The sequence below is a fragment of the Centruroides sculpturatus genome, unplaced genomic scaffold, assembly GCF_000671375.1.
Source record: "Centruroides sculpturatus isolate CEXI.00-Female unplaced genomic scaffold, Cexi_2.0 scaffold122, whole genome shotgun sequence".
Taxonomy (NCBI): Eukaryota; Metazoa; Arthropoda; class Arachnida; order Scorpiones; family Buthidae; genus Centruroides; species Centruroides sculpturatus.
This window is the reverse complement of record NW_019384345.1, coordinates 465,260-537,348: the sequence shown is the minus strand read 5'-3', so window position 1 is coordinate 537,348 and position 72,089 is coordinate 465,260. Positions and strand designations below refer to the sequence as shown.

At 27.9% G+C, this 72,089-nt stretch overlaps 1 protein-coding gene across 1 annotated transcript; it reads right to left on the bottom strand.

Annotated features, from left to right (window-relative positions):
- Window positions 1-24,499: 24,499 nt before the first annotated feature.
- LOC111635427 (nuclear receptor subfamily 2 group E member 1-like) lies at window positions 24,500-61,052 on the bottom strand. The gene is made up of 7 exons (XM_023380390.1): window positions 61,035-61,052; window positions 58,834-58,902; window positions 55,722-55,802; window positions 47,786-47,947; window positions 27,693-28,339; window positions 25,454-25,709; window positions 24,500-25,375 (listed from the first exon to the last, which is right to left on the bottom strand). The coding sequence occupies exons 2-7, from the start codon at window positions 58,841-58,843 to the stop codon at window positions 25,125-25,127; spliced, it is 1,407 nt and encodes a 468-aa protein (XP_023236158.1). The 5' UTR covers window positions 58,844-58,902; window positions 61,035-61,052; the 3' UTR covers window positions 24,500-25,124.
- Window positions 61,053-72,089: the final 11,037 nt, after the last annotated feature.

Here is a 72,089-nt window from a genome sequence, read left to right as displayed (position 1 = left end):
TAGGCAACCAAATGGAAGTCTCTATCCTACCTGTAAACGAACTTTCATCAGAACTGCCACTATAACATTTGCATTACAATGAAACGTAAATTGATTTATTGTCTTTAAGATGTTTAAAAGATTTTTAAAAAATGGAGGGATAATTGTCTTCTTATAATGACTTGAAAATATAGAAAAAATTGGTCTAGTTATTCGTTTCATATATTAATAGCATTTAACTTTATAAATAGTTTTCTACTTCAAATATTAACATGAGATTTGTCTTAAAATGTATATTCCATTTAAGATTTATAAAAATCATTTTGCTCTTCAAATTTCCTCTTATTATTTGATATGTATTCATTTAATCGTGTCTGAAAATCCTTAAGTTATTTATCAATATAAATACAGAATCTCTTTTAAAAACTTGATCTTTTCATTCCATTTATATTTATTGACATGTTTGCAAAGTTTTCAATTAATAATTTTTTATTTTACTTACATTTTTATACCCTTAAGCATGGGAATAGTTTAATCAAAAGTATTTCGTCAAGTAAATAAATATTTGATTTTATTTCTTTCTCATTTAAAAAATCTGAGTTAAATAAATAAAATTGAAATATCTCAATTCAAAATAAGAAGTAAACGATATTGAGAAAATAAAATCGGATTTCTCGAATTTTCTGAATTAAATAAGAAAGATACAAACGGATAAATGTGTTCGGCGCCAGAAAAGGTTAAAATCGAATTTGTCACGAATGTCTCTCCTGACAGATCTGTGACGCTGTTTTCTTTTCGCTAAAAAAATCGTTATAACTTTCTGATACAGTGAATATCGTTTATTTAAATTGTTTTTACTGTCTTATGGTTTCATCTTTGTTATTATTTATCTTACAGATTACCTAGAATAAAATTTCCAGTGAGAGTATCGAATAAAATCTATACCAAATAACCCACTTATATATCATTAGAAAGAACTCGTTAAAGCATCACTTTCTGACAAATTTCCTTCGATTTTACTTAAAATCTTCTCATTTCTCAAAATTTCTCTTGTAATCGATAAGTTTCAAAAAGCTTCTGTTCTTTTTTGCTGCAACATCAGACTTTCGTCAACTGTGACAACGTAAAGCTGTTTGAGAAAGAAAATAAGTTTAATATAAAATATTTATTAAATTATATTTTTATATAATCAAGACTTGACTAACAAGATAACAATACTTTGCGAACGTAGAATATATTTTCATATATTTATTTATCTATATTAAAATTTCTAACATATTTTTAAAATTAATAAAACATCCAGGACGAATATGCAATTAAAAATTCACTTGGAGAGAAGGAACACTCTTTTATAAATATAAAAGAGTGTCTTCTTAATTTATTCGTTTCCCACAACTCAAAAACATAGAAAAGTTACATAGATTGGCTTTTTATTTTGAGACACTTCACCTCAATATGTAAAAATCCTATCAAAATCGTTTCTTTGTGGCACGGTGTGAAAGTATATCATTAATAACATATTTTTTAAAGTCTTTCTTCTATTCTACTGAATTTTTAATTGTATATTCGACCGAACAGTTTATCAATGATATATTTTGATATTTTGCCACTGCCAGATGGACGATTTTAACAGGTTTTTACATATTGAGACGGAAGAGATCCTCAAAATAAAAGGTCAACAATGCCATTTAACTTGTTTTGTTCTTTAAGTGTGTGATAAGGAATTTTGAAGATGTTTTTATGTATTTTTTTTTCAGTGTTTCTTCCATCGGTGGTGAGTTTTTAATATTTTTAAAAGTTCAAAAATACGCTTATATTGCCATACGTATTGAATATATAGTTGGCAAATATTTTTGAAGAAATAAATTTATGACTGGAGGCTCTGTTCGTGACAGAATTTATACGCTTACCTGAACATGCATTCTGAGATTGAAAAAATGTAGTGACCAGCATAAAATGTTTTTTACCTTTTAAATCTTTTTTTATATTATAAAATAATAAAAAAATTAATTAATTCAAAAATTTATGAAAGAATTGAAGCGTAATAATTTTCTTCAATATTTTTCTGAGATATAACTTTACTGATAGTTGAATTAAAATGCTTTAGAGACTAAAAATATTATATAAAGGTATAAAAGCAATGAATGTTAGTTTGTTTAGCAAGTTTAATAAGTAGCAACAATGAAACTTAGTAAAACTAGAATATATTTGTCTGAATAACATGATTGATGCAATACGATATTCTTTGGTGGAAATTACATTGATCTCTTTAAGGAAGTAAATTAGTCGTGTTTAATGAAGCGAACGGCTCTCATTTTCTGGTAAATGGCGATAGTTAGAAGTTCTATAAAAACTGATTATATTTTTAGTTTCGTTAATTACTCGAGAGCATCGCACGCATGCTAATTTGAAACTATATTCCACTACGAGACTGTTTAGTATCGAAAGTCTCGAGAAGAAGCCAAATTTTAATCATGTTTTGTTAACCAAATGAAGGAATTCAATGATCAGAATAACAATTTCCTGCTGCTCGAAATACTAGCCATAGAAAGGAAAATACTTCCTGACAGTTGATTCCAAGCATAGGCCATGGAGTGGTAAGAAGATAGCTATTCGATCAAATCAATGCGAAATAAATTCACTTTCATAAAATTCAATTTTTAATTTATCATTCTGAATTGAATTAAGTCGTTTTTTTACAATATTTTAGCCGATAAGATATGAATAAACTATATTAATTCAACGTTTTGAATTTATTCAGAGATTGTATTTCATTTAGAAAATTTCATAACAAATTTCATTTTAATGGTCACGATTATATAATATATTCATTTATTCATATAACACGATTCCTATATTCTACAAGTGTCAATATTATTAGAATTTCCGATTAGTATGAAATAGGACGTATTTCATACATGAACGATTAGAAATTTTCACAATGAACAGTGCTTTAAAATTCAAACTAAAATGTTTTGTTAGCTTAGTTCAGAACGAAATGGTTTCTAGATAAATATAGTGCATTTCGATGATCTAATTCAACAGATCTAATCTTTCCTATTCTTTATATGCATCGAAACAGCTCGGAAATCAAATCCCTCGAATCTCATTACAACTGTTGAAAAGGTCATTTAATGCAATATGGCCTGGTATAAACAATAAATTTCCGGTACGTTCTGCAAGTAGGCAATTATTATGGTAAATAGCCGCAGCACATCACTGCTGCCATGTTGATTAAATTATCATTAGCAGGCTTCGTATAATTTACTTCCATATATATATATAATATTAAAATTCTTCATTAAGCCTCCCATAAAACTTGTTATAAATATATCTTTTAAAATATGTTAGTATATATTTATTAAATATTATTAAGTTTTGAAGATTATATCATTGAATTCAATGTAAAGTGGCTGGTTCTTGCTTTCATCTTAATGAAAAAAAGTCTGAGAATGAACAACACAGAAATTTAATTTATATTTGATTGATTAAATCCGATTGAAAAAGAGTGATAGCTTATCCTTTTATCTAGTTTTAAGCTGTAAACTATAGTCTTGACTGTAACTGATCGGGATCATTGTCTACTTCAACAGAGGGTTAATCCATGATTATAAAATAATAGAAAAGTATAATAAAATATCGTAACTAATTTAGAACATCAGTTGCCAGTTTGGATAGTCGACTGGGTTTTTCTTCTTTTTTTAATATCTGGAATTGTTGTAATATAAATAGATTACTACAAATTATAAAATGCGTTTTGTATATATTATTAAGGTAATCTTACGTAATTCTTGCTAATAATTTGTCTAATAGAAAGACCCTATAACAGTAAATAAAATGAGGAATAAGTTTCATTATCCAAGTTTCATAGTAATGGGGCATCGGAAAAAATAAAATATACAAAAATTTTAATTCAAACGGAATCTATATTGATGCATGACTTTAATCTATGTATCTGATACTCTGAACAATTTTTAAGATTTTTCGCATAGTTGTGCATAAAATTACTTTTATAGATAAATCAAACAAGGTTTATACATTTATTAAATAAAGATAAATAAATCAAGCAGTAACTATTAGAAAGTCACACGAGTAATCAAGTGCTTTTCATAAGTTTTCTTTTTATATTTATCTTAAATTTTTAATTGTATAGGGGCATATATTCCTTCTCTGTTCTTCGTGAATTTATCCACAATATAATTACACAATTTAAGTAATTAATTTCTCATTATCGGGTATATTAGAAACGATTAGTCAAACTTAGGTTCAAATTAGAATAATAGATTTATATGATATTGAATATTGGTCCAAAATATTTTAGAATAAAGTAGTAGTTTGGCAACTTATTTTGAACATAATTAAATAAATAGAAATATTATATATATTTATCCAGTATCTCATAAAATGCTTTTTATTAATTTAATGTTTAGTTTTTATTCATCTTTTAAGATAAAAAAAAATATATATATATAGTAGGCTTATATTAAGTTTTCCGTCTTATTATTAAATCTTTAATTCAAATAGTGGTTGTCATCATTATTAAAATTAGCATATCAACAGCTCATAACGTTATTTTCTGATGTTTAAACACGCGTGTCTATCACAGAATACAAATATCGGATTATATTGATGAATTTATAGAGAACTTATTTATGCTTCTTAATTCAGTTAAGTTTTCAAAAGAAAGAAGAGAATTTTCTTAATAACTCTTTAATTTTATTAATGTAATATTTTCAAATATCTACAGCAACCACATTCTCACAAAATAATGTTTTTAGTTCTTAATACAAGAACTGAAAAACAAAGAACTCGTTATCCTCTCCAGACTTGTTATTTCGTACTCGTTCATGTGAGACGTGAGAAGCTTTAAATTCTAATAAATTACGAAAAAAATAAAAATATATTTGAATTATACGTGATGAGAAAAGTCTTTTTATAAAACTAAGGTTTAAAAAGTTGTAACCATAATTTTATAAGATCAATATAAAACTTCTGTAAAGAGGAGCATAACCTTTTAAAATCGAAAATCTACTTTAAGTTAAATTGAACATTGATCTTTTACTTTGAAATTTCCTATAATTATTTTTACATTTTAATATATATATATATATTTTTCTTTTGCAACAATCATTATTTCAATAAAGCTTTAATTATATTTTTAAAATATTTCACAAAAGAGATTTTAAAAAATTGTTTTAAAATTTTTTTAGTACGGGGAAGATACTTTTAATAAAGGTGTTTTAATGAATGCCGGAGTTAAAGAAGCTCTTAGAGAATTCGACTTCCACTGTTTTGTCTTCCATGACGTTGATCTCATTCCTGAAGATGACAGAAACTTTTACAGTTGTCCAGAACATCCGCGTCACATGTCTGTCGCCGTTGATAAGTTTAATTACACGTAAGTTTACGTAAAGAATAAATTTGTATAATGAATAAAACTAATTCGTTAACAAGAAGATTTAGGACAATTAAAATTTTCAATGAAACCTTCTATGGATTTTAAGATTTATTACTAGAAATGCTACAGTTTTTCAAATAAACAAACTTATTTATAAAATGACAAATCACATAAACTTGAATTGATCAAATGAATTCTTGCATTAACGATACGCTCGTTTTGTATTAAATTACGAAATTTCTCGTCGATAATGTTGCGAACATTAAATTGACAAGTATTAAACTAAGTAAATAACTTTAAACTAAATTCCATTCCACGCCACGCTCCTAAATACAGAAGATAATAAGAATTTTACAACTCTCAAAAGAGAACAATTCTTTGTCTTTTCAAAAAGATAAAATATTGCCATCTTTTGAAAGTGTTGAAAGAGACCCTTCTGATTAAATAACATGAATTACCAGCAGTTCCGATAATTATCTCGGGACATTTCTTCTTTTACATCGATTTAGAACTACTTCAAGAGATATTCAAATGTAAAATAAATAGATGCCTCTATAAAAATATTTGCTAATTTGTTTCTGGTGTAATTATAAATTAGTTAAAATAATGAATGTGAATAATTACTTGTAAGCATTTCTTGAAGTTATAAATTATTAAAGTTTTCTTTTCATTTTAAAAAATTATTTATATCTTTCAATGCGTTTAGTTATCACGCCTATATACATCATGCATATGTATCACACATAATACATAAAACTATCATGATTTGTTATATTGAATAAGAAGAATATTCCATGCATATTATATAGGTCTTTAGAAATTTAAGATTTTTCGCATAGTTGTGCATAAAATTACTTTTATAGATAAATCAAACAAGGTTTATACATTTATTAAATAAAGATAAATAAATCAAGCATACTTTATATAGCCTACTATTTGGTAGACTATATAATAACAATATTCAATTATTAAACATTTATTATCTTTGTTAATAATTACAATAATTGGACCTTGGTTATGTTAATTAAGACAAATTTTTTAGTTGTTTAAAATGTGCTGAACAAAGTAACGAGTTAATATTTTAAATGGTTTAATGGAGTAAAGCTAAAAAAGGCCCCCTAGTGTCCATAGAGCGAAAAGCCAAGAATTAAAAAAAGGCTATCACTTACCGGAAAAAAAATTCTTAAAATATACTTTTTCATCGAAATATATTTATATTTAATCATTTATACCTATCGAATGTATTTGATATTTTAAAAGCTTCACTTCTTTATTTCTTATCAAAATTTATACAGTAACTTATGTATTCTTTGCAACAAATAGATACTCTCAAAGTATTATAGATATTGATGGCACAAAATTGAAAGTGGGCGAAATGATTTATGAAAGTAGTTCCAAATTTTCTGAAATTACTCTTTAAGTAAGGATTATTCAAATTTATGGAAATATTCAAAAATGTTCTTATTCATGTTTTTGTAAAGATTAAAGGAACTCAAAATTCGAATAGAAAGTTCTGCATATCTATTGTGCTTACAAAAATAATAAATATATATATATAATCAAACAATATTATAAAAATTAAAACACTAAAATGTTTAAAATTTTTGGAAACAGTTGAAAATCCAGCTGATGATGAATTTATCAAAGACCGCCACGACCAACATTTAATGTTTCGGAAAAATTGTTCAATGACCATGATATAATAAGCAGTTTTTCTGAAGAAGTCTTTCGTTAGAAAAGAGGTAATCATCTGTTCGAGTGAGTTACTTGGGTTCTACATCATATTTACGCCGCACTATCAATTTATTAGCAACTTTTAGATATTTCTGTTTACTTTATGTGAATTTTTTAAAATAAGCTATCGATTATTTTTCAAAACAAATTTAATATAAATGACAAGTTTCTTTATAAAATCTTCGTGACGTGTTAATATTGGTTTTAAATCTTCGTTTAATGTCGTTTCACTCATACATCGAGCACAAATTAATTCGGTTTTGTGTTTCTATGATCTGCTTAGTCGCCATAATTACTTGTCTTGATTTTCTATTATTTAATAAATACAGAGATTTATTTTTCTAATTCTGGAATTTCATTACAAAGTACATAAGCCGAAATTAACTGATTGCTTAAAATGTTTAGTGTAAGAGTCTAGACATTTTAGTTCATGATAATGAATTCGTCTCGTCTAAATCCATTTCAATTCGTTACAATAAACAACGAATTTTTAAACTGTTCAAAGTCTATTTACAATTTTAGTAAAAAAAAGTGCTAGAAAATTATTACGTTCAGAATTTAAATTAAAAATACTTAAATTATATAATAATGGACTATCTATGCTGTTTAGAAGACTAATTTGCAATTTCTTTGTACTACTTGCACTCCTTTGTAAGTACTATAATTGAAAATAAAACCAGGATAATGAATGAAATTAAAAGTGTTTCGTCTTTGAAATTAGCAGTGATCAGAAAATTTAATGGATTAATTGGAAATATGGAAAACTTCTAATTGTTTATTTAGATCAAACTAGGCGCTATATGCTATTAAGTCTTGTAAATATCCAGTTCAAAGCTAAAACATTAATTGAAGATATTGAAGGAGGAAAAAATACGTACGAACAAGAATTTCAGGCAAGTCCAGATTGACTTAATAGGTTTAATTCAGATTGAATTTGAATAATAATATTTGAAGTTCGAGGAGAATCTGCAAGTGCAGGTGAGGAGGTTGCCAATGAATTCCGTTCCGTAAATAAGTTCTGAAGGATATAATCTTGTAGAAGAGAATATTTTTGAGAACTTATATAACTAAAACAAATCCTATATTTAAAACTATTAAAGAGAGAATAACTTTACTGCTGGTGTCGAACCTTCTGCTTCTGAGAATTACAGATTGAAAGCAATGCTTTTACATTATAGCGAAAATTGTTATTGATATAGCAAAGCAACTGAAATTGAACCAGAGGATATTAGAAATGATAATTTCTCATAACCCACACTTAACTAATACAAATCTTTGTTAAATGACAGAACATTGAAAACATGAATCTAACATTAAATTAAAGATTATTCTTTTCTAAAAACTATAACAAATAACTTACTGAGGCTTTTAAAAATGCTATGGCTATTTTTAATGATGATGATCCTGATGTTGCACGAAGTTCTAAAGTCAATACTAGAATTTTAGATGATGATCATGTTATAGAGAAATATATCAAGAGGAAACGAATACAACGTTTCTGGACAATTGTTTCAATAACTTTTACTTTCCCAGCTGTTATATACATAACAAAGGGAAAGTATGGCGATCGGTCAAAAAATGACCCCTAAGATCTTTATATTTTTCGACTCGGGAATCTTGAAACATAGAGAAATGCAAAAATCTGGAGAGTTTTCTTTATGTATGGATGTTATGTAGTGTGTGGGGGGCAGATTTTGTTCACCTCTTTGAAGTTTAATAAGTCCTGTGCTTTTTGTCGAAAATTTTCTGAAATTTTGCAGGTAAGTTTGTTTATTAGGGTGATTAATGCTGTAAAATTTTGGTTGTTAATAAAGGTCCCGGAGTGGGGAGATAAAAAAGGTTGTGTGTCATATCGCGAATAGGGTCGAACTTAATAACGATTTTACTGGTTATTAGCATTTACAATTTTTTTACAAAACCCCTCTCTACCCTCAAAATTAAGCTTTTTGCCATTTTATAATAGTTAAAAATATAAAGTTTTTTTTAAAAATAAAGTATGATTACAGATGACCTCACCAAATGTTGCCGGGAAAGTTAAGCAACTCGTTGCTGGATTTTTTTTTTAAATCGCTTTAAAAGTATTACTTTGTACGTAACTGAAATTTCTTGAAACAATTTGTTAAAACTAAATCTGGAGAGCATTTTAATAAACATTTTTTTGTTACTTCAATTATAAAAAAATTAGGGTAAGTGCATAAATTATAATGTTAATTCAGTACAAATATATAAACTAATTAATGTATATAATTTCACAATATTTCTTGGCTGATAAATGCAAATGGTCAGTTCAGTATTATTCAATGGATATTAATGATTCGCTATACGGTGCATTTTTCTGGAGCGAAACATAACGTAAATCGAAACCTCCTGCATATCATTAACTTTTAAATATTCGAAATGACTCTAAATAAATTTCTTTCTGTTTTAAAATGTTTAACTAATATTATATGTAACAAATTACAAGTAAAACAATACAATATAATTTGTAATGAGAAAAATTATAAGGAAAAACAAGACGAAAATTCTATTTTAATACGTGTCGCCATCTAGCGACATAAATAATACTGTTTTTCTTTATATAAGACTTATATTGTTACAAATACTTATACAGTATATAATAATTATTATTTTAATAGAAAAAATAGCTTCATGGATAAAATATTTTAAAATTGTATATTATTTTTCTTAATAATTAAAGCAATATAAAAGTAATACGCCTTACGTCTTAAAAATAATATAATTTCCCCTCATATGATGGGAGTTTAATACCTATTATGATAAATAGGCATTTCATTTGATTGAAAAATAGTATAATTAAATTAAAATTAGCAGATTTATTAGATTTTGTAGCCGAACCAGAAATTGAAATGGAATTTTACACAATTTTGGTTAAATTAAACTTAGATAAAACATATTAATGAGCAAAAATCAACAAATGTATTACAGTCGACCCCCTATAACGTGCGTTCCTATAACGGAAATTCCTGTAACGTAGCAAAAAATTGTAGCAATATTCGTATAAAGGAACTCCTAAAACGTCGTCGCCGACTGGTGTCTCGACAAGATTGATAGAATCTGGACCAATAGTGGATGAGCAGCCGAACTACTTTCCGCCGCCCGCGCCACGCTACGGAGAGTTTAGGCGGCTAAATTGAGTTTGCTATTGTCTGTACAGTATTATATATAAATTAGGTACTGTATATATAATTATATATTAACTTAATTTATTGTAACTTTATTATAATTATATATGTGCTTTCTGCCGTCTAGCGCTATGCTATGGAGAGTTTAGGCTAGTAAGTTGAGTTTATTATCGTCTGTACAGTATGTAAATTAGGTACCGTAAGTCTAATACAGCACTAATTTTACACATTTCTTGTGAAAGAAACATTTCTTATTCAACGGCCATAAAAATTATTTATATTAATGATGTCTCTAAAGGTCAAGTTATTTTTCTGCGAAAAATTCGTTATCAGATATCGCGGCCGCCGTTTCGTGCGCTGTTCCGCGACGAAAACAAACTTGAGCAACGGCGTAGTCGAATGGTGAACACACGGTAAGTAATCCTACAATTTTTTGTTTATAGCATAGTTTATACGGATTATTCCCAATAAATTATACGTGTTTTGGAAATGTTGAGTGGAATTAGTCTAGAATCGGTTAATTTTATAGAAGAAAACCTTTCAAACAGCCTTAGTCCGTAAACTTCACACGTGTCGGGCTGCGATTGGCTCATGTATTTAATGATTCCTACAACGTAAAATTCGATTAACGTGGAACGTATCTAAGCGTTATAGGGGTCTACTGTACATCAAATTTAATTTCCAAAATTTACATACAGTATACTTATTCATATTGCTATTTATATATAAATATTTAGTCAAACATTATGTTGCAATTTTGTTTGTAATCAACGTGGACTACTGGTGACGTTTAATTAAAATGAGCTACAATTTGTATAGGCTTATACTTGTTTGCACTGACATTTGTAAAATTTGAACACACACTCATCTTTTCACCAGCGATTTCTTATCCATACCTATCCCATGTATAGTAGTATTACCCACAAACCTCATTTGTAGGACTGTAGATCTGGGGCTTCTTTTACGTACAGTAGAGTCTCGATTATCCGACCCCCGATTAACCGACAACTCGGTTAACCGACCGTCCTAGTTGGCAAATTCAAATGTCCGCTAGTGACGTGGCACTACAATATTTGGCTATGTCTTGGCTACTTTAATATTATTTTTACGTGTTTTAGCTGCAACACTGGATCGACCATGAAATGGAGCCAGCATTTAAACGAGGCTTAATTCTTTAATTTTTAACGATACAATAGCGACGATTATTATTTTTAAAAATTTTCGTTAGGCTTAACATTGATGAAAATTCAACGCGAAGTAGGTTAATAGCGATATACTAATATACTAATTACATGTGATATAATAATGTATACTACACTCATAATGGATTTTTTCATACTTTTCGGTTATCCGACTTTTCAATTATCCGACCAACCCCAGTCCCCAATTGGGTCGGATAATCGAGGCTCTACTGTAATGGATTTTTTCATACTTTTCGGTTATCCGACTTTTCAATTATCCGACCAACCCCAGTCCCCAATTGAGTCGGATAATCGAGGTTCTACTGTACATAAGACATCATACGAAACTAAACTGAAGTATTGACTGACGCACTGACTTCTGAACCAGATAGCCGGGTTCCAATTCTCTGGACTAACCAACAAAATACTAATTGCTGTTCTGGGGCCCACTTGGCCTTCATTGTAATGAATACAGTACGCCTATATTTCTTTATACGCGGCCCATTTTTACGCGATTTTGAAACGTATCCAACGCGCAAAATAAGGGATAGATGTACTGTACCTTCTCGACAGTGAAGACAACTGGAACTGCGTCAAACTGAACAGCGACTGCCGGCAAGATTTCCAATTTCGATACCCGATACCGATACCGGTACCGATACTTTTGTGGTATCGAGACATCCCTAATTACCAGTATGAATTTATGTAACAATGAATTTATGTCTACGCGCGTGTTACCTGATAAAGATTCTTTAATACGGATGGATAAGCAAACCACTGACGTAGTTCGTTTTATTTGAAACAGACTTGGTTTGTTTATTTAGCTGTATTAAAGCTGCTTTATTAACTTGCAAGATATATTGGCAGTACAGAAAAACTGACATTATTTTTCAAGAAAATGTTTTTCACAATTATAGGAAAAGTTTAATTGTTTTTTTTATTAATAATTGTTTTATTAGATGGCTATTAGCCGAAGCAACAAACGTTTAGTTCATGTCTCTGAGAAATCCAACATGGATCTTTAAAGTGCATAAGAGTTATACTCCCATGAGATTTTGTCATTTGCATATTTAAGCATGGAAACAGAGTAATAACAACTATAACAGCAATAAAAATGCTATAATCTGAAAATTAATATATATAGTTACAGGTTTAAAAATTAATAAAAGCTCAACAGCTGAAAATTTTGTGATTTGAATTTGTCACTAGTCTCACTTAAACACCTATCTGGCGGCAAAAGAAATCTTAGGCCTTATTTTAGTAAGCCCATCATGGGACCGCCTCTTTGTGGACCAGATCCACAAAGAGGCGGTCGGGTAGTAAGGAATGGGTCCGACATATCCGGACATACCACCTATCAAAAAATTTTCTGGGGTTTTTCGACTCGTCGGATTAGATCCCGCGTTAAAAATCTAGAGCTTTAACTGTTTGGCCATCCTGCTGTTATTAGGTTAGGTTATGTTAGATTGTGAACTGCAGCGAACACAAATATACCGGATATTATTTCGCCTGACAAGCACCAATTCCGCTGCTACCTGAAACATCACAACATGCAGAGAATGCCGTAGAGGGATTTGAGTAGTGCAACACGACGTTAAATTTATAGCATGACAAATTACAACTATTCCGTCACATTTATTTTATGAATTTTTTCGGAATGAAATGTAACTTATAACCGTCACAATATGCACCACTAGGCAGAGAGTGTTCCACAATGCATACAACACCAATTGCGTTTTAGCCTAAACGTCTGGTAAGAAATTCGGGATGAGCAGATTCTTGGTCTCGTATTTATTGACAGCGTCCGAATAATGACCGACCGTATCTGAACATCCTAAACGTTGCATGAATGGCTCGATGACTTGCCATTGTCACAACTACGCAGGTTTGTCTTACATTGTCTTATCGTAGTCGTTGAGCTTGAGTTACACAGATTATTGCGCCTCGTGGTGGTGAGAGATAGAGGTAGTAATATTTTTCTCAGTATTTATAGGTCTGCTTGTAAACGATGAAAAAGGTGATCATACTTTGTATACAAATCTCGATGGGTGTAAATTTTAGACAATCGCTTATCTTGAAGATTTTGTGACGAATGACATTGTTGTTGTTTTGAATGTTTTTTCGGACCGGTTCAAACTGATAACAGTTATCCAACCGATGTATCGTAGTATCTTGCTCTGTCGGGCAGAAAGTACAGCGATCAGAATTTTTTAGGTTACGTTTATGGAGAAAGGAATTAGTGATGAGGAAATTGGTTCTGACGGGGATGTGTCGGCCGATGATGAGCCAGTGGTCAGCGGCAGGGCAAGACTTAAATTTGATGTGGGCAAGGTACATTTCGCGAGGGCTTCTGGTGGCGCAAGAAGACGGATTTTATAAAATAAAAAGCAGTCGAAACTGTCAAATTTTTATTCCTAAAAATGCAAACTATATTCTTTAACTAAGATTAAAGAAAAATTAAAAAGAAAAAACGTTAAAGAAACAGAAATGTCCTGCTTTTAGCCTTACTGAACTCCTTAATAATTGTATCGTAATTTAGCTTAGATGCTATCAATATGCTTAAATAGATAAAACTGCGAAAGCTGAAAGTCTTTCCTGACCCATTGTATTTTTTAAATAATTTTTTTATTAGTTTTAATTTTGAAAAGCTTTTTTCAGGGTAGGCAGTACTTACCGATATTGTTTACAAAATTCGAACGNTCCTTAATAATTGTATCGTAATTTATCTTAGATGCTATATATGCTTCAATAGATAAAACTGCGAAAGCTGAAAGTCTTTCCTGATCCATTGTATTTCTTAAATAATTTTTTATTAGTTTTAATTTTGAAAAGCTCCTTTCAGCGTAGACAGTACTTGCCAATATTGATAACAAAATTCGAACGGCAATGTAAATATTTGGGTAAATTTCTTTCAAGTTATTTTCTTTTATGTATTGGAGCAGCTGTTTCACACCTTTAATGAAGTTGGGTAAATTTGGGATCATTGTAATTCTTCATATAATTCGTAAGGTTGGAAGTCACTGCTCTCACCCACTCGCAGGACTGAGTGTAAATCTTGACGGTTTTTTTTAATATTTGCTCTTTTGGAATATTTTTTAACTCGCTTAGATCATAGAGAAAACCAAAATTTTCAAAATGTTGATTTAAAGACAAATCTCGAATCCATATTGCTTATTATAGACTCAATCGTGGTGTTAAAAATATCTGTTTCATACCTGCTTTTGGGAGACTGTATAGATTAATCGCTGACTTCATCATCGAACATCCTTTTCTTTTTGGCTATCTTTTCATTTTTAAAGTCTTTTGGCAGTTCATAACTGCTATTCTCAATAAATTGACGAGCGTCAGACAAGCATTTTTCAAATCCAGTTTGTCGATATTCTTTGATTTAGTCACAAAATGTACGCAAATGTTCAAGAGCAATGCTTAAATGGACTTGTACAGATTGCTATAATTTGTTTATGATATTAACACGCGATAATATCTCATACCACACATGTAATGATATGATAAATTCTAAACTGAGCATTTCGTTTAAAACCGAATCACAATCACTGAGTGTGCCTGGTTGTTCCGTTTGATTTTTTAAGCTTTCGATGCATTCAACAATATCATCTAAATGCAATAATACGGCCTTCACTGCCTCGATTCTACTTTCCCACCTTGTGTCTGATTAAGGCTTCATAGAAAGCTTTAATTTGCCTTTGATTACTTCCCAATGTTTGCTGGAACTTGAAAATAGCAAATAAATTTTCTGAATAAAATCAAAAAATGTTTTTGCTGCCACAGAAGAATTAGTTGCGTCTACCGACAGCAGATTCCAGTTATGACAACCGCAAAGTGTAAAAAATGCCCTAGGATTAATATTTTATATTCGAGTTTGTGGGTTCCCAGACGAGGTTCAAACTCGAGTAAACCGTGAAATTCTTGCGCGACACGAGATGTAAACAACGAGACTCGGAACTGTTCGAGTATGTCTCAAACTATCTGTCAAGGTCTTAGCGGAAGACAAACTCTAACGCGAGCGCTCATAAATAAGTAAATCATTGACTCGCGTGTCTATAAAACGTTGGCCGAGATAAACCTTTCGAACAAAAAAAAAGGAAAATTTTTGATAGATGAAAGATGAAAATGATCCTTAAATTCTTAGACGTCAAAAAATGGTAAACAGCGGCCTGAGTTATGAGTGTAGGTGTTATTGTTTTATAAACAGTCACCGAGCAGAGTCGACAAAGAGATATCAGATGGACACCTCGAATCGGACTTTTCCCGCGACCCGAAAAGGTTTCGTCTTGCACCTGGAGACAAAAGAGAGACCAATCGGAAAGCGAAGAATGGGACGGGGGACCAATCCGAAATGCGAACAGTGGAGGAAAAACTATAAAAATCGGAACTTTAAGGTCGAAGGAGAGTCTCTTCTGGATTAAGCCTACAGTTGTGCTTTATCTATTGTGTTGTGCTACTGCCGATCACCTAGGACGCCGCAGCTTAACACCGAACATCTGCATCGTCCAGCGATCCTTCTCGTCCGCCCGGGCTACGACCGATCACCCGAACTCTTGCCGTTTCATAGGAACACCGAGTTTTGGAATTGTCCAATATCAGAACAAAGAACTGTATACAGCCTTTGATGCACTTGTGAAAAAACATGGTGTTATCTCTACTACCACCTCCAACCAGTAACCCTTCTCTGTACTTACTACCTGTAATATTTTGTATCACCTGCAGCCATTAGCTGCCCATGTCCTGTATATATGTATTGTTCATACTTTTGTTTATATTTTTTCCCCTGTCATTACATAATATATATTGTACTATTCACTATTTTATTATATTCCAGTGTGTAAACACGCTAATTAATTTTGTTTATTTACCTTTTCTACAGTTATTTATAATTTAGTTTTAATTATACTCTTATTTGTTTTTATTGTATTTTTCACTAGCTTTAATGATTTCTGCTTTGTACTATTTTATTACATTTCATTCAACTGCTGTATCGCATTGCATAAATTCTTACAACTTGTAATTCACCTGTAATCTTGTTTTGTAGCCCGGCTATGCCTCGCGGTACCGGGCATGTACTTCTATGGTGCCTTAATAAAAAAAATTGATTGATTGATTGATTGATTGATCCAGTGGCGTAGCGTGAGTGTGGGGTTTAAATTCTGCTGCTCTCAGCATCATATATGATCACATATTCACTCCCATCATCACATATGCAAGTGGTAGCTGGGGCTGGGCTGCCAGAAAGGTACATCCACGTAGTAAGCTTATCTCATCCCAGCGCAAAGCATTGATCCTCATCTCTGGGGCCTACCGCACCACGCCCAATGGGAGTCTGCAGATCCTTACCAAAAATCGCCCATTACCGACGTTATCCAAGCCAGATATGAGCTTTGGCAGCTGAAAACTGGTCACGACATCTGCACTACTACTTGTAATATTCCCGCTGATAATTATAAGAAAATAAACCTGCTCACTGATCTCACTCCCCCTTATATCTGCAATTACATCAGCACAGACACGCCTATCAACCCTGATGTGGAGATCTACACGGATGGCTCTGGGCTAAATGGGAACATTGGCTGTGCCTTCGTTGTATATCAAGGACAGTATGAGATCCACCACCAGATTTACAGGCTCCACAATTTATGCAGCGTCTTTCAGGCTGAGCTCAAAGCCATTCATATGGCAATTGACTGGTCTGAACAGCATCTCGATAACCAACAGATAGCCATTTTCACAGATTGCCGGTCTGCCATTGATCTCATCAACAGCAGACAGCTTCACCCTATCACAACAGCAATAAAAAATCTCACTTGTTTTTCCTCAAACAGTTACAGTATCAGCTGGGTCCGTGGGCACCAAGGCACTGCTGGAAACGAAAGATCGGATCAGCTGGCAAAGGCTGCCGCCAATGATAATACGTTGGATCCCATATACAACATGCTCAGCCATAGCAAAATCAAACGTTTTTTTTATAATGATATTCTTCTCCACTGGCAAAACTCTTGGGCAACAACCACAGTAACCTAACCTACCAATTCATACCTAACATCAACGAGCACCACTGCCATACCTGGATTAATATCAATTCTCTCCTGACTCAGTTTATTACTGGCCATGGAAGATTTTCCAGTTATCTCCATCGCTTCACGGGTAAACGTACTCCCCTTTGTGCCATCTGTAGGGAGGTGGACGGTCCCAACCACTATCTTTACAAATGCGTGTGCCTTGAAAGGGAACGCCTCGAAATTGAACTAATTGCACAGAAATTAAACATCTCCTGGCCGTGTCAGCAACATGATCTCCTTAAACACAAGGATCTTTATTCAGCCTTTCGAAACCTAGTGCTTGCCTATGAGCAAGTGGCACCCATCACCACGCATGAGTAGTTCCTCACCAGGCTTCGTTCTTTTCATTACCTTCGCCACTGCTACGGACATCTGTAAATATTGTACATATGCCACCTAACTGCTACTGTTTTCAAAGTTGTAATGTAATGGCTCGTATTACTTCTCTTATGTATTGTAACCTATACTCAAATTGTATTTTACACTCTATTATAATGTATCTTTACTTTTCTTGCTGTATTGTACTCAATTTTATGTATTTTATGTGCTTTTTCCTTCTACACGTATACACTTATGTTTTATTTTGCATTAACACTTATAATATTGCATAATGTCTGTACTTGTATAGCCTTCAAAATCCATCACTTTGTAATTCTGTATGCACTGTACCTTATACTGTAAACAAATTGTAATTAACTACATCATCGTTGTATTTAACTACAACATCATCGCTATACCTGCAGCATCATTGTATTTACTCCTGTATACTATTCCAACCTACTTCTTGATATCTCTGTGATTCCTGTATTGTAAACATGTTAACAACTACTGTATCTGGTTTTCATTCCTGGAAGTGCCATGCGGAGCCGAGCATGTACAAACTGTTGTACATAATAAAGATATTGATTGATTATTGATTGATTGGGTGTCAGCCGCCCGGGGCGGAGAAAAATTTCACCGCCTCCTTATTTAGGTATCTCAATTTAAAAGACTAAAATTCAGTTTCGTCACAGAATAAATAATGAAAAATTCCGTGCTAGTGTTGCCACCTTTTTTAAAATCGCCGACCCGGACGGCAGGTGAGGTTTGTTCGAACAGAAGTTCCTGATGCATGCGTATATCATTTTGAAATGCGAAGAATAATTTGCATTGCATGCCGGTTCTAAATCAGTTACAGTTAGTGACTAGGGAGACTTGGATAGGAGTAATGCAAGTGGCCTAGCTCTATTGAATATTGGAGATGTATTGGATTACGAATGAAACGTACAGGCAAAAAAAAAGGTCGACAGCTTGCGCACGATATCCCCGGACGGCGAGTCGGATGGTAACACTATTTCGTGCTCATTTCAATCGGTCCTAATCGTAGATGGACGAAAGTATGAAATAAAATGGTTCAAATTCTTACAAGATATTGTTATTATTTATTGTGAAATTTTGCCGCCCCCTAAAAAGTGCCGCCCGGGGCTGGCCCCCTACGCTACGCTACTGAATACAGTTTATCTCGCGTCAGAATGAGCCTAAGGAAAACCGCTTATGTGGGCGGTGGCGAAGGAGGCAAATGAAGAACAAGTGTTTTACACGAGAAACCCCGTTTATTTGTTCGAATTCATGCTTACATCGATATTGGCAGTGGCGTAGCGTAGTGGGGGCGGCAGGGCGGCCCGCCTGGGCGGCACTTTTTAGGGGGCGGCAAAATTTCACAATAAATAATAATAATATCTTGTAAAAATTTAAACCATTTCATTTCATATTTTCGTCGCACCTACGATTCGGACCGATTGAAATGAGCACGGAATAGTGTTACCCGTCTGGTTTTCACCCTGACAGTCCGGGAATCGACTCACCATCCGGGGTGAACTATTAATTTTACCCGGCGATACCGTGCGCAACCTGTCGACCTTTTTTTTTCTTTTTTTTCTTGTACGATTCATTCATATTCATATACACCTCCAATATCCAACAATATCCAATAGAGCTGAGTCATCTAGGTTACTTACGTTAACCCTACACAAGTCTCCCTAGTCGCTAACTGTTACTGATTTAGAACCGGCATGCACTGCAAATTATTCTTCACATTGCAAAATGACATACGCATGCGTCAGGAACATCTGTTCGAATAAACCTCACCTGCGTCCGGGTCAGCCATTTTAAAAAGGTGGCAACACTAGCACGGAATTTTTCATTACTTATTCTGTGACGAAACTGAATTTTAGTTTTTTAAATTGAGATACCTAAATAAGGGGACGGCGAAATTTTCCTTTGCCCCGGGCGGCTGACACCCACGCTACGCCACTGATGTGAATTTATATTGAAATAGCATTTTACAGAATCAAGTGTGGAAAACAACATCTCCCATGTAGTGTCCGTTATCAGTGATGCATTTCTGGAGACGAATCTGGCGACTTCCACGCGAATAGCTTCCTTCAGTTTTTGCAAATAATGGGCTTATGCTCATATACACGTGCCTTGAGGTTTCCCCACAAGACAATCGCACATGGATAGGTCGGGCGAATGAGAAGACCAATGAATGTCACCGAACCTGAAAATGGGGCGATCAGGAAAGAAACGACGAATAACGTCAATTGATGTTCTAACTGCGTGGGTCATCACCCCATCCTGTTGAAACCACACACGTCTGATGGGAATACGTTTCCATCGTACGCAAGGATGCGGAAACGTATTCCTATCAAATGTGTACGACTGAGCAATCCCCCTTTGCGTACAACTTTTTCCTCAGTCGTACGCAAACACACGGTGTTCTATCGTCCACGGCTCCATGGCTTCTACTGAAAACACAATGCTAAGACCTCACTACTTTCACGCTACCTGCCACACATCTGTCACTCCACCTGATGGTGAATTCTAATTATTTCAAAAACCTCTGTCTTTTCTGCCCCACCCTTTATTTATCACTTGTACCATTTTTCATTGAATTCTACTAAAAATTCTAAACTTGGCACTCGTCATAATATCTAAAATATTATAAATTGTAAAAGTAAAATTAAGAATTTTACTTACTGACGAAAAATTTAATAAAATAACGAAGTGGCTCTTCTGTAGTTGCAAGGAGGATTAGTGTCTTTCGGATTCCAGAAAAGAAAAATTTTCACTTTGATTAATTCAAGCTTTCCATCTCCAGTTACATACAAATTATATTAATGACGAATTTTATTAATGTTTCCAGAAAAAAAACTAAAAGTAAATTATATGAACTGAATATATTCAGCGTAATAATGAAATTTTCCAGGTTCTTAAAGACCCATTCTTATATTGAAACATATTTATAAGTTTGGCTATAAAAATGTTTATATATTTAAATATAAAATTAAAAAATACTTATTAAAAAATTTTGAATTTAATACATTAAATTTAAATTCCTTATAAAAAATATAACTGTGCTATTTCTTCATTAAACCAAATTGTAATTTATTCATTAATATTTATTTAGTTTAGTTTCTTGACACCAGATGAAGCTGTAATCAGCAATATTAGAAAAAGACAACTTTAGTTTCGATTTTATATTATTTTATTATTCGCAGTTTTATTATGTAATAACCAATAAAATGATTATTAAATAATTAATTATTACAAATAATATTTTTATTAATAGAGATTATAAAATAACATTGATGAAACTAAACATTAAATCCTTGTCATTCGATAACATGCCGAACCTATCACATCACAACTTAAAATTCTTATAAATAATATTTTCCTTGATAATTTAATTGTAATCTTAACATTCTAAATATATAAAAACATTTTAATATAATTTTTTCTGTTTTTATTATTTAATATTCCGAATTTTAATTTAATAAATTATCCTTTATGGCATAGAATCTTTTGTATATCTATTTGTAACCCACACATAACGGATCTATAAAAAAGTCAATATGGTAGGTTATTTATCTGGCTTTCAATATAATTTATGAATCATTCTTTCAATAAATCTTAATTTAGAAGAGATATATATAAAGATTTTTCTTCAAAATATTTACCTAACACAGTTATTTAAAGGTTGAAACTGTGTTTATAAATAATAAGAAAGTAATAAAATTATTATACTTTATGTAATTTATAGGAGAAAATTCTTTTTAATTTAATATTTCATATAGTTATTATCTGTTTGGATATAAATACAATTAATTTTTTTTCATTTAAAGTAATATATAAAAAACCAAGACGTCAGTTGAAAATCATGTGGCAGTGTTTTCTAGTTAGGATAGTTCGGGATCGTGGCAGTTTCCACAATATATTAATTAAATTATATCTATCAAATTTAAATTTTATTATTATTATTAACTTAAAACTTACTTTAAAAAATTCCATGTGAATTTATTAAATCTAATGTTAATATAAATAGATCTACAACTTTTTTCAATGCATGCTTTAATTGATTTGCTAATTAATTTATTATTTTAATCATCTAATGGTGATTTGGATTTTCAAAACAACATGAAAAAAATTAATTTATTAATAAATTTTAGGCTTTCATTAACGAAAAATTAATTTTTTAAATATTTTTCAAGTAAATTAAGCTTATTTAATTTATTAATTTTGACATTTTTTTTTTAATTTTAGACTATATGTAAGCGTAAATCTATTTTATATATTAATTAAATTATAAATTTTAATGTAGAAATGATAGAATAAATCCGCAAAATATTATGTTTTTTGCATTGTTTGAAAATTTTTAAAAATTTTGAGAAAGTTTTATTTTAGAAATTTTTGATGTGAATGTGTTTTGAAAATCGGAAAAATTGTAAAAAACTTTTTATTTATCTTTCCAACATTTCAAAAGTTGTGTAAAGTTCTAACTTTAAAATAATTCAAAAATGATAGCAAACCTCCTTCTTATAACGTAATAAGAGTAATATTTTACCTTGCAAACGATTGTTCCAATTTTAAAATTATAATTAAAAACAAGAATAAAATTTCTATAACTTTAAAATGTTTAAATTAAGCGTATTTTATAGTTCAGTTAAGTATAATAATTTACTCAAAGTAAAAGTGAAAGGAGAATATCTATTACATCATAAAAAACTTAATTAAAATATTTTTAAGTTAAAATTATTTCTGTATTATTTCATATTAAATTTACAACTATTCTAAAATTTTAGATAATAATATTAAAAGGAAATACAGCTAATACTTATAAGAATGAGAAATTTTTTTATCTCATATAAAGCAATTATTTTTATAAGTCTTTTCGCTCATTAACGTGTTCAACACACGAACATACAGACTTGAGTCTGTAAACATTTTTGATTTTTAAAGGGGTTTATAAATCTCAGTGATGTGGGAAACGTTGCGTTAGTATTTATTTGAACTTTTCACATAACAATTATTATATAGAATAGCGATTCTCAAGAAGAGTGTCATGAACTCATCGATATGGTACATTTCAAAAATTAATTGAAAAATGTTAATTGTTTTACTTTTTAATATTATTTGTATATTTTTTATATTAACTAATGCAACCTTTATCGTGGTACTTCGTTTATATATATCATCATCTTTGATGCCACATTGACTCAATGTGCAACCAAAATAAATATGCCAAGATCAAGAAGGTTGAAAACAACTTATAAGAATCTATAGGACCTTATAGACAATATTTTTTCTAATATTATATATAGAAATATTTGTTATGTAGCTAATAATTTTACATCTGATATAAAAAAACTTCCGTGAAACAAAGGTTAGTCATTTTTCAGACATTTTTTGTATGTATACAGTAATTCCTATGGCATAATAACGCACTTCCTTATTCTTGTAATATTATACTTTATTCTTAGATAAATGCATTTTTTGCATTGTTATGAAGTTTATTTTTAATAAAATTTTCGGCGTTGTTTATATAAATTTAATATTTAAAATCCAATCTTAAATCTTAAATAATTTTTTACATTAAACTGAAATTTACTTAATATTCAAAATAGATAATTAATTAAATACGAAATTTAATTTTTTAAGTATTCGAAATATATTTAATTTATTACAGAAAAAATATGTCATATTAATAAATTAAATATAATATGTTTAATTTATGTCAGATTACGTAATTAATTTAGAAGTATACAGTCATTGGAAACAATGTGAAAGTGCAGATTATAATGATAATAGGTCCTGTATTCTACTTAAAAACTATTCAGAATTTATTGTAGTATTTGTTAAAACGATAATATATTTTTTTCTCACTTAAAAAACTTTTAGGCCTATATTTATCAACATTTAAAAATGGTTTACTCTTTTAAATTAGCTTTGTGTTGTTAATTATTGGAATGTACTGTACAATTTTTCTTTTTTGTAAACGTTTACCTTTGAAAATTAACAGTTTTTTCTCATTTAAAATTACAACAAGTATTACATCATAAGCATTATTTTTTATGTTTAAGTTATACAGAAGACTTAATTTGAATGCCATGCAATACATTGACATAATTTTACATTGATTTCTACAAATGACTAGACTATACAAAATACAATTTTAATAAATATTGTTTATAATCATTCAAATAAATAACAATATAACAAATATAAATTAATTTAAAATTAATATACTTTTAATAGTTTACAATGTTCATAAAATTGTTTTAACGTAAAAAATATCATATAGACTATATATAAATAAACACGTAGATTAGCGTTGGTTTTTATTTATTAATTTATTTATTTTCTTCTAAAATCACCGAATAAATTTATTTTTCATAAATTAAAAGCAAAAGTTATTAATTTTTTTACGATCGATTTTGCTATGTTAATTTAATATATTGCTTAATAGACCTGTACTGTGTATTTATAAACTTTTATAATAACCTGATTAATGCGCTTAAATTTTTAATATAAAAGATTTAATGAAAAAAAATTAAAAATGTATAACATGTAAAAATGGAAGAATTGCGAGTTTAGATCATAATATTTTAGTCTTATATTACATTTTATATATGTTTTTAATTAATTTAGATAAAATATTAACTTTTGCATTTATACATTAATTTTTTGTTTAAATTTAGTTTTTTAATAATTTATTGGGTCTATAAAATAGAGCAAGTTAACGCAATTTTTTCTAGAATCTAGGAAAGTAAAATTTAATACTTTCTGATTTAACACAGTAATAATTTATTAACTATTTAAGCATTTTTTTGAGTCACTCTATTGTATAGACCCATATTATTGTAAATGTTAAATCCAATTAAGACCCGTGAATTTTTTAAAGATAAACCGTAGAATTATAGGCTACACATCTGAACCATTAATTGGTCTTAGTTTGGGCTAAATTGTATTCATAAATAAAATGAATTTAAAAAAGCGCATTAAATGAACACCGTTTTCAGATTTGACGAAGTTCATTTCAAGCTATTTTTAAAATGTACAGATTTTAAGAATGATTAACGTTACAGATTGCACTCAACATACAATTAAAAAATGAGAAATAAGGGATCTTGTTTCATCCCTCACCGTTCATGAATACTGTAGACTTCAATTATGAATAACGGGCTCTCTTAAAGATGATTACCGGAGTAACTCATGATGTATTAAATTGTTTATGAAATTAATTCCATCAACTCAGAGCCTGCAGACTAATTGAGAATCTGAAGAATGATTTGGGTCATCAATCCAAACGTTCCATGTGGTACATGTCTCCCAGAATCCTTTCTATTGGTATGTCTCCGATCGTGTCCTTAAAAAACAGCCTCTCTACGGAGCTACTGCTTATGGCACGCAAACAGGGTATTAACAGAAGAAGACGACCGAAACGAGTGGGCTGTCTGGGATACTTGTGACGAACGTAGTCTCCCAAAATGCACTGTGCCTGATCTTGTAACATTTCTACCGGATGAATATCGCAAAGGCTCATCGTCTCTGATAATAACAAAATAATTAACACTTTAAATTCAAAATTAAATATATAAACTGCGTTTAAATTGTTTAACGCCATACCTGGTTTAAATAGCACAATAGCTTTTAAGCAACTGCATTCTGTTCCATCAGGTGACAGTTGACGGAATCTTCTCATTATCTCTTGAATATAATGAAAATCGATAATGTAAGACGTATCTTCCGTTTTTTGTTCTGCGGGAGGACGAGACACCGGTAATGTAGAACGGGGTAATGTAGCCAAAAGATCTAAAGTTACGGACCACTGCGCCATATTGAGAAGAAATAAGTCTTTCCAAGATTCTTCTAAGAGGATTACCTTTTTAAAAAATAGAATAATAATTTAATAAGAACATTATTAATAATAATAGACATTGCGTAGACTAAATGAAATAGCTAAAAAACCAATTAAGTCAAAATGCTGTAGAGTACTTTAAAAAAATAAAAATAAAAAATATGGGTAAGAAAATGCGAAATAAATCTGTAATCAAGTGTTGGCGTATCGTGACCATCCATTTATTAGATCAAGCAAATGAGTAATAAATTACTTGAGCAAGGTAGACAGATAATCTTGCCAGAGTCTGGGAAAATAGCAGCAGTCAGTCAAGTTTAGTTACTTGTCTACTTAACACCTCTAGATCGGTAACTCTATGCCATTCTGGCCAATAGGACTGAGATGCCGGATTGCCTGCGGCCAATCGTCTCTTTCTGTGTCGAGTGAATCAGTGCAGGGCTTCGCCAGTCAATCGATAGAGCGGCGAATGACTGGCAGGTTATAGGTTAACTATACGCCTCTACACCATGTGATCGCAGAATCGTCACATGTTTGGTCACACGGAACTGAATGGGAGTAATTTGTCAGATGATCATATGTGGAAAATATTACTGAGTTTTTTTAAACGTTTTCTATAGATGAATGATTTTCCTATGCATATGCCACCACTATAAGGCTTCCGAAATGATAAACGTCCTGTGGTTTGTTAAGGTAAATTTTCAAAATGTAGAAATATAAAACAAAAAGAATTATTGTATTTGAATTTATGATTAGAGAAAGCAACTAAAAATAACTTAACTTTAAAATAGAAATTGTAACAAAAACGAATTTCCTTTATTAATAGAATTAATACAAATTACAGAATTTCTTTCGCCAAATTTATTATTCTAAATTAAAATAAAAGGGTCAATTCTGAATTATGCTGAAAATTTTATAATCGTAATCAGTATAACAATTAAACTGGATTATAAATTAAAACTTGCTAAATCTAATATTTTCGGTTAGAATCCGCTTCTAAAAGCTAAATTCTGTAAAAAATAAAAACTGTTTCTAAATGTCTACGATGTAAAAGAAATCGGTAGCCGAGTAAAATCATTTTTCAAAGTACTTCTGTAAAATACTAGAAAGCAGCCTGTAACGTTCATTTCCATATATTTTTGATGTAAATGTTTAATAAGCTGGAAACTGTATTTCTAGCGGATTTTTTCTTAGATTAGAATAGTTCTATAAATATTTCATAAGTTAAATTCAAAACATTGGACCTATTTCCTTATAAGAATTGGTGAAGCATTTGACGTGAAACGGAGAAACTTAGAATTGTAAGAGGGAGAAAGAAAAAATGTTAACGTTTGCTATGATGAATTACATAAATGGAAAACTATTCTCTGCTTGAAAATATAAGATTAAAATTAACGAACCTTGAATTTAAGAATCATCTATTTAATATCGTTTATTTAGAAAAATGAGGTTATTGCTAATATTGCATTGGCAGACTTAAGGCAAATGTAAATCTCATTTATTTACATTCGAAAATCAGAAAATATATTCAATTATGCTTACGAAAATATTGGATTTGTTTAATATAAAATATTATAAACTTGACATATGCATGTATTTGCTTTGATGTATAAAATTACAAACAAAGTCAGTCTACAATGTTTATTCTAATTCAAAAATTTTCAGTTGAAATTTATAATAATTAATCGGAGCTTTACGAACAATCAAAAATTTTTGGTAATTTCAAAAATTATTAATAGCGATTTCCTTCCCCTTTTCTTATAATTTCAGATTGAGATATTTATTTCCTTTCTTGCTGAAAGTTAAAATCTTTATAGTCTATAATAAATTTTGTGATAAACAAGTCGTTTAAAAAAATAAATAAAAATAATTAATAGTCTAAAACCAATGGATAATTTTATTATTTTTAATTTTTAAAAATCCATTTATGTAGTTTATTAGTTTAGAATAATCTATAATGATGACAAATAAAACAAATGAATATCAAAATGATTCCCTGTTTAAACTTACTTGGTCACTCTTAGATAACGTCTGAAATGTAGGCAAACATTTCACCCAACGAATCACCATGAAGAGGAGCCGAGCTGTAACTTCTTGCACCGTTTCTCTAGGGGCACCCAATGCCATATTATGTAGAGGTGATCCCGTATATATAGATCTTATCACACCCGCATTTTGTCCTCCATCTCCACTGGTAGCCGGACAAGCAGTTGCAATTAAATTTGGAGGACAAATAAGCGTATGAGGAGGAGGAGGTAAAGCTGGAAGATGCGATAAATGATCAACGATCTTAGAACCCGATACACCTATTCCCAATCCACCGATGACCCCGAGACCTTGTCCTAATCGAACACTGTTCCAAATAAGTTCTTGGGATTTTTCTGCGTTTAGGAGCATCTGCAAAAGACCCGCTGAAGAAGCACCCATAAATGCTGCGGCCGCACCCTGTTGCATTTCCTTGGATTGAGCGAACATGGAACTATCAGATGCGGCTCCTGCCGCTGCTGCAGCGGCAACGGCAGCGGCAGTTGCTAAACTCGTAGGTACTTTACTCATGTCGAAATGAAATTTGGAAGTGTATGTGGCTGTTACGTTTTTTTGCAGGTCGCTAGGATCTTTAAATTTTGGTTTTCTTGGTCCTCTTTCGTGTTGAACAGCTGAAACGATAGAATTATGAGTGAATAGCGTGACAATTATGCTTAAAACGTGATTCTCTACTAAAACTCTTACGAACGAAAAAGTAAATTAAAAAAAGATAAGCAGTTATTAGTTAACATGCTTTTTAAAAGATATCTAAACATGGCACAGAACGCAAAATTCTCTTTAAAAATCAAATGGATCTACTTTCATTATGCATAGAAATTCAATATTAAAGCAAAAATAACGTTATAAACTGATTTATTATNATATTTTAGATTTCGGCTTAAATAATGAAAGTATTTAAGTACTGAGAAATTCCTCCTGATTTTAACGAGATTTTTACGAAGTCAAAATTATTTCCTTCATTTGTATTGACTTTATTTCTTTTCATGGAATTTCTAAGCTAAAATTTATACATTTTATGCTAAATCTGTGTATTAGATTACAGAAATTTCAACACTTTATCCAACAAAACATTGAATTTAAAAGAAAACTGTTTTCTGGAACAATTATTTTAAAAAATTATTATTTATATAAGGGAAACATCAAACTTTTTACGTGAGCAACAGATAAAAAAAATTCAATAAATCTTTTTTAGAATAAAGAAACTAATACAATGTTTAATAATTATAAATGTTAATATTTTAAAAAATTTTATTGATATAAACTGATATATATTAAGTTTATTCTATAGAAAGTTATAATAAAAGATTCAAAAGATGGCAAAGAAATTTAATAAATGGAAAAATATGATTAAAAGTGCATACAGCAAATAAATTCAATAAGTTTACAGAATATTTGACTAAAGGTGACGAAATCCTCAAAAATCTATATAATCTTAGAATGTTAGGTTAGAAAGTATGAATTGGAAAAGGAGGGACGGGCCAACCAGCAAACTTTTACTTGTAGGCCTATCCCCGAAAAGTTGACAAATAGCCGTTGTCACGACTTTTGATGGATGACGCCCAGAGAACGTTTTTGGGGGAGGAAATAGGGAGGGTTGAAAGTTTTCGTCTCCCGATAAAGTTTGATGCATAATGGATGACTAGTACAAACAGAGACGTTGCATTAAAACGGGCTTCCGGACACAATCATGATGCCGAAGCTATGTACTACCTCCGCCAATTCTTGCATTCATTTGCTTATCGAATTTTAAATTTTGTTTAAGTTAATATGGTCTAGCTTTTAAATTAAATAGATTTTTCAATAATCTGAAATTCATTTCATTCGTTTAATTCGCTATATGCAATTTTGGTTGTAGGATTTAATTAAAGAAAGCGTATCTATTTGGACTGTGATATCTTTTAAGCGTTGTTATTTAATCGCTTACAGATTTCAGTTTGTACAATTTATGATTGAAATTAAATGAATATTTTCTTTTATACTGTCTGAATTCAATGTTTTGATCAGATTTTTTTAATTCGTGTTTTTATGTATAAAATAAAATTGGATTTGGGAAAAAAATAACAATAATTTTTTTAATAAAGTAATTATTATTATGCTGATAATATAACTACATTTTACACAGGCCTGTGTATCTTTGAATATTAAATATATACTTTATATGACTTTATATGAAAATAAATTTAAATAGAAATTAAAGATATTGTAATATATTTTAAATTAATAAAAGTACTGTACGTCAAATTTAAACCAATTCAAATAATGTTTTTTTTTTTCCTTTTAAAAATTTTAATTTCTCATTTATTTTATACTTTTCAGCTTTAGTAGAACGTTTACATATTAAATGTTTTGAAGTGCATAAAAGAAAATTTAATTATGGCTCAAGCTATAGAATAGAAATTTTATTATTCTTATCGTTATTTTCAATAATATTTTTAATTATTATAGAATTATACAATATGGATTTTCTCTAGATCCTGTAGGTTTCATCTAAATCAGACATCACTAAAATAAACAAAAGCGATTTATTTTAGCTTTTTCTGTGTCCAAATCAATACAGAATTGTAAGCAATAAGGTTATTTAAAAATTGGCAAGTACAATACTGTATATCCTAATAAAAGATAAGTTAGGTCATTTAATTTAAGTCAATTCTGCGATTTAGGCTAATTCATTAGTTAATTATAATACCTAATGGAGCAAGATTTAGGCCTACCTCAGTCTTAACTCATCGAATCATCAAATTACCTAATTTTGAATTTATTCCCTTTATTTTCCTTATATAGAATATTATGATTAATTAACAAATTGTTATAATTTTGCTATAAGATAGAGCAAATAATTTCAATTGATTTCATTGTAATGGCCTATCAAAGTAGCTCTGCCGACATCTTCGTTAAAGAGATGATTTTTCGTTTTATGTTCTCTTAATTCTTGGAGGAGTTTTCCTACGAGGAGATTGAGTGATTCAGGGGTAGTCTAACGTGCAGTTCCACCCGCGAATTAGTCCTCCTAAAAGCTAGAATTTATCAAATGTAAGTGTACTTCACATTGATCAGAGACAGGGTGTAGAAATTAGGATAAGAGATCCCTCTATTATTGAGAACAATAGTCATGGGAAGGGGAACCTCTCTCGATTACCAACAGATGCCAATTCCGCGATGAAGCAGACAGATGATCAACTTATCATAATGTTACAGAGATTAAGATGATTGTATATCAGCATTTATATTTAAATCTTCAAATTATACTTCTCAAAATGATGACCACGATGTTAATAATAATAATATTATTAATTAATTAAATCCATATTCAGATTAAATTGTTAAAGATTTCAAAAGAAAATATTCTAAAAGTGTCGATCCATTTTAAAAATGGAGTTACTTCAATTTAAGCGACCGCTAAGTAAACTTACTTTAAAAACAAGCAAATTCGAATGCACAGAACGTGTTTATCCCGCTTTCAAAGTGGAATACTTATGTTGATCATTCTTCTATATTATGAACAGGGGGCCAGTATTAGAGCGATGGGAATCCAGAGGGTGGTAAGCATCGATTTCTTTGTCGCCTTTCGTGTCTCCTTACAGAAAAACATTCGTTTGCGTGTAACCAACCGACCAGATGACGTCAACGGACCGTTTTAAGTCCATTTGACTACAGGGTTCGACAAATCTATTGTTCTGATCCACTAAAAATTACCGTTCGAGCAAAGAAGCTCGGAAAACAAAGGGATACGGACGGCAAAACACTTTTGGAATTACGGATTATTTCACTAAAATGTGATTATTTTGTATAAAAAATTAAAAAATAAATAAAAACCTCTACTTAATTTTAAAGCTCTAAAAGAAAAAGATTGCTTTATTCGTTAAAAATTAAACTTCATATATTTTTTCTAAAAATAATGCAGCTCAAACTACATTTTAAATTTTATTTTCATTTTTTTTCTCTTAATTTTCTCTTTATAAAGCTTTTATTTATTCGTATTAAAAAAAGAGCTAAATTTAATCGAAATCGCATAAGACCAAGTAATAATATTTTAACCTATAATATCAGCACATGGGAATAATTTAAAGATTACAACGAATGCGATAAATTGTAAACAAAGTTAAAGCATAAATTTATTCAAAATTCAAATAAATATAACCTGTAATAATATATAGTTTTATAACCAAATAATGTAAAAGCACAGTCATTATGTATCAGTTAAAGCGGATTTAATTTCGGTTATGAACTTATCCAAATTTGCGATAATTCATTATTGAATAAACAATCTCTCGTTTATACAATGTGCAGTTTTCAAAGGTCTGTAAATACCGTTCATCTTTACTCATATTCTATTTATAATAATCCCTAAATTAAACACCTTCAAAATATTAACTGGAATTAGGATAACATACGGTTAGTCACTGCTTTAAAACAAGGTTCGTGATGATTGTGTTGTAACTACTTTGTCTCTGGGCGATCTGCCCTAATCACTCCTTTGAAGTGCTTTACTTCTATCTCGTAGAGTTATCAAACATTGATCACGTGATCTCTTTCGAAAGGTGAGTACGTGACATTCGGTGACAAACAAGACTCCAGAAAGATGCCAGAATGTGCAAGAGAATTGGATTAATCAGTGACAGGGTCCAGCTTATAGACTGTCACTGCTGCCTTTTATCTATGTCAATAGTGACTACTGAGTGCTACTTAAACGGATCGTATGTCCGATCTCATCGGAAATCTTTAGCAAAGGTCGTCCTCCTACATTCCGCTAGATCTTGCCTTTAGGCTTTCTACTTAGCTTTCCGACAATATTATGGAGAGAGATGATTTGTTACAATTACATTCTTAGTCTTAAGAAAATTCTCCTTCGCTACAAAAAGAAACTTTAAAGACTCTGAAAGGCAGGATACTCTCAGAAATAAAAATAACTTTGGGATTAACGTTTAGCATATTCATTCATTTATAACATCTGCATACAAGTTTATGAATATTCTATTTATTTTAACTATAGGCTGTATTCCTTTTAAAATGAGATTAATGTAATGAAAAACCAACATTTTTAGTCTAATAAACAAAATTGTATGCACAATATATTTATAAAATGCATTTATAATTTTTCTTTTTAAAATTTATTCTCTAAAACATGAATTTTAATAATAATAATTAAATACAAATTTTAGATCTAATTTCATTTATTTATTTATTTTTCGAATAGATAGTTCAATTTATATTAATTATAATTAAATTTATAAAGTTAAAAATTACGACTTCTAAATTATTTATTTTAAAACATGACTTAAATTAGGCATAAATTAATTTTTTGATACTAAAAGACTATTTTTGAATAAAGTATTTTTATTAATATATAAAAAATTGCAGAAAATGATTATGTATTTTTTAAGTTATTTAAATTATAATATAATCTCTTACGTTAATTTTAAGTTAGTTACATCTAAATCGATAAGTGTTATTTACTATAAGTTAATCTAGCAATTTGCGCCTTACATTAACTATAATTTACAATAACATTGTGTAATTACTAGTGTAACAACACACACACGTTAATAAATATAATTTATACAGAAGTATTTTTAAAATATCATATAAAATTAATTTATAAAATAAAATTCTCTTCTGCATTCAGTTAATTATTAAAAAAAAAAGTTAAATATTCTTTAGATAATATGGATTTAAATACTAAATAAAGGCAATTTTTACCCTCTTTATTCATGCAAGCTTCGAAGCACTTCTTTAGGCGACAAGCCCTACATTGGTTCCTATGAGTCTTGTCGATAGGACATTTGCCCTTTAAATCACCCTGAGCTTTACAGGTATATACTCTGTTTCTGTGTATGCTGCGCTTGAAGAAACCAGAACAGCCTATGAATAACATCTGCCATTAATAAATGACGTAAGTATTAATTAAAATAACATATGTTAGATAGCATAAAATATCGCGATAAAACGATAGGAAAGGAAGGAAAAAATTTGTAGATGAATTTATAATTTTTGTCCATCAATATTTTTAATTATAATTTAATTTAATAGAGTCTAGAAAAGTTTAATAATATGTCTGTCGGATGAAACCTTCTGTAAGTGGGAGAATGTCATCTCGTATACAGCTGCCGATCCAAGTTAACAGTGTAATCAAGAGTTAATTGTGGCGGATAAAGAAAAGAGAAGGGGCCATTCCAATATTTCTAAAAGACATTAAAATCCGAGAAGCCAAAAATCCATAATAAATAAAAGGGTGGAAGATAAGTGAGATGGAAAAAATAGAAAAAAAAATCAAAAAGAATTTTTTTAATGAATTTTTTAGTTCACAAAATCTAGAGTATTTCGTCAGTTCTTGTTGTTACATTGAAGTATGCGCTTATCAAACTCTATCATTTATGGCAATTGATGATCCTGGAGTATTTTTTTATCGCTTTTTACTTAAATTAACAAGATTCTTACATGCAGAATATGTTTTTTTTGAACAATAAGTTCGATTTATGTCACTTTATTTCAAGAATTATTCAACAATTTCCTATTATATCTCTCGTTAATGGCAATTAATATTTATATTATATTCGGAAGAAGTAATAATTATTATTTTAAAATATATTCTTGATGTAGGTTTTATTGTCAGTTAATATATATATTTATTTTGATTTATCGAATATTCAAATACAGTAAATACTTGTATATTGTATTGAACTAGTTATTTTAAAATCGGTATCTTAAATTTTCGAAAATAATACTCTATTCGGTTTTACTCGGTTAAAAAAAAGATTTTTATTTATAAAATTTTCTCCATTGAATGGGATCAAAGGATCCACAAACCAACAAACAATTCAGAAATATTGTATTACACAGTTAAATCATTTTGGTCGTAGATAGTCACGAACCCAATAAAATCCTCGTTTTTACAGTGGATTTTTCCATTTTTCTCTAAAGTATTGATATCATATTAATCTAAACATAATTAAAATATAAAATTTTGTTCAAAATCAAATATTTTATATTTTATATCAATAAAATATAAGCCTAGATGACCATTTAACTTTTAAAACTTAGGCCTATTTATTATATTAATTTTTTTGAATTTCGGACACTTCTTTTTAAAAAAAATCTTTAAATACCCAAGTAAACAATATAAACAATTATACTGCAGATCTTTTGGCCTACATAATTAAGGCTTATTTAATAAATTTAATTTTTTGAAAGGAGCATAAGTAAGATTAAATGATTATATATGAGAAACGATTGTTATAATCTTATATATACGCTATTTGATTAAAATCTCCGAAATATTACAATAGGAAAGAAATAGAAAGCAATAAATAAAATTTTATAATGGAAAGAATTTATCAAAAGCTATTATTTCTGTATTTTAATAATAATTTATAATAATAGATAGAGCGCCATAGTAGATATATTATTAATATTAGTTATGGTTAGTAAAGATTAAAATTAAATTGAATAAATAAAAATATATGTGCACTATATTATCGTTTTATTATTATATTATTGAATATGGAGAAACATATTTAAATTTTAACTTAGACATTTTAAGCTTAGATTATATTATTTCACGTTATATCATTAATTAATTATTTAGAACTCTTATTTAATTATATATGTAATTTTATGTATAAAATAATATAACTTATCGATTAAATAAAAATAAATTTTATGTAAACAAATATTTTAATTGAAATTTATATAAAAATCATATCCTGAACGTTCAGGATATCTGATTAGATATAGATATTCAGATATACTGTATAAATAATTAAAACTTACAACAAAGGAAGAATAATCCAAATTATAGATGCTGCTTATATGATAAATATTCTTTTATTGAATATTTCTGAATAGCAAAACATTATTTCAGTAGGAAAACAATTGGATTAAGAGTATAAATATAATTATCTTTTGCCGTTTAGGTAATTAAATATATTGTAAAATATAGTTTACAAAATTCAAAATATCAAATGTGAAATCCCAAATTCTAAGCATGAATTCATGTCAAGTGTAAACTTAATATTTGCTTAATAAAATAGCATTAAAATAATTATTATTGTAATTTACAAAATGTATTATATGATTAGTTGTACTAAAGAAGCTTTTGTCAATTTTTAAAAGATAAGAAAAATTATACTGTATATATTTTAGATGAACACATATTCATCTAAGGTAAGACGGATTAAGTTTTTGATTTTATTATGTACAACTTTTGGTTTGAATTTTAGATCTGGATTCGGTATACGGTGATAAATACATAAAAATTTAGGCTACAGTATATCTATAAACTTAATAGTTAAATGCCGGAACCGAATAAATTAATCACGTAAAATGTTTTTTATTATTAATAAATTACCATTAAATTAAGCAATTAAAGTTTTCTTTCAAATATTTTCTATAATTTTATCATTTGGTTATATTAAAATATATTAGTCTAAAAGATTTAGTTGAACTTAAGTTTCACGTGTAAAATATATTAACTTAATAGAATTAAAATTTTTATCAGAAATGTATTTATAAATAAAATAAAAAAACTTTTACAGTTTAAAGAAAGGAACTTTACTAAAATTTTAATATAAATAGATCTAAGTAATGAACCTATATAATTATAATCGATTTTATAGCGTATAATATACAGTAATCATTTTATAAATTATCACATTTGTTTATCGTTTTGTAATTTATTAATGCTCGCGTATAGGCTGTATGAAGAACAAAATTCTAAAACTGCATAAATATCATTAATGCTTGTTATGCGTGGTATTTCTCAAATACTGTACAATTAAAAGATTTGTTTTTATCATTATTAAATCGATACTAGCAATGTTCGATTTGTAATATATCCGGATACCTTTTAATTCTGTAAAAATATTTAAATTTCTTATCCTGTTATAACTATTACAAATAATTTTTAAGAATTTATTGAATTCTATCTTTAGGAATCGTTCTCATCTCTGATGCCATATTTAAACGACTGCAAACGCCGTATAGCTTATTGAAGTAATCCAAGTCATAAATATAATGCATGTATAAAAATATAATGTTCTGTTATTGTTAAAACAATAATCCGAAAAAGTAAACATCTAAAAATAAGCTTATATTAATATATTATTTTTGTNTATCTTTGAATATTAAATATATACTTTATATGACTTTATATGAAAATAAATTTAAATAGAAATTAAAGATATTGTAATATATTTTAAATTAATAAAAGTACTGTACGTCAAATTTAAACCAATTCAAATAATGTTTTTTTTTTTCCTTTTAAAAATTTTAATTTCTCATTTATTTTATACTTTTCAGCTTTAGTAGAACGTTTACATATTAAATGTTTTGAAGTGCATAAAAGAAAATTTAATTATGGCTCAAGCTATAGAATAGAAATTTTATTATTCTTATCGTTATTTTCAATAATATTTTTAATTATTATAGAATTATACAATATGGATTTTCTCTAGATCCTGTAGGTTTCATCTAAATCAGACATCACTAAAATAAACAAAAGCGATTTATTTTAGCTTTTTCTGTGTCCAAATCAATACAGAATTGTAAGCAATAAGGTTATTTAAAAATTGGCAAGTACAATACTGTATATCCTAATAAAAGATAAGTTAGGTCATTTAATTTAAGTCAATTCTGCGATTTAGGCTAATTCATTAGTTAATTATAATACCTAATGGAGCAAGATTTAGGCCTACCTCAGTCTTAACTCATCGAATCATCAAATTACCTAATTTTGAATTTATTCCCTTTATTTTCCTTATATAGAATATTATGATTAATTAACAAATTGTTATAATTTTGCTATAAGATAGAGCAAATAATTTCAATTGATTTCATTGTAATGGCCTATCAAAGTAGCTCTGCCGACATCTTCGTTAAAGAGATGATTTTTCGTTTTATGTTCTCTTAATTCTTGGAGGAGTTTTCCTACGAGGAGATTGAGTGATTCAGGGGTAGTCTAACGTGCAGTTCCACCCGCGAATTAGTCCTCCTAAAAGCTAGAATTTATCAAATGTAAGTGTACTTCACATTGATCAGAGACAGGGTGTAGAAATTAGGATAAGAGATCCCTCTATTATTGAGAACAATAGTCATGGGAAGGGGAACCTCTCTCGATTACCAACAGATGCCAATTCCGCGATGAAGCAGACAGATGATCAACTTATCATAATGTTACAGAGATTAAGATGATTGTATATCAGCATTTATATTTAAATCTTCAAATTATACTTCTCAAAATGATGACCACGATGTTAATAATAATAATATTATTAATTAATTAAATCCATATTCAGATTAAATTGTTAAAGATTTCAAAAGAAAATATTCTAAAAGTGTCGATCCATTTTAAAAATGGAGTTACTTCAATTTAAGCGACCGCTAAGTAAACTTACTTTAAAAACAAGCAAATTCGAATGCACAGAACGTGTTTATCCCGCTTTCAAAGTGGAATACTTATGTTGATCATTCTTCTATATTATGAACAGGGGGCCAGTATTAGAGCGATGGGAATCCAGAGGGTGGTAAGCATCGATTTCTTTGTCGCCTTTCGTGTCTCCTTACAGAAAAACATTCGTTTGCGTGTAACCAACCGACCAGATGACGTCAACGGACCGTTTTAAGTCCATTTGACTACAGGGTTCGACAAATCTATTGTTCTGATCCACTAAAAATTACCGTTCGAGCAAAGAAGCTCGGAAAACAAAGGGATACGGACGGCAAAACACTTTTGGAATTACGGATTATTTCACTAAAATGTGATTATTTTGTATAAAAAATTAAAAAATAAATAAAAACCTCTACTTAATTTTAAAGCTCTAAAAGAAAAAGATTGCTTTATTCGTTAAAAATTAAACTTCATATATTTTTTCTAAAAATAATGCAGCTCAAACTACATTTTAAATTTTATTTTCATTTTTTTTCTCTTAATTTTCTCTTTATAAAGCTTTTATTTATTCGTATTAAAAAAAGAGCTAAATTTAATCGAAATCGCATAAGACCAAGTAATAATATTTTAACCTATAATATCAGCACATGGGAATAATTTAAAGATTACAACGAATGCGATAAATTGTAAACAAAGTTAAAGCATAAATTTATTCAAAATTCAAATAAATATAACCTGTAATAATATATAGTTTTATAACCAAATAATGTAAAAGCACAGTCATTATGTATCAGTTAAAGCGGATTTAATTTCGGTTATGAACTTATCCAAATTTGCGATAATTCATTATTGAATAAACAATCTCTCGTTTATACAATGTGCAGTTTTCAAAGGTCTGTAAATACCGTTCATCTTTACTCATATTCTATTTATAATAATCCCTAAATTAAACACCTTCAAAATATTAACTGGAATTAGGATAACATACGGTTAGTCACTGCTTTAAAACAAGGTTCGTGATGATTGTGTTGTAACTACTTTGTCTCTGGGCGATCTGCCCTAATCACTCCTTTGAAGTGCTTTACTTCTATCTCGTAGAGTTATCAAACATTGATCACGTGATCTCTTTCGAAAGGTGAGTACGTGACATTCGGTGACAAACAAGACTCCAGAAAGATGCCAGAATGTGCAAGAGAGTTGGATTAATCAGTGACAGGGTCCAGCTTATAGACTGTCACTGCTGCCTTTTATCTATGTCAATAGTGACTACTGAGTGCTACTTAAACGGATCGTATGTCCGATCTCATCGGAAATCTTTAGCAAAGGTCGTCCTCCTACATTCCGCTAGATCTTGCCTTTAGGCTTTCTACTTAGCTTTCCGACAATATTATGGAGAGAGATGATTTGTTACAATTACATTCTTAGTCTTAAGAAAATTCTCCTTCGCTACAAAAAGAAACTTTAAAGACTCTGAAAGGCAGGATACTCTCAGAAATAAAAATAACTTTGGGATTAACGTTTAGCATATTCATTCATTTATAACATCTGCATACAAGTTTATGAATATTCTATTTATTTTAACTATAGGCTGTATTCCTTTTAAAATGAGATTAATGTAATGAAAAACCAACATTTTTAGTCTAATAAACAAAATTGTATGCACAATATATTTATAAAATGCATTTATAATTTTTCTTTTTAAAATTTATTCTCTAAAACATGAATTTTAATAATAATAATTAAATACAAATTTTAGATCTAATTTCATTTATTTATTTATTTTTCGAATAGATAGTTCAATTTATATTAATTATAATTAAATTTATAAAGTTAAAAATTACGACTTCTAAATTATTTATTTTAAAACATGACTTAAATTAGGCATAAATTAATTTTTTGATACTAAAAGACTATTTTTGAATAAAGTATTTTTATTAATATATAAAAAATTGCAGAAAATGATTATGTATTTTTTAAGTTATTTAAATTATAATATAATCTCTTACGTTAATTTTAAGTTAGTTACATCTAAATCGATAAGTGTTATTTACTATAAGTTAATCTAGCAATTTGCGCCTTACATTAACTATAATTTACAATAACATTGTGTAATTACTAGTGTAACAACACACACACGTTAATAAATATAATTTATACAGAAGTATTTTTAAAATATCATATAAAATTAATTTATAAAATAAAATTCTCTTCTGCATTCAGTTAATTATTAAAAAAAAAAGTTAAATATTCTTTAGATAATATGGATTTAAATACTAAATAAAGGCAATTTTTACCCTCTTTATTCATGCAAGCTTCGAAGCACTTCTTTAGGCGACAAGCCCTACATTGGTTCCTATGAGTCTTGTCGATAGGACATTTGCCCTTTAAATCACCCTGAGCTTTACAGGTATATACTCTGTTTCTGTGTATGCTGCGCTTGAAGAAACCAGAACAGCCTATGAATAACATCTGCCATTAATAAATGACGTAAGTATTAATTAAAATAACATATGTTAGATAGCATAAAATATCGCGATAAAACGATAGGAAAGGAAGGAAAAAATTTGTAGATGAATTTATAATTTTTGTCCATCAATATTTTTAATTATAATTTAATTTAATAGAGTCTAGAAAAGTTTAATAATATGTCTGTCGGATGAAACCTTCTGTAAGTGGGAGAATGTCATCTCGTATACAGCTGCCGATCCAAGTTAACAGTGTAATCAAGAGTTAATTGTGGCGGATAAAGAAAAGAGAAGGGGCCATTCCAATATTTCTAAAAGACATTAAAATCCGAGAAGCCAAAAATCCATAATAAATAAAAGGGTGGAAGATAAGTGAGATGGAAAAAATAGAAAAAAAAATCAAAAAGAATTTTTTTAATGAATTTTTTAGTTCACAAAATCTAGAGTATTTCGTCAGTTCTTGTTGTTACATTGAAGTATGCGCTTATCAAACTCTATCATTTATGGCAATTGATGATCCTGGAGTATTTTTTTATCGCTTTTTACTTAAATTAACAAGATTCTTACATGCAGAATATGTTTTTTTTGAACAATAAGTTCGATTTATGTCACTTTATTTCAAGAATTATTCAACAATTTCCTATTATATCTCTCGTTAATGGCAATTAATATTTATATTATATTCGGAAGAAGTAATAATTATTATTTTAAAATATATTCTTGATGTAGGTTTTATTGTCAGTTAATATATATATTTATTTTGATTTATCGAATATTCAAATACAGTAAATACTTGTATATTGTATTGAACTAGTTATTTTAAAATCGGTATCTTAAATTTTCGAAAATAATACTCTATTCGGTTTTACTCGGTTAAAAAAAAGATTTTTATTTATAAAATTTTCTCCATTGAATGGGATCAAAGGATCCACAAACCAACAAACAATTCAGAAATATTGTATTACACAGTTAAATCATTTTGGTCGTAGATAGTCACGAACCCAATAAAATCCTCGTTTTTACAGTGGATTTTTCCATTTTTCTCTAAAGTATTGATATCATATTAATCTAAACATAATTAAAATATAAAATTTTGTTCAAAATCAAATATTTTATATTTTATATCAATAAAATATAAGCCTAGATGACCATTTAACTTTTAAAACTTAGGCCTATTTATTATATTAATTTTTTTGAATTTCGGACACTTCTTTTTAAAAAAAATCTTTAAATACCCAAGTAAACAATATAAACAATTATACTGCAGATCTTTTGGCCTACATAATTAAGGCTTATTTAATAAATTTAATTTTTTGAAAGGAGCATAAGTAAGATTAAATGATTATATATGAGAAACGATTGTTATAATCTTATATATACGCTATTTGATTAAAATCTCCGAAATATTACAATAGGAAAGAAATAGAAAGCAATAAATAAAATTTTATAATGGAAAGAATTTATCAAAAGCTATTATTTCTGTATTTTAATAATAATTTATAATAATAGATAGAGCGCCATAGTAGATATATTATTAATATTAGTTATGGTTAGTAAAGATTAAAATTAAATTGAATAAATAAAAATATATGTGCACTATATTATCGTTTTATTATTATATTATTGAATATGGAGAAACATATTTAAATTTTAACTTAGACATTTTAAGCTTAGATTATATTATTTCACGTTATATCATTAATTAATTATTTAGAACTCTTATTTAATTATATATGTAATTTTATGTATAAAATAATATAACTTATCGATTAAATAAAAATAAATTTTATGTAAACAAATATTTTAATTGAAATTTATATAAAAATCATATCCTGAACGTTCAGGATATCTGATTAGATATAGATATTCAGATATACTGTATAAATAATTAAAACTTACAACAAAGGAAGAATAATCCAAATTATAGATGCTGCTTATATGATAAATATTCTTTTATTGAATATTTCTGAATAGCAAAACATTATTTCAGTAGGAAAACAATTGGATTAAGAGTATAAATATAATTATCTTTTGCCGTTTAGGTAATTAAATATATTGTAAAATATAGTTTACAAAATTCAAAATATCAAATGTGAAATCCCAAATTCTAAGCATGAATTCATGTCAAGTGTAAACTTAATATTTGCTTAATAAAATAGCATTAAAATAATTATTATTGTAATTTACAAAATGTATTATATGATTAGTTGTACTAAAGAAGCTTTTGTCAATTTTTAAAAGATAAGAAAAATTATACTGTATATATTTTAGATGAACACATATTCATCTAAGGTAAGACGGATTAAGTTTTTGATTTTATTATGTACAACTTTTGGTTTGAATTTTAGATCTGGATTCGGTATACGGTGATAAATACATAAAAATTTAGGCTACAGTATATCTATAAACTTAATAGTTAAATGCCGGAACCGAATAAATTAATCACGTAAAATGTTTTTTATTATTAATAAATTACCATTAAATTAAGCAATTAAAGTTTTCTTTCAAATATTTTCTATAATTTTATCATTTGGTTATATTAAAATATATTAGTCTAAAAGATTTAGTTGAACTTAAGTTTCACGTGTAAAATATATTAACTTAATAGAATTAAAATTTTTATCAGAAATGTATTTATAAATAAAATAAAAAAACTTTTACAGTTTAAAGAAAGGAACTTTACTAAAATTTTAATATAAATAGATCTAAGTAATGAACCTATATAATTATAATCGATTTTATAGCGTATAATATACAGTAATCATTTTATAAATTATCACATTTGTTTATCGTTTTGTAATTTATTAATGCTCGCGTATAGGCTGTATGAAGAACGAAATTCTAAAACTGCATAAATATCATTAATGCTTGTTATGCGTGGTATTTCTCAAATACTGTACAATTAAAAGATTTGTTTTTATCATTATTAAATCGATACTAGCAATGTTCGATTTGTAATATATCCGGATACCTTTTAATTCTGTAAAAATATTTAAATTTCTTATCCTGTTATAACTATTACAAATAATTTTTAAGAATTTATTGAATTCTATCTTTAGGAATCGTTCTCATCTCTGATGCCATATTTAAACGACTGCAAACGCCGTATAGCTTATTGAAGTAATCCAAGTCATAAATATAATGCATGTATAAAAATATAATGTTCTGTTATTGTTAAAACAATAATCCGAAAAAGTAAACATCTAAAAATAAGCTTATATTAATATATTATTTTTGTAAATATATAATTTATCGTATTAACTGTAAATCAAAGGATATTGCATAATTTGTAGATTAAAATTTACTATATTAATCTATAAAATAAAGACTAATTAACTGGTATAACATTTATATTCTAATTACATTTTTATACAGTCAATTTTGCATAAATATCTAATCATTGATCAAGACAATTTACGTGTAAATTTTGTATTTAATATCAAGTAAATTTGTTGCCTTATATTTTTATGATAATTTCTTGTGGATTAGTATAAGAATATATTTAAAATATAAATACTGTTAGAAGAGAATAAGAGTGAAAATAGCATCATCAGAAGAGTAAAATTAGGCTGTCTCACGACGGTGTTTGATATAATTTTTTCAAGTAATAACATTTAAAATATTTTCAATGTGTTACATAATATACATATTTTAACTTATTGCTTATATCTGGTATAATCAATATTTATACAATTAACTACATAAATTTTAATATATACTTTAAACATTATAATAGGAAAATTTGGCGATATCCCATTTGAGATCAATAAGCTATTGATTGACGATTCAGTATTGTTTACTTGATTGAAGAAGACAAAAGATCACTTTAAGTCAAACTTGAGTTGCGATTTAATCAGTATGGCGGTTGGTTTGTATAATATTTTAGCGCAAAAGCTACAAGGGTCGTGCTGGCACTAAATTAAATGATGGAGTAAAATATAAAACTCAAACAAACAATAGCAACAATATTTTGCAAAGATATTACAATAAGAGCCGTGACAAATATAATAAATATATTAATCAGTACGCATAAAAAATTGAATTTTGCACATTTTTAAGAGTTATTATGCATACAGATATTGTACAGTACAATACAGTACATACCTGTAATGCTCTGAAATGAAAACATTTTAGATTCATATTCTGCTGCTAGATAAGTATTAAATGCTATATTTGCTATTATTAAATAATAGATGCTAGATGATATTTCATTATAAAATTCATTTCAAAAATTGCGCTATGCTTAAATATTTTTTTAAATTGCTTTATACAACCAGAAATATTATATTTATATAATCTCATCATAATAAACTACTATAAAATGTGCTAACTTTTATAAAACATTGATATTACAAATTAAATTATAAAATATTAATGTAGTGGTCTTCGACATTTCTTATTCTTATCTTTCATAAATTTGCATTGGTACTGTATAATTGATAATATATACATATAACAATCAATAAATTTTTGAAACTTTTAACAAATTTTATTTAATTCGTACAAAAATACGCATTTCATACTTATAAATAGAGACAGAATTATTTGATTTTCGAAACTATTAAGTTATAAAGCAAGTCGGAATCGATGATATCGTACTGTACAAATTTGTTAAAAAAGGAAGGATAATTTATTTATCAAATTAAATATTGTTCTGCTTTTAAAAAATTATGCAAATTTGCAGAATTTTCTTAAATTCTTTCAAATTGAATTCCAATATCACGAATCATATTCTCCACTTGAAGACTGTCTTAAAAAATAAGCAGATTTTTTTTCACTTTTCGTAAGTTATCGCAAGTTGTTTGTTCCTTAAAAACCGTAATAAAGTTGTCTAAACAACGACATTAATCGCTCATTTAAGACTAGTCTAATAAGTTAAAAATAACTTATTAACAAAATTATAATTAATTATATAATAATTTTGACTTGAATTCGTGATAAAGCTTTAATTGCAAAAAATTTCAAGCGGTCGCAAGCTTTAATTAAATTGTATACAGTACAATATTATAGAAATTGATATGCAAGTTTAGAAATGTAAACTTTTCTATGCCTCTTAATTAAAATGATGCCGAAAAAAATTCAGTATCAATATTTATAAGCAAATTACATGCTGAAAAAATAACAAAATCTTTCTATTTTTCAACAATATTTAAATAACGATCTTTAAATTTCGAAAAGCGACCTTTATTCAAAATCAGTAAGTAAAGAAAAAAAAAACATGAAAAAAAAGACGAAAAGAACATTGTAGAATATGAATTTTTGCAGAACATTTCTGTAGATCTGTGTAGTGAATTTAATATTATTTGATTACATGGCAGTCGAATATAATTTATACAATTTTACAATCATAAATAGTAATCAAATCTCTATTAAATACAGAAATATATTCTATTAGGGCTTATATTAGATTAGGTTGCTAGGCTTGGCTGCAAACTTCCTTAATGGATAGCAACAACCATACATGTAGCATGATTTTGACATTTGGAATCACGCACGAATGTAGTCATTTGATAAATTATCAATAGTCAATCAATTGTCTGTCATCTCTTACATTTTATTCATTAGAGGCCAATTCAATTGTCTAATCAATTTTCTTAGTTTAATTGCATCACAAGATAATAATTGTAAAAATTTAATTTCGCATTGATACTTGCAAAGTTATAAAAATAAATTTTTATATTTGTTTATTTATTTTTATCGCTGCAATATTTGATAATTCGCCTCCAAATATTTTAATGGAAAAAAAGCGATCTTAGAATTTCATGAAGGCCTTAAATCAGCATCAATTTTATTTATATCTCTTTCAATATGTTTAATGTATAATTAAAATATTAACCATTTATAAAATATTCGAAACACCGGTAGTTCAGTTCATTCCGTAAAATGAAGTACTTACTTCTTTATAGAATAAATTAAAGTACCGTATGAGACAAAAAATATCTACTAATTAGCCTACACAATAATACTTTCGGTAAATAACACGTTGACTTATTAATGTTGTAGGCCTAAGTTTAATTTATTTCTTACACCTATATCTTTATATATAAACTATAAATTATGGCCTCCCAAAACTTTCTACAAAAACGTGAATTTTTACAATGAAACAAATGAGGTTAATATATGAAATATATTATGTAGATTCTATTTCCATTTAGAATTGATTATATATTTTAGATTTCGGCTTAAATAATGAAAGTATTTAAGTACTGAGAAATTCCTCCTGATTTTAACGAGATTTTTACGAAGTCAAAATTATTTCCTTCATTTGTATTGACTTTATTTCTTTTCATGGAATTTCTAAGCTAAAATTTATACATTTTATGCTAAATCTGTGTATTAGATTACAGAAATTTCAACACTTTATCCAACAAAACATTGAATTTAAAAGAAAACTGTTTTCTGGAACAATTATTTTAAAAAATTATTATTTATATAAGGGAAACATCAAACTTTTTACGTGAGCAACAGATAAAAAAAATTCAATAAATCTTTTTTAGAATAAAGAAACTAATACAATGTTTAATAATTATTTGAAATATGGAATTTTCATGATCCGGAATTCAGGCTTACGCATAGCCGTTCTGATTCCTTCTATAATCATATTTTGATTTTTCTTGGAGTACTTTTCTTAACAAAATCAATTTTCGAAAAAGTAAATTGATTCTATGCATATTAAGTAGTGAGAATGGAAGTAATTTGTAAAATAAATAGACCTATAATTAACAAAAGTTTTTACATGATGCGAATTTCCTTAGTCTTTAAGCTTAATCATTTCGTCGCTTGAGCCAGAAATTTTTAAGATAAATCCAAATTAATTAATATGCAAAATTGATACATTATCTAATGTTACATTTTTACGTTTTATATCAAACATGGAAAAGCTTAATTTAATCCTATCAATTAAGTGTACGGATATGTAATTAAAAATTATTTTAAGTTAGCGGCAAACAAAAGTCGATTCTGTAACACTTTCAAATGGTATGTTTAAACTATGCATTTTCTATTAATACATAGATATAAATACGTATTAATTAGTTATAATTANACACACACGTTAATAAATATAATTTATACAGAAGTATTTTTAAAATATCATATAAAATTAATTTATAAAATAAAATTCTCTTCTGCATTCAGTTAATTATTAAAAAAAAAAGTTAAATATTCTTTAGATAATATGGATTTAAATACTAAATAAAGGCAATTTTTACCCTCTTTATTCATGCAAGCTTCGAAGCACTTCTTTAGGCGACAAGCCCTACATTGGTTCCTATGAGTCTTGTCGATAGGACATTTGCCCTTTAAATCACCCTGAGCTTTACAGGTATATACTCTGTTTCTGTGTATGCTGCGCTTGAAGAAACCAGAACAGCCTATGAATAACATCTGCCATTAATAAATGACGTAAGTATTAATTAAAATAACATATGTTAGATAGCATAAAATATCGCGATAAAACGATAGGAAAGGAAGGAAAAAATTTGTAGATGAATTTATAATTTTTGTCCATCAATATTTTTAATTATAATTTAATTTAATAGAGTCTAGAAAAGTTTAATAATATGTCTGTCGGATGAAACCTTCTGTAAGTGGGAGAATGTCATCTCGTATACAGCTGCCGATCCAAGTTAACAGTGTAATCAAGAGTTAATTGTGGCGGATAAAGAAAAGAGAAGGGGCCATTCCAATATTTCTAAAAGACATTAAAATCCGAGAAGCCAAAAATCCATAATAAATAAAAGGGTGGAAGATAAGTGAGATGGAAAAAATAGAAAAAAAAATCAAAAAGAATTTTTTTAATGAATTTTTTAGTTCACAAAATCTAGAGTATTTCGTCAGTTCTTGTTGTTACATTGAAGTATGCGCTTATCAAACTCTATCATTTATGGCAATTGATGATCCTGGAGTATTTTTTTATCGCTTTTTACTTAAATTAACAAGATTCTTACATGCAGAATATGTTTTTTTTGAACAATAAGTTCGATTTATGTCACTTTATTTCAAGAATTATTCAACAATTTCCTATTATATCTCTCGTTAATGGCAATTAATATTTATATTATATTCGGAAGAAGTAATAATTATTATTTTAAAATATATTCTTGATGTAGGTTTTATTGTCAGTTAATATATATATTTATTTTGATTTATCGAATATTCAAATACAGTAAATACTTGTATATTGTATTGAACTAGTTATTTTAAAATCGGTATCTTAAATTTTCGAAAATAATACTCTATTCGGTTTTACTCGGTTAAAAAAAAGATTTTTATTTATAAAATTTTCTCCATTGAATGGGATCAAAGGATCCACAAACCAACAAACAATTCAGAAATATTGTATTACACAGTTAAATCATTTTGGTCGTAGATAGTCACGAACCCAATAAAATCCTCGTTTTTACAGTGGATTTTTCCATTTTTCTCTAAAGTATTGATATCATATTAATCTAAACATAATTAAAATATAAAATTTTGTTCAAAATCAAATATTTTATATTTTATATCAATAAAATATAAGCCTAGATGACCATTTAACTTTTAAAACTTAGGCCTATTTATTATATTAATTTTTTTGAATTTCGGACACTTCTTTTTAAAAAAAATCTTTAAATACCCAAGTAAACAATATAAACAATTATACTGCAGATCTTTTGGCCTACATAATTAAGGCTTATTTAATAAATTTAATTTTTTGAAAGGAGCATAAGTAAGATTAAATGATTATATATGAGAAACGATTGTTATAATCTTATATATACGCTATTTGATTAAAATCTCCGAAATATTACAATAGGAAAGAAATAGAAAGCAATAAATAAAATTTTATAATGGAAAGAATTTATCAAAAGCTATTATTTCTGTATTTTAATAATAATTTATAATAATAGATAGAGCGCCATAGTAGATATATTATTAATATTAGTTATGGTTAGTAAAGATTAAAATTAAATTGAATAAATAAAAATATATGTGCACTATATTATCGTTTTATTATTATATTATTGAATATGGAGAAACATATTTAAATTTTAACTTAGACATTTTAAGCTTAGATTATATTATTTCACGTTATATCATTAATTAATTATTTAGAACTCTTATTTAATTATATATGTAATTTTATGTATAAAATAATATAACTTATCGATTAAATAAAAATAAATTTTATGTAAACAAATATTTTAATTGAAATTTATATAAAAATCATATCCTGAACGTTCAGGATATCTGATTAGATATAGATATTCAGATATACTGTATAAATAATTAAAACTTACAACAAAGGAAGAATAATCCAAATTATAGATGCTGCTTATATGATAAATATTCTTTTATTGAATATTTCTGAATAGCAAAACATTATTTCAGTAGGAAAACAATTGGATTAAGAGTATAAATATAATTATCTTTTGCCGTTTAGGTAATTAAATATATTGTAAAATATAGTTTACAAAATTCAAAATATCAAATGTGAAATCCCAAATTCTAAGCATGAATTCATGTCAAGTGTAAACTTAATATTTGCTTAATAAAATAGCATTAAAATAATTATTATTGTAATTTACAAAATGTATTATATGATTAGTTGTACTAAAGAAGCTTTTGTCAATTTTTAAAAGATAAGAAAAATTATACTGTATATATTTTAGATGAACACATATTCATCTAAGGTAAGACGGATTAAGTTTTTGATTTTATTATGTACAACTTTTGGTTTGAATTTTAGATCTGGATTCGGTATACGGTGATAAATACATAAAAATTTAGGCTACAGTATATCTATAAACTTAATAGTTAAATGCCGGAACCGAATAAATTAATCACGTAAAATGTTTTTTATTATTAATAAATTACCATTAAATTAAGCAATTAAAGTTTTCTTTCAAATATTTTCTATAATTTTATCATTTGGTTATATTAAAATATATTAGTCTAAAAGATTTAGTTGAACTTAAGTTTCACGTGTAAAATATATTAACTTAATAGAATTAAAATTTTTATCAGAAATGTATTTATAAATAAAATAAAAAAACTTTTACAGTTTAAAGAAAGGAACTTTACTAAAATTTTAATATAAATAGATCTAAGTAATGAACCTATATAATTATAATCGATTTTATAGCGTATAATATACAGTAATCATTTTATAAATTATCACATTTGTTTATCGTTTTGTAATTTATTAATGCTCGCGTATAGGCTGTATGAAGAACGAAATTCTAAAACTGCATAAATATCATTAATGCTTGTTATGCGTGGTATTTCTCAAATACTGTACAATTAAAAGATTTGTTTTTATCATTATTAAATCGATACTAGCAATGTTCGATTTGTAATATATCCGGATACCTTTTAATTCTGTAAAAATATTTAAATTTCTTATCCTGTTATAACTATTACAAATAATTTTTAAGAATTTATTGAATTCTATCTTTAGGAATCGTTCTCATCTCTGATGCCATATTTAAACGACTGCAAACGCCGTATAGCTTATTGAAGTAATCCAAGTCATAAATATAATGCATGTATAAAAATATAATGTTCTGTTATTGTTAAAACAATAATCCGAAAAAGTAAACATCTAAAAATAAGCTTATATTAATATATTATTTTTGTAAATATATAATTTATCGTATTAACTGTAAATCAAAGGATATTGCATAATTTGTAGATTAAAATTTACTATATTAATCTATAAAATAAAGACTAATTAACTGGTATAACATTTATATTCTAATTACATTTTTATACAGTCAATTTTGCATAAATATCTAATCATTGATCAAGACAATTTACGTGTAAATTTTGTATTTAATATCAAGTAAATTTGTTGCCTTATATTTTTATGATAATTTCTTGTAGATTAGTATAAGAATATATTTAAAATATAAATACTGTTAGAAGAGAATAAGAGTGAAAATAGCATCATCAGAAGAGTAAAATTAGGCTGTCTCACGACGGTGTTTGATATAATTTTTTCAAGTAATAACATTTAAAATATTTTCAATGTGTTACATAATATACATATTTTAACTTATTGCTTATATCTGGTATAATCAATATTTATACAATTAACTACATAAATTTTAATATATACTTTAAACATTATAATAGGAAAATTTGGCGATATCCCATTTGAGATCAATAAGCTATTGATTGACGATTCAGTATTGTTTACTTGATTGAAGAAGACAAAAGATCACTTTAAGTCAAACTTGAGTTGCGATTTAATCAGTATGGCGGTTGGTTTGTATAATATTTTAGCGCAAAAGCTACAAGGGTCGTGCTGGCACTAAATTAAATGATGGAGTAAAATATAAAACTCAAACAAACAATAGCAACAATATTTTGCAAAGATATTACAATAAGAGCCGTGACAAATATAATAAATATATTAATCAGTACGCATAAAAAATTGAATTTTGCACATTTTTAAGAGTTATTATGCATACAGATATTGTACAGTACAATACAGTACATACCTGTAATGCTCTGAAATGAAAACATTTTAGATTCATATTCTGCTGCTAGATAAGTATTAAATGCTATATTTGCTATTATTAAATAATAGATGCTAGATGATATTTCATTATAAAATTCATTTCAAAAATTGCGCTATGCTTAAATATTTTTTTAAATTGCTTTATACAACCAGAAATATTATATTTATATAATCTCATCATAATAAACTACTATAAAATGTGCTAACTTTTATAAAACATTGATATTACAAATTAAATTATAAAATATTAATGTAGTGGTCTTCGACATTTCTTATTCTTATCTTTCATAAATTTGCATTGGTACTGTATAATTGATAATATATACATATAACAATCAATAAATTTTTGAAACTTTTAACAAATTTTATTTAATTCGTACAAAAATACGCATTTCATACTTATAAATAGAGACAGAATTATTTGATTTTCGAAACTATTAAGTTATAAAGCAAGTCGGAATCGATGATATCGTACTGTACAAATTTGTTAAAAAAGGAAGGATAATTTATTTATCAAATTAAATATTGTTCTGCTTTTAAAAAATTATGCAAATTTGCAGAATTTTCTTAAATTCTTTCAAATTGAATTCCAATATCACGAATCATATTCTCCACTTGAAGACTGTCTTAAAAAATAAGCAGATTTTTTTTCACTTTTCGTAAGTTATCGCAAGTTGTTTGTTCCTTAAAAACCGTAATAAAGTTGTCTAAACAACGACATTAATCGCTCATTTAAGACTAGTCTAATAAGTTAAAAATAACTTATTAACAAAATTATAATTAATTATATAATAATTTTGACTTGAATTCGTGATAAAGCTTTAATTGCAAAAAATTTCAAGCGGTCGCAAGCTTTAATTAAATTGTATACAGTACAATATTATAGAAATTGATATGCAAGTTTAGAAATGTAAACTTTTCTATGCCTCTTAATTAAAATGATGCCGAAAAAAATTCAGTATCAATATTTATAAGCAAATTACATGCTGAAAAAATAACAAAATCTTTCTATTTTTCAACAATATTTAAATAACGATCTTTAAATTTCGAAAAGCGACCTTTATTCAAAATCAGTAAGTAAAGAAAAAAAAAACATGAAAAAAAAGACGAAAAGAACATTGTAGAATATGAATTTTTGCAGAACATTTCTGTAGATCTGTGTAGTGAATTTAATATTATTTGATTACATGGCAGTCGAATATAATTTATACAATTTTACAATCATAAATAGTAATCAAATCTCTATTAAATACAGAAATATATTCTATTAGGGCTTATATTAGATTAGGTTGCTAGGCTTGGCTGCAAACTTCCTTAATGGATAGCAACAACCATACATGTAGCATGATTTTGACATTTGGAATCACGCACGAATGTAGTCATTTGATAAATTATCAATAGTCAATCAATTGTCTGTCATCTCTTACATTTTATTCATTAGAGGCCAATTCAATTGTCTAATCAATTTTCTTAGTTTAATTGCATCACAAGATAATAATTGTAAAAATTTAATTTCGCATTGATACTTGCAAAGTTATAAAAATAAATTTTTATATTTGTTTATTTATTTTTATCGCTGCAATATTTGATAATTCGCCTCCAAATATTTTAATGGAAAAAAAGCGATCTTAGAATTTCATGAAGGCCTTAAATCAGCATCAATTTTATTTATATCTCTTTCAATATGTTTAATGTATAATTAAAATATTAACCATTTATAAAATATTCGAAACACCGGTAGTTCAGTTCATTCCGTAAAATGAAGTACTTACTTCTTTATAGAATAAATTAAAGTACCGTATGAGACAAAAAATATCTACTAATTAGCCTACACAATAATACTTTCGGTAAATAACACGTTGACTTATTAATGTTGTAGGCCTAAGTTTAATTTATTTCTTACACCTATATCTTTATATATAAACTATAAATTATGGCCTCCCAAAACTTTCTACAAAAACGTGAATTTTTACAATGAAACAAATGAGGTTAATATATGAAATATATTATGTAGATTCTATTTCCATTTAGAATTGATTATATATTTTAGATTTCGGCTTAAATAATGAAAGTATTTAAGTACTGAGAAATTCCTCCTGATTTTAACGAGATTTTTACGAAGTCAAAATTATTTCCTTCATTTGTATTGACTTTATTTCTTTTCATGGAATTTCTAAGCTAAAATTTATACATTTTATGCTAAATCTGTGTATTAGATTACAGAAATTTCAACACTTTATCCAACAAAACATTGAATTTAAAAGAAAACTGTTTTCTGGAACAATTATTTTAAAAAATTATTATTTATATAAGGGAAACATCAAACTTTTTACGTGAGCAACAGATAAAAAAAATTCAATAAATCTTTTTTAGAATAAAGAAACTAATACAATGTTTAATAATTATTTGAAATATGGAATTTTCATGATCCGGAATTCAGGCTTACGCATAGCCGTTCTGATTCCTTCTATAATCATATTTTGATTTTTCTTGGAGTACTTTTCTTAACAAAATCAATTTTCGAAAAAGTAAATTGATTCTATGCATATTAAGTAGTGAGAATGGAAGTAATTTGTAAAATAAATAGACCTATAATTAACAAAAGTTTTTACATGATGCGAATTTCCTTAGTCTTTAAGCTTAATCATTTCGTCGCTTGAGCCAGAAATTTTTAAGATAAATCCAAATTAATTAATATGCAAAATTGATACATTATCTAATGTTACATTTTTACGTTTTATATCAAACATGGAAAAGCTTAATTTAATCCTATCAATTAAGTGTACGGATATGTAATTAAAAATTATTTTAAGTTAGCGGCAAACAAAAGTCGATTCTGTAACACTTTCAAATGGTATGTTTAAACTATGCATTTTCTATTAATACATAGATATAAATACGTATTAATTAGTTATAATTAACGATTAATATTATAAATTTTAATTTCCTATGTTAAAAAAAAGGTTTGTGTAAATTAGATATTTAAGTTTTTACATTAAAAAAGATGCGTTATCTGTTCATTGTAACTAATGGTAATAATGAAGAGCCATTAAAAGTAATTGCTTACTTTTATAACAAGAATTGTACGATTTATACAATAAAAAGTAGTTTAATAATTATAAAATTTTAAGCTAAGAAATTTGTTATTGTGCATTTTATTTTATTTTTTTTTTCGTATAAATTTATAGTCACGGGTAATTTACATGCTAAATACATTTGCTATTTGTACTCTACGATCAAAATTTGAAATTTCAGTATCATGTAAATATAGACTAATAAAGAATTTTACAACATTACTTGCATTATAATATACATTTAATATTTAAATACAGTATACAAATAAATTGAAATTATTACAAATTACAAGTTTATGCCAAATTCATAGAATTTTAATATAATATTCATTTTATCTATTTAATTAATAAAATTTTGATTTAGTTTTATCATTAATTTGCTTACTATATATATAATAATAATAATAACTTAATTTAGATGTACAGCACCTATTAAAGTTTTTAAAACAATTATTTATATATAGCGCATATATTTAGTATGTAGGCTATATATTTATATATATATATAGATAGATAGATAGATAGATACGACTACTCACAAGGGAAGAACAGAAAAACGATACTCACCGTCACAACTGTAGATACCGTAATGTTTACCAGAACTTCTATCTCCGCAGACTCTGCATGGAATGTCTAACAGTCGGTCCTCTGGCCACAACCAAAAAGACAGAAACAAACAGAACGTTCCAGTAAATAATTAGTTTTAATTTATACAAAATTAAAGCATATTTTAATCTAAACATAAGCACAGTTTCAGATTTTACTTCTCAATTATCTAAATTACTTTACTACAATTAAAACATCTAATCATATGCTTAAATGTAAAATTTTCTAACTTCTTATCATATTATCAATGCGAAAAACAAATAATAAAGACATAAACTGTAGAATAATTTATAAATTCTTTAAAAAAATTAAATTTTTGATATAAATTATCGAAAACTTGTTTGGATGTTTAGTTTGATATATTCGCCGAATGGATAAAATGATTTATCTATTCGGAGAGTAATGATGTTTAAATTGTTAATTCGGGTCCATATTAATAAAAGAAGATGAAGAGTATCATTAGATCCGTATCAATAAATCAATATTAAAGAGTTAGAAAAGGACAAATTCGATTTACAAATATTAAAATTAACCTATCAATCTATTTTTCAATTACTTTAATACATTAGCGTTCAGTGCAACACCCAAACTGTTAATTTATCATCATTTAAGGTACTTATATTTTCATTGAAAAAAGATATATAATTTAAAGGTTTATCGAGAAAAGTAATTGTTTACAATATCTAAAGTATTAAAATTTATGCCAATACAAAATTTATTCTCGATGAAACTATAAAACTTTCTACAATACTTTCCTCAAATATCATTTTCCTAACGTTACCTGGATGTATCGGAAGAGAAGAAACATTCTACAGTATTGTATCATAAATATAATAAAGTTCTGATAATATATCGGATCGAAAATTGGAATATAATGTTATGTTAGATGTTATTAAGTCATTTGAAGATAATATTGCAAGTTCTGATATAATAATTTGATAATATTCATGCATAAATAGACAAAATGAAAATAAACAGAAAAAATGATACACTCATGCTTAATATTTAAACCAGTTAAGTAAGCATTAGAAATGTTTAATGCTAAAATATAGCCTAAATCATCTTTTTTGCAAACTTTTGATAATTAATTATTATGGATGCAAACTGTACAATTTAATATTTTAAAAATATTTTTTATAAAGACAATAATTGCTTCATAATTTAAATTAACCTAGAATCACTGGAATTTTTCTATATTTTACAAACAAAATTTGATTTGATTACGTAGATCTGCTTCATCGGTTTATATCAACTAAAGAGAATATTAATCAGATCGATTTATGCAGTACATAAAATAAAAATAGCATGGGTATAAAATTAATATGCAAAAAAAGTAAAATTGATGATTTATTATTTATTGAGAAAAAGATTTATCCAATCATTTTCTTTAAATTAATGTTAGCGTATAAAATATTTTCATTTTACTCGTAAGTTAATACATTTTGTTTCGTTTACATAGAATACAAAAACATATACCAGAGTCCGTGATTTGATTAAAGAAACGAAAGGAAAAAGTATCAAAAGAGATCATTTCTTCACACTAAAACTACTTTTTTAGTTTGGGAAACAATTTGATTTTCTTTGCTGTTTCTTTAAAAGCAGGAATTTCATAAACTTAAAATTTAGTCACGAATGTTCTGATCGGCACCAAACTGTGTCCGATCCATTTAATGTCCTCACTCTTACTAGTAATGAAGACAGTTTTCTTACTCCGTCGAATAATCCTGACGTCATATGTCGATATTTTGTTTCTGAGAGACGTGAGAAAGGAACCACGTTTTTCGACGAGCTTTTGGATGGTTACTAAAGTAGATAAATAATGAGATTCACCGTTCATCCCATAAGATTTTTGTCTTCCGGGTGCTTTACCGTTTTTATTTCTCCCCTTGCGGTTAATATTATGATATTAAATGAATTAATTAATTATAATTTCGGTATCAGAAGTGCATGAATAAATACTTTTCCATTAAAATCGTATTATTAATAAACACATTTCACAATCTGGTAAACTTGACATCAAAAACAGAGTTACAACATGTTAAGAAGTGCTAATTATTGTATATTTTTCTTTAAATTTAGCACTAATTACTTTATTTGTCTCGTAATTTAAGAAATTGTAAAGTTATGTGGAAGAGAGTGATAAAAAAGAAGCTGAATATGAGACAAATTCGCAATATTAATGACCAATGTCGATGCTAATCGCATAATAATTTTGAAAATTTGATTAACAAATTATTTATATAAAGATTTTTATTCTTCGGTGAATTTATCTATGCAGAAACTGAATATTTTCCTTCAAAATAATCCCTGTGTTATATTCTAAGTACTTTAAATCTATTAAGGCTTGACATTCGCGCTTAAAACAAACATTTAGAAGTGCAAATCATCACAATTTATGTCAAAAAAGATACGTTTATTTGTAAATTGCGTTCTTGAGCAACTCGTTTTCATTTAGTCACGCATTCAAAATCGAGTTTCCTCATTCATAAGTTAATAGAGATAAAATATAACAACGTCCAAATGGATTATTATTTAATACATACGATTGATAAGTAAATTAGAGGATGTATTATTAAAGTTAATAAGACTTTGTTAATAAAGTCAATAAATTGCCTTTTGCATTAAAACAATTTAAAAAAATTACTGGATAACTTTCCAAGTGTATATCCTATAATATATAAAAAATCATCTCAAAAGGAATTTATTTATAACTTATTTTTGAAAATATTTAAGTGTAAATGTTGTAATCATAAATAAACCCTAAATGGCAATAAAGTAATGAAGTTTATAATGTTTAAATTTAAGGCTAAACACACAAAAACGTAAAAAACTTGTTTAAACATTTGTTCAGGCCTAAGTACTATAAAAACTTGGACTGGTCTTTTTGCATATAATTTGTAAACAAGAAAATAAAATAGTAAAATATGAATATATAATAATATGATGATAAAGAATTGAGAGAAATCGCATAAATAAAGTTTTTGTTACAATTTCTGATGGGAGGTGTAAATAAGAATATTATACTAGATTTAAAACATTTCGAAAAACTGATATTACAAGAATGCAAACTTACTTTTCTCCATATTCTACTGCAAATATCTACAAAACGCGTCAGTCGATCGGCATTTCTCACTTCAACTGCCTGTAAGGTCAATTGGCACCATTAGTATAGTAGGCATCGGTAGCGGAAGCGAAAATCGAGTAGTCGCAGATTTCGAGGAAAGTCATATGTATCGACGAGATAAAGATACTCACCTTCGACAGAGGACAGACACCGGGATTAAGGGGTGGTCGGGCACCTTTGGCAAATCGAGCATAGCCCGTCTGGTTAAGAAGCTAAATTGTATACCAATGGGCTGACGATTCCTACAGTGTGCTCCTTTTATGCTCCGGCCAGTATGTCATCGTGCGTATTAAATAGTTTGGGAACAACACCAGGTGGTAGCTGGTTGACGTGAGGCGGGATCGCGTTGTTGCTTGGATGCGCACTGGATGTGCTCTGCCTGTCAGATCCCAACATTGCGTTTAGCCCGCCACTCGGTACAATCGACGCGAAAGCTCGCAAACAGCCTCGACTTCTCTCGTTCCTCCCACCTTTCTTTGATCCTTTTCTGTCCTTCACAAGAGGACAAAAGTATTACCGACGAATATATTATTTGAGTTTCTTGTCTTTGACGATGTGTTTTTATGATACACGTGGTAAGCAAACACACTATCCGGGGCATTACGAGTCGTAAACGACACGCCATGGATTAAGCCGTCCTGTATATAAGGAAAATTAATTTTCCGGGAGAGCGTTTGCACAAGACTTTAGGACTGAACAAAGAGACGAGTAAATGTAAAGGGCGAGACAGATTAAGAGACAGCGATCCTTCGAGAGTCCTTAGGCTTTAGCGTATGGACGTGAGTGCCGAACGTGATGCAACTGCGGTTTTTTTTATTCTGCCCCTCGCCTATATCTCTCACCCTAAGATATCTTTAATGCTACAATTTAAATGAAATGAAAGCTCTTGACGTAAGCGCTAACCTACAGTTAAAAAGAAATTGCTAAAGGAAAATGAGTTTGCATTAGAAAGACTTGTTGCTAAAGCTTTCTTCAACCTATTCAAATGTTTCTTCTATCTATTTTTGACTAATAAATTACAATAAAATTTATTCTCTCAATATACCCAGGAATAATATCATGTAATCAACTTTTAATAATACTTTATTTTCCCGAATATTGAATTTTATGAAACTATAAAAAATAAATAAATAAATGGACATATTTTAATTAAATTTTTTATTTATAATTATTATAAACAAACCAAGTAAATATTTTTATCAAAAATTAGCATGAAAAAATTATTTTTCGTTTGTATTTTTAACTTTTTAAGTTAATTGAATACATAATATTTAAAATCCAATTATTAATTCTGTTTGTAAACAGATTTTTTAAATTTTATTTATAGACTCTTGTCACAAATAAAAAAACACATTGAAATTTTTCTATAATGATACACTTTTTATATATATGTTTATTAAAATTTCGATAAAATTCTACTCTATTTTAACTTCATAAATAAATAAAAATTAACCTGCATAAAATTCACCGAAAGATAACTTTTTCGTAGTTTAGTATTTACCATTAAACTGTGATTTATTATTATTTTGTCTTATAGTAGCCTATATAATTATAAATTATAGAATTTATTACATATTTGATTCTTCGCATGTCTTTAAGTTAATAATTAATACGAAAAATATATGAAAAAGTTCATTATTTTATACTACGGTATTATTGTTTTATTATTTTTTTCTATCACAAAGATAGTCTATATTAATTATAGACATAACATAAATTATGATATAATTTATATAAACAGTGCCTTTAATTACTTAATCTAGAAAATATTTCGTTACATAACAATCTTTTAAAAAAACAAATGTAGTATTTGATAACGTTCAACGTAATAAGCTAAAACTATAATTTCTTTCTTTAATTAGTATTAAATTTTATATATTTTTAAGATTAATATTATCTCTGATTATATTTAACTGTGTGAAAATGTTTTAGATTTAAGCTAAATTTTAATTATTTTAAAAATTGTATGAATTTAAATATGAAATAATCCATTTAAGAAATTGTTTTTGAGCTTAGAAAATTATGTAAGAGATTAAAAGCATAAATATAATACTGTAAACAAATGCAAATTAAATTATAATTTAATTTAGCAATTAAAAGTTGTCGTTAAAATTTCTTAGTGGTCATAAATTCAACTTTTTAGAACTTACCACGAAACAGGTCCGTTTATTCTCCATTATAACTCATTGTTCTTTAACATTCAAATAGAAGAAATCAAAGGTGATGATTAATTATGTAGGCCTATTAATTTATATTTTTTTTAAATGTAAGTTTAGGCTATAAAACAGTCTTAATTCGTGATAATTTTGAATTATTTTAAGATTTAATATAATTAAGATTTGCGTATTAATAAACTGTTTAATATCAATAAAAATTTATCGGGCAAATTAATAATAATTTTAAAATGCCAAATATAAAAAATTTGAATTGAAAATTTAATTATTTTCAAAAGTTAGAAATTTTATTTATTTTTATTTTATTTGATTTTTTTCTTCTTCTTCTTCTTCCTCTACACTAGTGTTAATAAAAGAAAAAAGAGAAGATAAAGGAAATGGAGGGAAACTTAAGTGACGCTTCATTATCGGATCTTGACGAAGGAAAGTGTCGACAAAAGTAGGCGAAGGATTGATCATTTGAAGGCCTCGACAAGACCTGGACAGACCCCTAAGGAAATTGTTGCCCTGGGAAAGTCCAAGGTGCGTTCTTAGCTAGACAGCCGGAGGACTCAAGACGTGTCATTACTAAGACATCGCCCGTCCCATCAGCAAACGAAGACCAGAAGCCGGATGGCATCAGCCACTCTCCAGATGAGGCGATGGTCGAAGAAGAGGTGTGGCCGGATGTCTGTCCGCAGTTTGTTGAGCTATTTGACGGGAGAGTCTCAGAGCTCCGTTTGTCTTCCTATATGTTGCTTGTGTCAGGATGGAGATGGAAGTTCGATTTCTGTTTACACGGCATTTCTGTCTTCCATTCAGGCCTAGAAGTCTTGCGGTTTTCTATACTAGATAGCGTGATGCTGCTAGAATTGTTCTTCGAGGTCTTCCGCATCCAATCCCTCCTGTCCGCCTTCAAAGATATATTTGCCTCGTACTATTATTTGTTGCTGTTATTGTAGTTGTTGAATACAGAAAAAAATCAAAATCATGTATTTTTTTATTGGTAAATATTCTTAAGATATCACGATTTTTTAGTACCATATTTTCCAATAGTGTGAAAAATTGCAATATTTTTTTATTTATAAAATTTTCTCCATTGAATGGGATCAAAGGATCCACAAACCAACAAACAATTCAGAAATATTGTATTACACAGTTAAATCATTTTGGTCGTAGATAGTCACGAACCCAATAAAATCCTCGTTTTTACAGTGGATTTTTCCATTTTTCTCTAAAGTATTGATATCATATTAATCTAAACATAATTAAAATATAAAATTTTGTTCAAAATCAAATATTTTATATTTTATATCAATAAAATATAAGCCTAGATGACCATTTAACTTTTAAAACTTAGGCCTATTTATTATATTAATTTTTTTGAATTTCGGACACTTCTTTTTAAAAAAAATCTTTAAATACCCAAGTAAACAATATAAACAATTATACTGCAGATCTTTTGGCCTACATAATTAAGGCTTATTTAATAAATTTAATTTTTTGAAAGGAGCATAAGTAAGATTAAATGATTATATATGAGAAACGATTGTTATAATCTTATATATACGCTATTTGATTAAAATCTCCGAAATATTACAATAGGAAAGAAATAGAAAGCAATAAATAAAATTTTATAATGGAAAGAATTTATCAAAAGCTATTATTTCTGTATTTTAATAATAATTTATAATAATAGATAGAGCGCCATAGTAGATATATTATTAATATTAGTTATGGTTAGTAAAGATTAAAATTAAATTGAATAAATAAAAATATATGTGCACTATATTATCGTTTTATTATTATATTATTGAATATGGAGAAACATATTTAAATTTTAACTTAGACATTTTAAGCTTAGATTATATTATTTCACGTTATATCATTAATTAATTATTTAGAACTCTTATTTAATTATATATGTAATTTTATGTATAAAATAATATAACTTATCGATTAAATAAAAATAAATTTTATGTAAACAAATATTTTAATTGAAATTTATATAAAAATCATATCCTGAACGTTCAGGATATCTGATTAGATATAGATATTCAGATATACTGTATAAATAATTAAAACTTACAACAAAGGAAGAATAATCCAAATTATAGATGCTGCTTATATGATAAATATTCTTTTATTGAATATTTCTGAATAGCAAAACATTATTTCAGTAGGAAAACAATTGGATTAAGAGTATAAATATAATTATCTTTTGCCGTTTAGGTAATTAAATATATTGTAAAATATAGTTTACAAAATTCAAAATATCAAATGTGAAATCCCAAATTCTAAGCATGAATTCATGTCAAGTGTAAACTTAATATTTGCTTAATAAAATAGCATTAAAATAATTATTATTGTAATTTACAAAATGTATTATATGATTAGTTGTACTAAAGAAGCTTTTGTCAATTTTTAAAAGATAAGAAAAATTATACTGTATATATTTTAGATGAACACATATTCATCTAAGGTAAGACGGATTAAGTTTTTGATTTTATTATGTACAACTTTTGGTTTGAATTTTAGATCTGGATTCGGTATACGGTGATAAATACATAAAAATTTAGGCTACAGTATATCTATAAACTTAATAGTTAAATGCCGGAACCGAATAAATTAATCACGTAAAANCTCAAAATATATTTTACAATTTAACAATATTATAATTAAGAAATAGGAATTAAAAAACTTTTAAAAACTGCTTCCTTTTTAATGTTAGTTTATGTTGATGCTTTTATAGCTTGAGTGAAAATATTTCTATAGGTCTATCACGATAAGTAAATATTAAAGTGAAGAAAAAAATGGAAATTCATTAAACTTCAACAAACTAAAACATTATTTCTGTCATTTCAACGTGGTATATTTTTCAAAGACGTTTCATGATTTAAAAACCACTGTTTCAACTTTGCTTCTTTTCTCCTTTTAATATCAACAAGGTTTAAGATTCACTTATAAAAAAATTTAGATAACAGATTTTAAATGAAGAAGTATTTAAAATTAGATTTTATACGGTAAGTTTACATATGAAATAGCTTCTATATAGTATCTATAATATACTTGTAGTTTTATAACAAGGATTAGCACTCAGAAAATTATGCTGATGTCAATATATAGTTTGTACCTGTACAGTACATTCTGCCATTATATAGAAAAAAAGTTAGTTTTTAAGCATAAAAATATATTTATTGGCTTTAAATTACAATAAAAAGCATTACAATTTTATTTAATAAATAATACACAAGTAATAGTAAATATCTATTTAAACTTGAAGTTTTGATGCTTACTAATTTCAAGCTCTATCTTTTAAGTAAAACACACTCAAAAATATCATGTATCTGTACTTTACTTCTTGAATTGGTTTAATGATTTAATTAATATTATTAATCAAAAATATGTGGACGATATTAAAATATATAGTTTTTAAAAAAAAGTTAAAAAATGTATATATAAAGTAGAAATATTAATTAGAAGGAAGTGCATTTCTTATGTTTAATTTAGGATACAAGTCCATTTAAATAGCTTAATTTAGATAGCATTAAATTAATGAAGAAAAGTAGAACAACATTTTTAAATTTTGAAAAGTAATAGGACATTTTATAACAATAATTAGTGGTCTTCCAAGATTATTTATCAATGTCTTTTGATATTTATGATAGTAGCTATTATTATGCAGTCAGTTAATTATAAGTTGGGTTTTTGTTTACTGAAAGAGAGAATTACTAAGTATAGATATGAACGATTTTTAATTCAAAATTTACATATTCAATAAGAACTTTTTTGTATACAATGCTGATTAAAAAATTATTTTAACACTAATGTAGACTAGTTACCGTCTTTATTTAATAATTACAGAAAGAAAACATCTTATTATCTCATTATCTCACGACCCATCCAGTAAATTTATGATTTTACGTTTCGTTCTTTGATAGCATTAAATATATCATAGATCTATTCTAAATTAAATTTTATATAAATCAGATGTCTCGGATTTTTATTTTATTTTTTCTTTTCTTAAATCTTTCATTGCTCTGTTTGTATGAATTAAATGAATAGCTTCAATACTTTGAAGAAAATAAATTATCTGCGTATTTAAACGATTTTTAATATTACAAGAGAAATAATACTCCTGTATTCGATTGGATTAATGTGAAAAAAATTAAATTTCTAATAAGGCCTATTATTATTCTGAAATATACTGTATATATGCTAACTATATAGAATATATAGGCATATAGTTTACTATGACGACAAGCTTCTAGCAAAAAATCTAACTACATTTAACAGATAANAATTATAATTCTAAATTATACTTTAAATTCGTGAGTGTCGCGCGATTACGATCAGCATAAAACGTGCATAAAACGTTGCTCTTCAGATTTTAAATAGTATAATAATAATAATAATAATAATAATAAAATTTAAAACCGAACCTGAGTAAAATGACTTATCGAGAAATTATTAACGTTTATAAAGAATTTTACCAGGTAGTTTTTATTATAATCTGACTGTTTTGGTACGTATTTTTAGTTTATTACACTTTAATGGCGATTAAAAATAATTATTATATAATTAACTGGTTGGATTATTGCTGTTTAAGCATTATACCAGTTTCCGTTACTAATTTTAACGCAAAATGAACCGGTTCTGATCAGAGATTTTATGTACCGACATAAACTATAGTCAGAATTATGCAGAGAGGAATTTATAAATTTGTTCAAAAATTACTCGATATTCTTTGCACAGACTTCAAAATATTCCGTATAACTTTTGCATGCAGTTATTCACTACTTTTCCAGATTTATCTAGCCAGTGTGCATTTAATTTTTGTATTTTACAAAGATATTTTCCCTGGCTGCTGCAAAATTAAACGTTAAAAATGGGAAAATGAAAGTTTTTTATTATTATTATTTATACCGTGGGTTGTCGGAATTTACTTTTACTTTCGAATTGGCTTGGAAATAATTGCTTGACCCGTCGCCATTTATAATATATGTACATAAGGATATATACGTGGAAAGATTTTCGGAAAAAGTGGATTTGCTTGAAAAGTCATGGATAAAATGGGAAGGAGGCTGAGTTTGGAAAAGAGGGTGGGGGTACGTTGGAAACCCGTGGGAATCCACTTTCTAGCTTCTCGGCTTGGTTGCACGCCGTAGCGTGCACTTCCTTTTTTAAAGCATCTCACACCCATTCGAATGACAAATTTTTCGTTTCGTCCTTTCACCGACGACGTCCGACGTCAATAAGAGCATTCGTCTCGAGATCCGCATTTACTGTCTCCGACAATTATTATTATCATTATTATTCGCTGCCCTTCTTTCATCGTGGCTAAGGGTGGATCTCTCCCGTATTGTTAATCGTTTCGACTCCTACTCTTGTCTTTCTAGTTAAATCGTCTCGTGCGGGGATGTGTAGGGCCGGCACGTGACGCCGGGCGTAAATTGATTTCGTCACTTCGTAAATAACGTCTCATTGAGAAATTGTAATTAAATAAGTTACTTTCGATTTTTACATGTTTCATCATTAGGCTTTTTCCGCTCTTATCTTTTCTAGATATCTAAATCGAATGTTTAGGATTTTTCGTGAACAAAAAATATTACTTTTTTCGTTGATATCTAACGAATAATTCTGTTAAACTTTTATGGGAATTTGGGTGTGTTTCTCGAAACACCTCTCCCTCTTACTCCTAATTAAATGTAATATAATTACAGCCGGCGCCTAACGTTTGTTTATACATATTAAGCCCAATTTATTGATATATTTGCAATAAAATACATTCTTAAAACCACAAATTCAGTTTAGGAATTTCGGTTCACCTGTTCGCAGCAGTGGCGAACTTTTTGCGTTTCCTGAGATAATATCTAAGATGTACAAACAAAATGAAAGAAAGAAAAGAAAAAAAAATGGAGTAGAGAACGGAGTCGATGCAGATAAAAATCAATACTGGACGTACTTGAAAAATAATGTCGTTAGATTTAATTAACTCGAGCATGCAACAAGCTATCGACATGGCTAAAATCTATACCGTATCCTATTTATACAACGTAATGACGTTTAAAAATTCGGATTGTAAACTAGTTAGAAGCGAGAAAAATATTAAAACGGCGATTTAAAATTCTTCTAAAGTACTCGGACCAAGTAATTAATGAGTAGTTCTTTTTTTGCTACGGCATTTCGATTAATATTTCAAGTTAACGCATCCGTAACACTTTATTTTATAACTCCTGATATTTTTCTGACAGTCATTTTTCAGAAGAGTAATGATGCCGTTAAATCCGAGTAAGCGTTAGTACTATATATAACAAGCGAACCTGTTTCTTTCACCCCTTTTTTTCAAATTAATTAAGGAGTTTTGTAGAGAATATCAATTATTGTTTTCTGATTCACCTAATTCCGAAATAATTCCGTACGGGTAGAGATAATCGGTAGAATATTAAGCAATGTTTTTCCGATTTATTTTGTAATAGGCGAATGTACGGGTGGAACGGATAGTGTTTTTTCTCGTCTATTGAATTCCCGATATGCTGGTAATACAATAAACCTGCTTTTAGTCTCGTCTGCAAACATATAATAAACTTATCTTCCACTTTTATGGTCTTTTTTTTTATATAATTCGAAATGTTGATGTCTTCTGTGTTTGATGTAGAATGTGCGGCGATAAAAAAAATGAAGCAAAAAAAAAAAAACAAATGTGTATGTAAATCTTGCAGTTTTGGATAGAAGAAAAGCGACATTTAAAACAAACATCGCTCCTAAAAGTGGAGGAATATTGGTTCTCAGCGGTTCCATTAGTTAGAATTCTTCAAGATTTAAATATACTTTAAGGAAAAAATTGCGATTTAAATTTTTAGAAAAGAAAAGATATATTTTGCTGATTGACTTTAAATAAATTTATAGCAATGAGGATGACGAATATAAGTATTTAAATGATTATGTATTCGGAAAGACCTTTCAGAAAAGTCAAGAAAAGAAATTTAAGATTTCTTAGGAGAAGAGTTGTGCTGTTCTCTAGTGGTAGGTTTACTGTATTGGTTATTCTGGTAGCAGCGAGTCCTCCAGATGCGTACTGATCCTTAGCCCGTTTATCTTTTCTGTAGGCTCCGTTTCTTTTTTTATATATAAATTTCTTTCCTCCACATCCTCCACCGCCTTTCTGCAGCACCTAGCCGTTGTTGTCTTCGATTTTCCAATAATATCGCGTTACGGTGCCGATGGTGAGTTGTAAATCATCCAAGAGCATTGGTAAAGCACCAGTGCTTGCCTGACTACTCTTGACACTTCAGGCATCCTCTTAGCTCCACCCCAGTCGTGCTATGGCTCTTCGTCACTCAGTAGCCGGCCTAAGGGTCAGTGATAAATAAAACTGTCCGCGGTTGACATATAAACGGATGATGCTGCTGGAGATAGATCCGGCTTTCTTAACCCTCCATCATACATCATGCTATGCTTCAGCATCAATGCAACGGAATCTCTGCCGTTACTTTTCACACCTGTTTACAAATGGTGGCTGCCATATTGTCGCAGAAATATGTTTCTTCTTGCATTAAATATTTATCCTTTCCTTTATTGGTTAAACCTTGATTATTAATTAAACGGTGAAAGAAATTATATACAGCTTGTGATTAACCAATAGTTGCTATTAATTAAATATTTAATTACTGTTAAAAATTAAATTTTTTAAAGATATATTGATTGCTGACAGAACGTTTATAAAAAAATAGATGTATAATAGTTTTTAATTAGCAAAGGCTTCAAAAGAAAAATAATAACATGAAAGTTTAAGGTAAGAAATAATGTTTATTTTTTTGGCTTACAAGTATCAAAATGTAGGCCTAAGGAGTTCGAAGCAGCCAGCGAATTTTCAAGCTGAATTCTGTTAATTATAGGAAGTGGAAAAGTGAGTAAAAGTTATGTCACCCAGCATTGTTGCGATCGAGACATGTCTCCATAGTATCGAAATATTATCCGCTTTGCTGTTACAGGCTGCACAAATCGTTTTAGATAAAGTACTAAGGCGGACAGAAGTCTGCTATAGGTGAATGAGCCAGGGGAAGACGGGAATCGCACCAGGTGCCACTATTTCAAACAGAACGAACAAATCGTCGATTCGTGCAAGCTTTACTCGCTGGACAAATTAGGTAACCCGCCTTTCTGGATCGGACCAGCGTTTTAAAACCGTTTTTCCTGGTGGGGGAGCAAAGCAAACAGTTCAATGAAAAAGAGAAACAGAGAGAAATTTAAACGGTTGGACGAAATGAATTTTCTATTCTTGCTGATTATGGGGAATTTGTCAACCGTCTGGTAAAATTACAGGCTTCCCGCCCTGTTGAGATTTACATGCAAACTACCGAGGTTAAGAGGAAACGTAGGACTTTGGCATCTCATCCTCTCGTAAAGATAGCGTGACTAGTACTCTCTTCGCTCGTCCAACTCTAATTAAATTGATCTCGGGCGGCAAATCACCTCTTACCCCCTCACTGCCTATTCAGTTACTTTCTCTTCTCCTTTCTAAAGCGGAGACCGAGTGGTTACGTGAGTATCACTTTAGTGTTGTGTATTCCTCATCTCACGAACTGCATATCCGTTTGCTTTCTTCGGCAAACATTCTGCCATCGTTTTAGGAATTTTGAAGTCAAAACTTTGACTCGATCGCTAAATTCATCTTTCAAACTTAATATTTTTTTAATTTTTGCTATTCGTTTTGCGTGTAGAGGCCTATCTAAGTTTATGATGTATAACAAAAGGTACATTTAAAATTCTTAATATTATCTAGACACGTTCATTTATCTAAACTCTTTTGTCTTTTTGCGAAAAATAAATAAATAAGTATTCATAATCGAATTTTCTTATCATTAAAGATCTTTATTGAAATTATTAATTTGATGGTTGCGATATTAATTATAAACATACGCACCTTTTGTATGAAAGCATTAGTCAGGTAATTATTAATTAATTACTCATTCCTTCGGCGCTACTTTATTATGTGTAACTTGTAAGCTAAATTTTGTACTGAAAAGAACTCAATGAATAATGAATTAGTAATAATTAATTCATGTTATCCTCAAAGAAATTCTCTGCAGATTGATTCTTTAAATAATCGCCTAAGTTACTAATAATCTTTAACGATCCATTGTTTCAATTAATATTTTCGTTGGATTTGAATAAAATCTAAAGATATAACAGTGGTAATCAGTTAATTAGAATTTTAATTTTATTTTTAAGCTATTTTCAGTATCTAAATTCGATTGTTCTATACAAATTTTCATGTTTAAATGTAGTAAATCTCATTAGAATTTTAACTAAACATATGAATGAATGCTTAACGAAGATAATTCATTTTAAATTATTTAGTAAAATAATTTTAAAATTTTTTAAATAATAATTTATAAGAAGATTTAAATATACTTTAAGGAAAAAATTGCGATTTAAATTTTTAGAAAAGAAAAGATATATTTTGCTGATTGACTTTAAATAAATTTATAGCAATGAGGATGACGAATATAAGTATTTAAATGATTATGTATTCGGAAAGACCTTTCAGAAAAGTCAAGAAAAGAAATTTAAGATTTCTTAGGAGAAGAGTTGTGCTGTTCTCTAGTGGTAGGTTTACTGTATTGGTTATTCTGGTAGCAGCGAGTCCTCCAGATGCGTACTGATCCTTAGCCCGTTTATCTTTTCTGTAGGCTCCGTTTCTTTTTTTATATATAAATTTCTTTCCTCCACATCCTCCACCGCCTTTCTGCAGCACCTAGCCGTTGTTGTCTTCGATTTTCCAATAATATCGCGTTACGGTGCCGATGGTGAGTTGTAAATCATCCAAGAGCATTGGTAAAGCACCAGTGCTTGCCTGACTACTCTTGACACTTCAGGCATCCTCTTAGCTCCACCCCAGTCGTGCTATGGCTCTTCGTCACTCAGTAGCCGGCCTAAGGGTCAGTGATAAATAAAACTGTCCGCGGTTGACATATAAACGGATGATGCTGCTGGAGATAGATCCGGCTTTCTTAACCCTCCATCATACATCATGCTATGCTTCAGCATCAATGCAACGGAATCTCTGCCGTTACTTTTCACACCTGTTTACAAATGGTGGCTGCCATATTGTCGCAGAAATATGTTTCTTCTTGCATTAAATATTTATCCTTTCCTTTATTGGTTAAACCTTGATTATTAATTAAACGGTGAAAGAAATTATATACAGCTTGTGATTAACCAATAGTTGCTATTAATTAAATATTTAATTACTGTTAAAAATTAAATTTTTTAAAGATATATTGATTGCTGACAGAACGTTTATAAAAAAATAGATGTATAATAGTTTTTAATTAGCAAAGGCTTCAAAAGAAAAATAATAACATGAAAGTTTAAGGTAAGGTCTGATGGCATATATATTTTAATCTGTCATATAACCACATATGTTATATTCTTGTATAGCTTTAATTCTAACTTTTATATAATTTTATTATACCTTTCCGAATTCCGGTTAAGAAATAATCATATATAATATATATGATTATTTCTTTTTCCTCTATAATTATATGTAATGACTTATATTAATACTTTAGCACTATTATATCAATAATATTCAAATCAAATTATTCAGAACATTTAATAATAATCACGATATCAATAATATCTATAAATTATATGAAAATAAATAATTGTATACATAATTAATGTTTATTTTATATTATTTAACATAGGCCTGTAATCTATTTATAAATATATTTTAAATAATTTTATATATATTTTCAGAAAAACCAAATAAAAATTTATACGTAATACAAAAATTATTTTATCGTAAAATTTTCCTAATTTCTAAATAAATTTAAATATTGAATAGAGATTAAATTACATTGACAATTTCAATTTAATGTTTATTCTTTGCCATTGTAAACATATCTAATAAATAATTTCATATGAAAAAAATCTATAGACTACGTTTGTCTTTTCTTTAAAATTTCTGTTGAAATATTTAAATATCAGAAGAAACTAAACTTCATGAAATATAGGCTATATATTTGACATAATAGGAATATA

Bases quoted from the DNA above. Each gene is read 5' to 3' on its own strand.
- LOC111635427 (XM_023380390.1), bottom strand. The intron at 47,948-55,721 runs GTGAGTATCGTT...TGTTATTCATAG, and splicing joins CGGTATCTACAGTTGTGACG to GCTGTTCTGGTTTCTTCAAG. The intron at 28,340-47,785 runs GTAAAAATTGCC...CTATCGTTTCAG, and splicing joins AGCTTGCATGAATAAAGAGG to CTGTTCAACACGAAAGAGGA.